Source organism: Tricharina praecox (assembly GCF_024521635.1).
Source record: "Tricharina praecox strain CBS 144465 chromosome Unknown BZA05scaffold_43, whole genome shotgun sequence".
NCBI classification, from domain to species: Eukaryota; Fungi; Ascomycota; class Pezizomycetes; order Pezizales; family Pyronemataceae; genus Tricharina; species Tricharina praecox.
The window spans coordinates 1-66,497 of record NW_026250445.1 but is presented as its reverse complement, the minus strand read 5'-3'; the positions used below and the strand labels follow the sequence as shown (position 1 = coordinate 66,497).

At 55.1% G+C, this 66,497-nt stretch overlaps 15 protein-coding genes and 1 non-coding gene across 16 annotated transcripts; 10 read left to right on the top strand and 6 right to left on the bottom strand.

Moving 5' to 3' along the window:
* The first annotated feature begins 5,434 nt into the window (after positions 1-5,434).
* BZA05DRAFT_t297 lies at positions 5,435-5,515 on the top strand. The gene has a single exon. It is a non-coding gene; the product is annotated as a tRNA-Ser (tRNA).
* Positions 5,516-6,085: 570 nt separating this feature from the next.
* BZA05DRAFT_412644 (uncharacterized protein) lies at positions 6,086-6,976 on the bottom strand. The gene is made up of 2 exons (XM_051485124.1): positions 6,367-6,976; positions 6,086-6,301 (listed from the first exon to the last, which is right to left on the bottom strand). The coding sequence occupies exons 1-2, from the start codon at positions 6,749-6,751 to the stop codon at positions 6,228-6,230; spliced, it is 459 nt and encodes a 152-aa protein (XP_051334935.1). The 5' UTR covers positions 6,752-6,976; the 3' UTR covers positions 6,086-6,227.
* Positions 6,977-8,670: 1,694 nt separating this feature from the next.
* On the top strand, positions 8,671-9,763 carry BZA05DRAFT_412641 (uncharacterized protein; the record flags this gene model as incomplete). The annotated part of the gene is made up of 4 exons (XM_051485123.1): positions 8,671-8,739; positions 9,080-9,393; positions 9,424-9,495; positions 9,569-9,763. Coding segments are annotated over 3 exons (504 nt in total), but the record flags the coding sequence as incomplete, so codon positions are not given.
* A 1,978-nt stretch (positions 9,764-11,741) lies between these two features.
* BZA05DRAFT_464152 (uncharacterized protein) lies at positions 11,742-14,406 on the bottom strand. The gene is made up of 8 exons (XM_051487729.1): positions 14,138-14,406; positions 13,677-14,090; positions 13,468-13,623; positions 13,056-13,377; positions 12,865-12,967; positions 12,363-12,810; positions 12,207-12,306; positions 11,742-12,126 (listed from the first exon to the last, which is right to left on the bottom strand). Exons 1-8 carry the CDS (start codon positions 14,172-14,174, stop codon positions 11,991-11,993), a joined length of 1,716 nt encoding a protein of 571 aa, XP_051334933.1. The 5' UTR covers positions 14,175-14,406; the 3' UTR covers positions 11,742-11,990.
* Positions 14,407-17,973: 3,567 nt separating this feature from the next.
* On the top strand, positions 17,974-21,849 carry BZA05DRAFT_412632 (uncharacterized protein). Its single transcript, XM_051485122.1, has one exon. The coding sequence runs from the start codon at positions 18,225-18,227 to the stop codon at positions 21,831-21,833; it is 3,609 nt and encodes a 1,202-aa protein (XP_051334932.1). The 5' UTR covers positions 17,974-18,224; the 3' UTR covers positions 21,834-21,849.
* BZA05DRAFT_412631 (uncharacterized protein) lies at positions 21,802-22,103 on the top strand. Its single transcript, XM_051485121.1, has one exon. The coding sequence runs from the start codon at positions 21,901-21,903 to the stop codon at positions 22,066-22,068; it is 168 nt and encodes a 55-aa protein (XP_051334931.1). The 5' UTR covers positions 21,802-21,900; the 3' UTR covers positions 22,069-22,103.
* Positions 22,104-29,085: 6,982 nt separating this feature from the next.
* On the top strand, positions 29,086-30,978 carry BZA05DRAFT_360183 (alkaline-phosphatase-like protein). The gene is made up of 3 exons (XM_051481486.1): positions 29,086-29,330; positions 29,391-29,696; positions 29,749-30,978. Exons 1-3 carry the CDS (start codon positions 29,190-29,192, stop codon positions 30,844-30,846), a joined length of 1,545 nt encoding a protein of 514 aa, XP_051334930.1. The 5' UTR covers positions 29,086-29,189; the 3' UTR covers positions 30,847-30,978.
* A 242-nt stretch (positions 30,979-31,220) lies between these two features.
* BZA05DRAFT_477657 (armadillo-type protein) lies at positions 31,221-35,899 on the bottom strand. The gene is made up of 2 exons (XM_051488318.1): positions 35,211-35,899; positions 31,221-35,159 (listed from the first exon to the last, which is right to left on the bottom strand). Exons 1-2 carry the CDS (start codon positions 35,429-35,431, stop codon positions 31,334-31,336), a joined length of 4,047 nt encoding a protein of 1,348 aa, XP_051334929.1. The 5' UTR covers positions 35,432-35,899; the 3' UTR covers positions 31,221-31,333.
* A 313-nt stretch (positions 35,900-36,212) lies between these two features.
* BZA05DRAFT_449323 (uncharacterized protein) lies at positions 36,213-37,289 on the top strand (the record flags this gene model as incomplete). The annotated part of the gene is made up of 3 exons (XM_051487341.1): positions 36,213-36,374; positions 36,468-37,124; positions 37,185-37,289. The coding sequence occupies 3 exons, from the start codon at positions 36,213-36,215 to the stop codon at positions 37,287-37,289; spliced, it is 924 nt and encodes a 307-aa protein (XP_051334928.1).
* Positions 37,290-38,290: 1,001 nt separating this feature from the next.
* On the top strand, positions 38,291-39,376 carry BZA05DRAFT_344659 (PalH/RIM21; the record flags this gene model as incomplete). The annotated part of the gene is made up of 1 exon (XM_051481137.1): positions 38,291-39,376. A coding segment is annotated over one exon (1,086 nt), but the record flags the coding sequence as incomplete, so codon positions are not given.
* Positions 39,377-40,904: 1,528 nt separating this feature from the next.
* Positions 40,905-41,704, bottom strand: BZA05DRAFT_344681 (concanavalin A-like lectin/glucanase domain-containing protein; the record flags this gene model as incomplete). The annotated part of the gene is made up of 2 exons (XM_051481139.1): positions 40,905-41,431; positions 41,488-41,704. Coding segments are annotated over 2 exons (744 nt in total), but the record flags the coding sequence as incomplete, so codon positions are not given.
* A 4,749-nt stretch (positions 41,705-46,453) lies between these two features.
* BZA05DRAFT_319814 (uncharacterized protein) lies at positions 46,454-48,053 on the bottom strand (the record flags this gene model as incomplete). Its single annotated transcript, XM_051480429.1, has 8 exons — positions 46,454-46,553; positions 46,604-46,822; positions 46,856-46,869; positions 46,903-47,009; positions 47,072-47,258; positions 47,532-47,719; positions 47,781-47,888; positions 47,951-48,053. Coding segments are annotated over 8 exons (1,026 nt in total), but the record flags the coding sequence as incomplete, so codon positions are not given.
* A 2,587-nt stretch (positions 48,054-50,640) lies between these two features.
* Positions 50,641-51,437, top strand: BZA05DRAFT_449320 (uncharacterized protein; the record flags this gene model as incomplete). The annotated part of the gene is made up of 3 exons (XM_051487340.1): positions 50,641-50,694; positions 50,892-51,065; positions 51,375-51,437. 3 exons carry the CDS (start codon positions 50,641-50,643, stop codon positions 51,435-51,437), a joined length of 291 nt encoding a protein of 96 aa, XP_051334924.1.
* A 672-nt stretch (positions 51,438-52,109) lies between these two features.
* BZA05DRAFT_412617 (SNF2 family N-terminal domain-containing protein) lies at positions 52,110-53,339 on the top strand. The gene is made up of 4 exons (XM_051485120.1): positions 52,110-52,175; positions 52,227-52,264; positions 52,317-52,909; positions 52,965-53,339. Exons 2-3 carry the CDS (start codon positions 52,238-52,240, stop codon positions 52,905-52,907), a joined length of 618 nt encoding a protein of 205 aa, XP_051334923.1. The 5' UTR covers positions 52,110-52,175; positions 52,227-52,237; the 3' UTR covers positions 52,908-52,909; positions 52,965-53,339.
* A 2,226-nt stretch (positions 53,340-55,565) lies between these two features.
* On the bottom strand, positions 55,566-57,403 carry BZA05DRAFT_360172 (uncharacterized protein). Its single transcript, XM_051481485.1, has 3 exons — positions 57,079-57,403; positions 56,420-56,997; positions 55,566-56,363 (listed from the first exon to the last, which is right to left on the bottom strand). Exons 1-3 carry the CDS (start codon positions 57,207-57,209, stop codon positions 56,047-56,049), a joined length of 1,026 nt encoding a protein of 341 aa, XP_051334922.1. The 5' UTR covers positions 57,210-57,403; the 3' UTR covers positions 55,566-56,046.
* Positions 57,404-57,635: 232 nt separating this feature from the next.
* On the top strand, positions 57,636-58,054 carry BZA05DRAFT_412614 (uncharacterized protein). The gene has a single exon (XM_051485119.1). The coding sequence runs from the start codon at positions 57,662-57,664 to the stop codon at positions 57,893-57,895; it is 234 nt and encodes a 77-aa protein (XP_051334921.1). The 5' UTR covers positions 57,636-57,661; the 3' UTR covers positions 57,896-58,054.
* The last annotated feature ends 8,443 nt before the right edge of the window (positions 58,055-66,497 follow it).

Sequence of the window (66,497 nt, the reverse complement as noted above, 5' to 3'; positions counted from 1 at the left end):
CCATGTAGGATGGGATCCTTCTCCATTAGTGCTGCCGTCCTCTAAAGTTTTCCCCCACCACCTCCTCCGCCCCCCCCCCCCCCCCCCCCCCCCCCCCCTCCACCCCCTCCAGGCAACCGAGTAATCCCCTCACTCTGTAGCCAACGTAAGCAATCGAACCTCCTCCCCCGCCCGGCAACCGAGTAATCCCCCCACTTTGTAGCAAACGTAAGCAATCGAACCTCCCCCGCCCGGCCAGCCAATCCAGCCTTCCGCTTTTGGCAACCAAGCACGTGACGACCACACAGTTACTGACATCACCGCTGCACCGGCGACCTCCAGGCTTCGGCAAATGCCAGCCCTCCCAGACCAATGCGCTAACCGCACGTGGAGCCGGCAAAGCCCGATTCGCTCGCCCAAGAGCCAAGCCACACCGCTTCGGGAGCAGGGCATGGCCGCGGATGCAGGGAATGCAGGGACTGCAGGGAATGCCTAATGCGCGGGTAGGGCCGAGTAATCTTCCGCAACGCCAACTGCTGACTACCGTGGTGCTAGGAGCTTATGCTAGGACACGCGATAGTCGCCACGGTCGGCGACGAAGAGGAGAGAGCGGCGAGCGGAGAGCGGAGGAAGGGCGGCGGGGTAGGAAGGAGGTCGGAGCGGGTGCAATGCGCAGAGGTGGATGCCGAATCGAACAGACTGTCTCGTGCTGCGAGAAGGAAGGAATATTCGCCGCACGATGCACGTATCTGTGTGTGTATGTGTGGAGTACCAAAGCAAGTGCTTCCAATACTTACAAAGCGCTCGCATGCATAGCTGGTAAGTAGCACCGACCACGTAGTGCGCGGTGCGTCCCATCCCCGGCATGATGCGGCACAGGTAGGCAATTGATTGTCGCGGGGGCATGGGGGCATGGGGGCATGCACACACTCTGCCTACATTGCATCTCATACGAATTGCCCACCACCACCCGCAGGCCACACCTTTACGAGCCGAAGGTCTGAAGAGGAAGCACATGGATCCATCAATCCCGAGCGTACTCTACAGTGTTCACATTTAGTAGCAGTACGGTAGGTAGCCTGTGGGTACAGCCCCCTCCGTTTCCATGCATGCAGACGTACCATTAGTCAGACACAGCGACCGCGGCCGCCGTGAGCCCACACAGAAGCACCGAAGCACCCACCGGGCGCTGGGGACAACCTTCGGATCCGCCTCAACGCCTCGTCTGGACAGAGTGACTCCAGAGTGACTCCATACTCCATACTACATCAAAACACCAGGGAGGTTGGTACCTATAAATACACGGAACGGTTTCGCCCGCCCGCCGCGCTGACCGGAGGTCATGATTCAGGAACACGAGGAAAGGATCAAACAGTCAATCGTGTGGTGCCTGGGTGCACACGGACGAACGTGAGATAGACACGGCATGCTCGCGTCAACGGTTTGATTTCAGTCCGGTAGCACGGCATCTGGTAGCACGGCATCCGGTGCCATCAACGGGTGGTCGTGTCCCGACTCCAAGCTCCTGACTCCTGACTCCTGGCTGCGCCCGAAACCTTGCGGCTTTGGGTCTGCAGGTGCAGCGATAACTCTGTGGTGCAACCTTCAACCATCCGTGCGCAGGCGGGGGAGCCAATGGCTCGGACGGCTGGCGGGGACGCGGGGAGGCGATCTGGTACTCTACTCCATGCTAAGGCGGTCTGGTCATCCGAAGACATCGGCTGGTACTCTACTCCATGCTAAGGCGGTCTGGTCATCCGAAGACATCGGCTGGTACTCTACTCCATGCTAAGGCGGTCTGATCATCCGAAGACATCGGCCGGTTACTGCACTCCATGCTGGCGATCTAAAAATATCGCAAGCCCTCACGCCCTCAGCCTCAGCCTCAGCCTCAACCTCCGAATCGGCCCCCCGCCGTTGTCGGCTCGCCACTCGCATCAAAAGTTCAAGACGAAACCTCGGCTTAACGCATAGCCCATCCTGCCTCCGTCGCCGTCCCGTCCCGTCCGCGAAAAGCCCAAGTGGATACGCCGCACAGCCCGTGGTCCGTGGAAGTCCAAAGGTATTCAAGATACTATGATACTATGATACTATGATACTATGATACTGTGATACTATGATACTATGATACTATGATACTATGATACTATGACACTATGATACTATGATACCATGATACCATGATACTATGATACTATGACACTATGACACTATGATACTATGATACCATGATACCATGATACTATGATACTATGACACTATGACACTATGATACTGTAGTAGCTATGGAGACTCCCCACTATCCATAAGTAAAACCAGGCGCTAGAGTACTTACAAGTTACAAGTTACTACATGGGGCCTGACCTAGCATGCTCACCGAGACTTGGAGGTTAAATGTACACTGCAGAGACAGAGGGGCACATCGGTAGGCGGTCCGTGTCTACCTGCCTACAGCCCACCTACAGGCAACCTTACCTACCGCTGTGAGGCGTCTGCCATCTTATCCGACCGGCCGGTGGGAGCTACATGCGTGATGCGTTCCCTGGAACTTGCAGCTTTCCCACCGGCCATCGCGACGGACCGGACAGGACTGGACTGGGTTGTCGCGGTTGTGGCGTGCACGACGGTCGACAATGCCGAGGGCGCAGAGGCTCGGACTTCCACGTTTTTCGGGTACTCGGGAGTCGGGCTGGCATGGCATGGGATAGCATGGCATAGTGTAGTCGCGACTCGCCTTGCGGATTGCATGGTGTATGCCTGCGCCGTGTGGGCGGTGCCTGGGCTTTGGAGTTTGGGGGCTTATGCTACGGGATGGGATGGGATGGCCAGCAGAGCGGGCCCGGGCCTGACTACCATCTATTCTATCCTGTTCTATTTGTGCTTCCCTGGATAGCTGGGAAGAGGCTTGTTTGTTTATCTGCAGCCTTGTTGTATGGTAGGCATGCCTCCCCCGTCCCCCTTCGGCAGGGAATAGCTTCATCACTTCATCACTTCATCACTTCATCGCAGCCATCACTCGCTCACCCCCCCCCCCCCCCCCCCATGCCTGCACTTTTCCACCGACCCTGCAAAGCCCGTCTTTTCGTTTATTTTCCTGGAGAATTCCACTGAGTGACTGTGAGTCTGAGACAATCGCCAGGCTCAGCTCCAGAGTTCGGATAATCGGCACGCCACGGACAGGACAGAATAACAATTCCCTCGGCGACGCGGCGTCCGCAAGTGACAAGTGACAAGTGACAAGTGACAAGTCGAGTAATCGATAATTCATGAGACATGATTCCATGCATCACTGCATCACTGCATCACTGCATCACTGCATCACCGCATCGCATCAGCGTCGGTGGGTTCATACATATGCAACATACATACCCGAGTAATACTCAATAGACCATGAGTCTGCCACCTATCGGAACGCCCCCACTCCGCACGTTAAAACAGGTGCGTTAAAAGCCCAAAGCCCAAAGCCCAAAGTCAACTGTCGATCTTCTACAATTTCTACGGTACACGCAGATCTCCGGCGACGAAAGGCGCAACCTTGCATATGTACGCGCATCTGATGATTGATCTGACCTGCTGCTTTCGTCTGCATACCGCCCTGGGTACTCTAAATACCCATGTCATAAATCTGGAATCATGATGTACCGAAGCGGTCTCTGCGAAAAGGGAATGTGCATTGTGGGCCCCACATCGGGCTGGGCTGGGCTGGAGGGAGAATTGATGACGAACCCGAGTGGCCTACAAAGTACTTGGTTCATGTACTTGATATTCGATATTCGATATTGGCAGCTCCGAGCTCCGAGCTAAGAGCCTAAGAGCCCAAGACCTTCTTCTTTGCATGGCTAATGGCCGGCTTCGCGGTACAGGCACAACGAGTACCGATGATGACTGCGTAACTGCGTCACTGCGCTCACGTCCACGGTCTATCACCCGCTCGCTCGTTCGTTCGTCCGGCGAATTACCCATTCCCACAGAAGCATAATGCATCCAAATTTCAAACCGGCAGTCCCCGTGCTGATAGGAGATCACTCGCTTCGGACCTTCGGCGTAGGCACTTGGGAGTGACGATCCTTCGTCATGCATGATGAGTCGGTGACCACTGACTACTGACCACCGGCGATGTTTGGTAAATGCATTATTCAATTGGCGACGCGGAGATACTAGTAGGTATGGGTGATAGCGGAGCTCGGAAGGCGGGCCGGCGGGATCTGCACTGCACTGCACTTGCAGTGGTATGTATGCCAGGTATGCCAGGTATGCGAAGTAAGCGCACTTTTGGTTCCCGAGATGTCGGCTCCTGCGCTGCTGCGCTTGCAGGGACAGCATTTGGGGCATTGGTTCGGGAAGGCGGATGTACTGAAGCAGCAATGAATGGTGGTCGGTTAAGGTCAAAGGAACTTGGTCTGACCTGGATTGCCATTGTGGGACTGCTCCTCATGTATGTACGCATTAGGTGTATGGAGTGGGTACGGTAGCTCACAGATCACTCGCCATCGCCAGATGAATCATGACTCTTGAACACTTTTTCCGGAAACCGAAACTTGTGATCAATTAAAGACATTTCGCTTTCAGCCAACGGGAGCAGTAGTCCCCCTATGCCTGCGCGACCAAGCAGCATTGCAGGCTGCAGCCGGCGCCGATCACTCGCCATCATCATCACCAAATACTACTCGCAATCCCCGGATCCGCACCTCAAACCTGCCGCTTTCTCCCTCCCTCAGCCGCCCTTCCACCCAGTCAGCACTTTCACTCTGCTACCCCCCCTCTACCCCACGGCACGGCACACTCACCTAACCAACCTCGCCCACCTCCCGCTCCCGCCCCCACCCTGTCCCCCCTCGCCCCCGGTGACAGCCATATACCTCCCCTCATAGAAATCCAACTCCTCAGCCATCTCCCTCAGCGCCTCTCGGGCGGGCTGGCGGCCTCCTCCACCATGCGCCTCCCCGCCACCACGGCTGTGTCCCGCGTCGAGCACGATCCGCGCCAGCTCCTTTGAGCAGCCCAGCTCGTCCAGTGCCGTCCTTGGTGCTCGCGTGCCTGGCAGCCAGTGTAGGATTGCGCTGGATACGAGGGGGAGGTTGGTTCGGTATACGTGGCTGTAGGTGGGTGGGTCAGCGGGGGGGGGGAGAGGGGGAGGGGGGTTTGTTCGGGGTGGAGGCGAAGGGGGGGAGTACCGTAATGCTATCTGTAGCGCGTGCTGCTCGGCGGTGCGCTGTTCAGGCGCCGGATCGTAGTCGGCGGCGGCGGCGTCGACATCGGTGGTCGGGAGCGCGGTGTAACTGGTCGGGGACTTCATCTTGCTTGTGTGCGTGTTGCGGACGGTAAATAGGCGGCGGAGAGGAGCCCCGCATGTGAGCGTGGCCCATGGGTTATGATGTAAGGGGGAACTTAAGCTCAACTTTCAGCCATTGGCACACTCGGTCAGAGTGACTATCATTAGATAACAAATATGTATGGCGTTGTGTCCGAGTGGTTAAGGAGAGAGACTTGAAATCTCTTGGGTTCGCCCGCGCAGGTTCGAACCCTGTCGACGTCGCTTTACTTTTGCACCTGCTCGGTTGGCTGTTTGGAATCTGAGTCTAGACTCTCTCCGGATGGAGTCTTTTTTAGCACTGCTTGGCGCTGCTCCGATCACGCACAATAATCACGAGCTAAACCCTCTCCATGGGAGGCGAATGAGCGACACAAGGATGACACTCTAGACGTGGGCTCAGGGAAAATCCACATTCACGGGTGAGCGGCGCTCTCCGCACGATGCAAGGGGGGATTGACTTGACAGTGGCGGAGCAACACAAGTGCGCAAAAACTGACCAACACTACGAAACACACGATAACCTCGTTTCACACAGCTCCTGAAGTTTCGGCAGGGGGGACCATGGGCGACTGAGGCCTGGGGAGTTCTCGAACCTCCGGGGACCGGCACACTGGCACAGCCCCAAGGGGAACCCCAGAGGGAACACAGCGGAAATACGTGAAACGGCCCGTGGGGCGTAGGCTGGGCTGGCCCGCTGGGACCGGACTACCCACCGCTCGGCGCAGCGTCGCCGGCACGAAGCGGCATCATATGTGAGCGCCTGTGTTGCCCGTGTTCGATCAGGAGCTGAGACTCGAGAGCTCCAAGTAGTGAGTACTAGTAGTTACGTAATAAATTCCGAAAACGCCCGCCACCCCCCATTCCCAATGCGACAGCCTAGTTACAGCTTACAGGTTCCATATGTACACACACCACGCAAACACCGTCCCGCTCGTCAACAGTTCGTCAGATTCGCCCGCGCATCGTTCGGATGAAAGCTCAGCGTGATCCTGCCATCCCACGTCGAGTCTGCAGCACGCAACGGGTCAGCCGCGGGTCTCACCCGTACACACATGGGTCGGGGGTGAACATACCATAAAGCGCGACCCTTCCCTCGACCGCGATGCCCACACAGTTCCTTAAGCGCTCGACGCCGTCGTCCAGGGCCTGGGTACGAATGATGAGGGGCGGATCAACGCGGTCCGAGTAGTCGTAATGTGAGAGGCGTTCCGCGCGGACACAGAAGCCCTTGCAGCAGCCGCCGTAGTCGCCCGTAACGATCTGCTCTGGCGTGGCGCGCTCGAACGTGCCGAGCGCGGCGTCGAAGCTCTCTTTCGTGATGGGCGGCGTCGAAGGGTCCGCGTCCCGGCTCATGCACACTTCGGTGTGCGTGAAGATTGCGAAGGCGGATGTGTAGCTGGCGGCGGTCAGGAGGAGGAGGTGGTACAGCAGCGTGGTGGGCGTGGCGGGGGACTTCATGGTGTATATATCGGTGCGCGGCGGTGAGGGGTACGCAAGCCCGGTGAGCGGCGGGGCGGACGACGCAGGTTTATATGTCGTCTACTCTACACAGCCATGGAGGATCGGACCGCGCGGGTGGGATGGATGGGTGAGACACCCCCTCCAGGCTCCCCAGGAGGAGGAGGTCTGACCGTCTGAGAACCGATCAGCCGCAGACATGCAGCGCAAGTTGGGGAAACGGAGCTAACTGGTTCCCAGCCCGCCCCCCCTCCTCCCCAGCAGCGTCAAAAAGCTCTTCGGTAAAAAGAAGAAAAGAAGAAAAAAAAAGGGGGCTAAATGGTGATCTCGCCTTGACAAGCAACAGCAGCAGCAAGCGGAAACTCGCCGGATGCGAACGTGATCGTGCGACGAGCGTAGTTACCCACCTACGTCGCACGGCGCCCTTGGCGGGCGTGGCCAAACATTGTTGGGTTTGAACTCCGCACCAAGGCCCAGGGGAAAGCTCTGTCGAACTCGAATGCGTTTGTGGAAAGTCCACAGCGGTTGCAACTCATAACCCCCATTGCCAGAAACGTCCGATTGCATGGCATACATACAGAACTGGAAAAACCCCTGAAGGCCTCGTTGCGTTGCGTTCTCCCGTTCTCCCACTGTCGTCCGCAAATAGACGGAGTCACGAGTTGTCGACGAATAAAAGCGTGCGAGTGATGTCTCATGAATACGCCACACGAGTGGAGCCTAACTACCGCCTGCGTCTAAGAATTGCTTATTTCGACTCGCCTCGACTCTAGAACCTAGATGACGGATTCGGACGCGTCCACTCCGCGGACGCTGGACCGTGCAATTCGGAACTCCTGAGTCCTCGTCTACATAGAGTAGACATAAGGCGTCGAAGGCGTTGAAGGCGTCGGTTTATTGGCTGCGGAGCTTTTTCGCAAACTAAATAAATACCTGTGTAGTGCTCAATGGCGTGCCTTTTCATTCTTCGCGAATATATATCTACAGTTTCCTAACTCCCTATCGCATCAATTTCTAACTCTTGTGTACCCTCGACGCGGTGGGCCTGAGGTGCGGCATTCTGCATCCGGTACCAGCATTGGAAGTGCCTAAGGATCAATGGAAAATTACAAACGTCGTAGAGTTCGACAGCGCAGCGAGCCTTACTATTTCCCGACGGAAACGACACATTCTCTCGAGGAGCGCCAATTCGATGGGTACCTACAATTATCCATCAAAGATCACTCGTCGGTGGCGATTATTGATTGTTGGAGATATACGATGGTAGATAGATAGATTGCTTAGAGAAGAGAAAGGTACTGCATACAAGATGGGGATATGGAGAAGTCTGCGGTAGTGCCAAGGCTGATGGAAGCTAGTCTGGGATAGGTAGGCAGACGCGTGATAACTGATGAATGAACGACTGATGCAGTAATTGGATGGATTTTATCCGGTCACATTTTTACAGTGTTTTCACGTCACAAAAACGATATTGAATAGGTACGATGTAGGTAGCTACTCCAAAGGAAAACCGAAAGATCTTGGAAAAATAATGCTCCGAGAACCAAGCGACTGATGTGCCATGGTTGGCAATAATCGAACCATTAGGCATCATTGCCGACGAACATGGATTTGGGGCGACGACTGTATAGTAGAGCCTACACGATGGCGCGACAACTTGAAGATGCGTGCCAGCCTGCCAGTTGCTGAGATGTATATCGGCCTGCTGGATGCGGGTTTGGGAAACTGGAAGTCTGGAATATGGAGGAGGGGTGATGCGCGATGCGTGATGCGCGATGTCGGGACTGGTGTTTCTACCTAGACTGGCCAGAACGGACAGAAAAAGGAGTGCGTTGGTTCGCCATAGTCTAGGATCTTCGAACAAAGACGAAGTGGGATGAGTAATAAGGTGACCGAGTGAGCAGCTGCACCTCCAGCCACCAGCCATCACCAGCCATCATCACCCATCATCACCCATCATCATCAGCCGGCGATGTTACCTATTGTCAGTGAATAAGACTATTAGAACACTTGACAGAATCTCTAGTCACAGATAGTGATTTCCATATTCACAACCTCATAATAATCATACATCGTGAGCAGTCACTCCAGCCGACGGGTAGGGTATGGTCACGTGTGAGTACGCTAAGAGTACGCTAGCGCCGATTCAATGCTCTTGGAATGTTTCCACCTATATATTCACCGGTTCGCACGAGTCTACTTCCCTCTTCTCTTTCACACAACACACACAACATCGTCTTCATCTTCTTAGCCAATAATGGCCCATCTTCTCACTTACCCACGACATCAATTCGCATTTTCTTCCTCCGGTTGGAGCATGCCATGAGGTGTGTCCTTGAGGGAAAGGGCGTATGGAATTCCGCACGGAATGTGTACATCGACTGCAACGACGCACCGAGAAACGACACACCGATAGCCCTGGACGAGGCTCACACCATCCGGAGCATTGAGAGCGCGAACTGCAAGGCCGTCGGCGCCGTAAAGGCTCATTCACGCTGGGCCCTGACGGGTACGCCTGTGGCCAATGGCCTCATGGATCTGTGGCTTCTGATCTGTCTCCTCCAGACCAAGGACTCATTGGACCATTGCGACACGTTCCGCTCGCTATGTCCGACGCCTCTGCAGCAGAAGAAGAGGCCCCGGTTGACTTAGAAGTCGCAAAACGTGATGAGGGCATACGGTCTTCGCCGCACGAAGAGTTTGGATTTTATCCAGCTCAAGATGCCGACGATGACGGCTCGAAGGTACGAGAATTATCACATCCATCTAGCACGAGAGGTAGTAGGGGCTGGCGGATATGACTGGTGTTCAGCGGAGGATAGCCGCGGCCACAAAGGATGGTGGCGGCCGGCACAAATACACAATTCGCGCCGAGTTCGATAACCAGGCGACAGCGGGTGGTGACGACCCCTACACCCACTGCAACGACTTGTAGAGTGTGAGGGTGCATTGGGAAGTGGTGGAGGACTGGAGATGTTGCAGAGGTGGAAAGCGGAGGAGAACTGGAGATGGTTCGAATGATCTCGGATGATTATAAGCACTTGAGGCGATTCACCGCCGTGGATGACGGATGCCATTACTTTACCATTGCTTGAGGCGATGCACCGCCATTAATGATGAATGCTATTCTATGATGTATGATGTATGAGTATCCATCATAGCTTCGCAGAACCGCGTAGATACCGAACCGCCACAATACCCACACGCCCACATAGGTACATTCATAGTTACAGCCACCCGGCCGCGACACCGACCGTTTCGTTTCGTTTCCTGTTCGTTTCTCTCCCAGGTCCCTCGCCTTCTCTCCCTAGCCTTCCCTCTCTTTCCCTTGTGTCGTCTGTCACCGCCATGAGAGAAGCACATGGAGGATAGATGGAGGGTCTGATAAGATGGGAGCAGTGGAGGTTAGTCGGATCGAGTGACACCGAACACACGCAGCGGAGGAGAGCCACATGTATTAGGTACTTAGATGGCTCTTCGAAGTTGAATACAACCTCACCTTCCTCATCATCTTTCATTTCCGCCGTTTTCCTTCCAAGCCTTCCCTGATTACGCCACCTTGCCAGCACTTCCCATTCACCGCTCCAAGCGTGCACCTGCCACCATTGCACCGCCGCACCGCCGCACCGCCGCGCCCATTATTCCGTATTCCACATTCTGGCGGGGAAACCAATCCTATTATCCCTTGTACTGTATCTACCGTACATAGAGGCATCCACTCATCAATAAAACGGAAGGGGAAGCGGATGTTTGGCGTACCTATCAAGAAGTTTGAGCCCAGGGCTGTAACTAATCCGTGACGAATTCTGCAGGACGCTTACGTACTCATGCGAAATAAATTGATGTTCTCTCTCCCTCCCTCCCTCTCTCTCTCTCTCTCTCTCTCTCTCTATCTCTACTCTACCTACATTCCGGGCATTTAATACACCGGCTCCTCCGGCTCCTCCTTTCTCCTGCCCCTCCCGCCACTCCTCCTCCTCCAGCCCCCATTTTAACCATAATGATCCCGGCCGCCCGACTGGGGGTATGTATACCTGCTGCGCATCTTTAGCGAACTCGGCGGGACATCTTATCCCCGTTTGCTCCATCGTACCTCATATCTCGATAGAAGCAGCGCAGCTACTCCTGGCGCGCGCTCCTCGAGCTCGGCGCGCAGCCTATCGTTCTCGGCGAGGCCGATGCGCTCGACGTCGATCCTTGCTATCGTCGGCGAGCGAGCGACTCGAACATGCGGCGCGCCCAGAGAGTATCGACGCGGCGGCCGGGGACTGAGACTTCTTCTTCTTGGTGGTGCCCGAGGGCTGCGCGAACTGGGCGGCGAGGGGGTGCGGCCGAGCTGGGGGGCTGCGGCGACATGGTTATTGTTGTCGTTGTTCGTGTTGTTGCTGATCGCTTGTATGCCGAAGAGTTGTTGGTGGAGTGTTCAGTGGATGGATGGTGGAAAGGGAAGGGAAGGAAAGAAAAGGGAAGACGGAAGCTGTGGGTTGGTGGGTAAGGTAGTGGAGAAAAAATGAGCTTTGAGCTGAGGTCAGAGTGAATGGCGGCTACTGGCGCGATAGAAGCCTTTCTGAAAAGTCTTGCGAGAGTGGAATACCCCCCGCCTTGCGCTTGCGTGAAGCATCGTCGGATTATTTTCAGCACAAACGCGGTAGTTAGTGGGACAAATAGTGGGAGAAATTGCCGCGCCGCGCAGACCGCTGCACACGTAGACCGCAGTACAACAACAATAACAACAAGAAGAAGGAGTGTGTACTACCTCCCTAGTAGTTCTGGACCAACCAGCAGCTGGAGCGAATCTATGCTATGTACCTTCTTGAGTTCTGCGTAAGCGCGATCCAATGACACGCTCATCACTCCTCACTCGGCCCTATCCGGCGAAGCTGCGATGAATCCTTCTACATCGCTACCATGCGTACTCCAGTCTCTAGATATATAGTGAATATCAAATTACCGTCATTCTAGTTCTGTCGTTGTGTAGACGAGTATCAAGTCTTATCGGTCGAAATAGTCGGCATTATTTTACGAACAGGTCAGTGGGCGATCCCACCAGACAGCTTCTAAATACTACAAATTACGGTTGTGGAATTTAAAAAACAGTCATAACATCATATCCCAGGTTAATTCAAAATCCCAAATATCACCTCCCTCACGGGTGACGACAGGCACTCAACTCTACTGTCCTCCACTTTCCACTTCTCCCACTACACCCGCACCCACAACCCCCCCTCCTCCCGAGCCCCTACACACCAGATCTCTGAACCTGCACATCCCCACTAACAGGATCAAAATCGAGCCTGCAGAATCCATAGCTCTCGCCATTAAACACCAGTTCGAACCTCATCTCGCCAGACAGGACAGTAAGATCCAGCGTGTAACTGTGGGGTATCGGCGTATCGGAGTCAGCGATGAACTACCTAGGGAATTGGCGGTGGAGGGAGGAGAGGGGAACGCGCACCAAGCGACGTAAAACCGCCGGAAGTACCGCCATTTGCGGCTGTATTTGCTCTTTTTCACGTCCGCGAGATCCGCCGCGATGGTGCAGATGGTTTTTACGTCTAGTGGGTGTCGTCAACTCGGTAGCGAGCGGCAGGGGAAGTGGTATGCTACATACCATCCACCACCGTCCCGGGCGGCGGATCCAGCTCACACGCCACCATTGTATCCACCCACGGGCCCTGATACTTCCTGAACGTCCTCGTGAACGCCCTGACCACCCTAGTATCATCAGAGAGCGGGTCTCCACGTCTAATGAACCAAGATATCTGGTTCTTTGCCATTTTCGCGCCCGTGAACGGGTCAAGGTATGCGTCCGTCTCCGAGTGCCGCCCGTCGATGAACGGCGTGCTCATGGGCGTGCCGTAGTTGCGCCGTGAGAGACGCACGACGGATCCGGAGGGCGCCCCCATCGCTACGTCGAGGCCGCGGATTACCGCGCCTTTGACCACTGCCGTCGCCGCGTCCCGCGGTTGTAATGTCTCGATCCCCTGAATGGACGCCCAGGCTTGCAGCCGCTTGTATAGGTACCGGGACTCGCCGAAGCCGCCGACGAGGAGGAGGTACTACGCCGTTTCTGTCAGCGGAAGAAGGTTGGAGGGAGGAGGGGAGGGAAATACGTTGACGCGGAACCGGTTGCCTGCGCAGCTGAGCTCTACCTGGCTGGCGACCAACTGGATGATCTTATTCACCACCGGATCGAAAAGGCCTCTTAGCTCTTGCCTAGGTATTCAGTACAGTATATCAGCCCCCTCCGCCGTCGCTTTCTCCACCATCCCACACCACCTCCCCCTCCGACCAGCCAACCCACCTCGTAATCTCAAACTCGCCATCCCTAATCCTGACACCAGGCTCATCAACGGTATCCAACGTGGGGATCTGCACAAAGAATCGCTCCTTTTCGGGGCGGTCCTCGAACGCACACTTGACCTCTTCGAAATTGCGGACGATCCTGTTGCGCACTTCAGGCCGCAGACGGGTGTAGTGCGCTCCCATGCGGTATGCCAGGAGCTGCTCGAAGTTCCGGTCGATCTGCGTGCTGCCGCAGAAGTCGCCGTCGCCGATGCAGCATTCCGACACCCGAAGCACCGGGTGTAAAGACGTTATGCTGTAGCTTACCAGGTCAACTGTGCCTGGGTGAGGTTAGGTATGCAGGTATATGTAGTACGTCATCCAGGACTCAGATGAGTGTGGTAGCGAAGTAGATGGGAGGACGAACGTACCTCCCCCAGCATCACACACGACAATCCGATCGCCAACCCTGATCGCCGCCGACTCCTGGATCTTGATGGAATATATCGCGGCGGCCTCCGGTTCCGATAGCAGCTGCAACTCGTGCTCGCCCGCGATCCCCGCCTGTTCCGCCGCCAACCTTGTACCTATCACCTGTCACCCCAGCCCTTGCAGCCCCTCGCCAGTAGTTCGCACTCACGATTCTTCGCGGCATCAGTCCAGACCGCGGGCACCGTAACCACAAAGTCGACCTTCGACGCGCGCATCACGTTGGCAGAGTTGATCCTCCACAGGGTCTGGATAGCATGGTGATACAGTGCGGCCAAAAAGTCTCTCGCAACATCGGTAGGCTTCATTCCGGGCGGAATCGGCACTGCGCTGCGCGCCGCCTCGTCGTCGGTCTCGAGTAGTAGCTTGAACCACTTTAGCCGCTGCTGCGACGACGGGATATCGTACCCCCACAGGTACGACGAAGTGCTCCCAGACACGTGGTATGATATCTCGCTCGGCGTGCTGTGGTGTGTTCGTGCGCCTGCCGAAGGCCACGCGGCGATCAGGCTGATGTGCGTGGGTGATGAGGTCGTGGCCCACGCTATCGAAGAGTAGGTGGTTCCTGGAGAAGTTAGTGCTGTGAGTGTGAGGGGCGGACGGGGAGAGGACCGAAGTCGATGCCCACGACTATTCGGGGATGATCCATTGCTGCGGGTGCGACGCAGATCGGGAGTTGGGGGTGGGGCGGCGGGGGGGATGTTGACCGACTCGATGTTGCAAAGGCACTCTACACGATGACTTCGTACGTGAAGAAGAGTTCGCACTTCGCAGAGGCTGGCGTTTCCACCGCAACAACACCTGAAGGCTGACACCGGTCACACAATATTGACAGCTGTAGCCGTCTAGGTATCGTGATTCATCTGCGTTGTGCAGATATCCAGCCGCATACATGTCCGCAGTGCCCAGCACCGGCCGCCGCCGAATCGGCGGGCCGCAGGGCGACAACGCTCTTCGTTACACGGATCTACCTATCCAGCTGACTACGTGGCACAAACCCGCAATTGGCCGAACAGGCCGATCACTCGTTCCGTCCGTTCTTGGCCCGTGTTCGCTTATTTCGCCCTGTTAGCAGTCGCACTCGATCTCTAAGAGACCAAGACCCCCCCCACTGCCGATCTTCAGCCAAGCTTCGGCCAAGCTTCGGCCAATCTTCAGCCATCAGAGAATGAGAGATCCGCAGTGTGTCACCGTCACATAATCCACGATGCGGCGGTGCCTGGGCGTGCATGCGCTTCATGCCGTACAACACGCCACCGCTGTAGGAGCCTAGGTACATAGGAGGCTGCGTTACATAGAGTGCGGTAAAAATGCAATGCCGGTGTCTCGGCGATGAGTCAATACCTAACGACTGGCACTGGCTGCGAGGTTGCGCACGTTTTACGTCGCTGTCAGTGGTCACTGTTAGGTAGTACATAAGTGAGTACATACCTCTCCGTCGCCGCGACCCCTCCGATTCGTCGAGTACCCATCGGTCCCATCCACAGAGTAAGAACATTAATACGGTGAACTAGGCATTTCCCCACGGGCCATAATAGCTATTCCGATCCGGAAGCGGAGGAAGGATCGGCCACCGAGTCGCCCTTCTGGACATTGCGCTACCTTTCCGTCCGAACAAAGAGCACAGTCAGCACCATGCAATGACGGTCATAGAGATGCACTTCCCGCTTCTGGACTCCGAACCAGCAGCGAGTCGCGACAGTTCGACGGTCTGAAGGAATCAAAGATCGCCGGCTACGGTCGACCATCCGGACATCGCGCTTTCGCGTCTCATCTTGATGTCTACAGTCTGCCGAAGGCTCAAAGCTGCTCCTAGCAATGGTGTGGCGGTGCCGGAGCAGAGAGATGCACCGGGGAGCAGGAAGAGAAGTCTGGAACTCGGAAGGAGTTGGATAAGCTGCGGGTGGTGAAGCCAGAGTGGATGGATGCACGGCTTTGCAGAAACATGCCATTGCGCGCGAGGCACTGAGGCAGCGGACTTGAGCGGAGTGCGCGCGCCGCGTGGAGGGATGTACCGGTGGCCGACTGGCGGCGAGGGAACGGACCAGTTACTGGAGATGAGTTCCTGGAGAACGCGGCGCCGCGATTGTAACTGCTTCTCCCCGCGACCCAATCACCGAGGCGAGAAGGCTGGTGGTGGTTCGCGCGCTTACGGGGAAAGGTTTTAGCCATTACGGCATGACATCTCACGGCGGCTGCAAACGAGTATCTACTATTCGGTAAGTCGGCATCGGTCGCCAGAGTCCCAAACTGTGGGAATCCAGAGTAGCGAGGCGGAGTTGAAGAAGGGCATGGCAGAGAAGGGTAGAGGGTGGGTCGGTTTGAAGTTTGAACCATGGCGCGCGTGTGGCGTGTGGCGTTTGGCTGAACAATCCATCGAGGAAGGAGGAAGCCCGAGGGGACTAGATTTCAGGGCAGTAGGGAAGCTCGGGAGTTCAAGGGATTCCCCGTTATATCTTGGATCGACTACCTAGGTATTTTCAACGACTGCAGTATGTGTAGGCGGAGGGATCATCATGTATGCACTGGACAGTGGAAGTTGCTGCGCCACTCACTATTGCAACGGAATCGGGATGTTGGAGTGGCTATCACCCAGACTATATATCCAGTCCGTCTCACCAGATGCCTAATATATCTATGTAGTAGTAGGGGCCCGAGTAGGTAGGTAGGATTTTAGAGGATCGAAGGGAGTCTAGAGCCAATAGTACTATTTACCCAAGTAAGTACACGCGCACTCCGACAGTTCAACCGGCAAAATACCGGTACGCACGTTTCCCGCGAAATAGGTAGGCCATTTATCCAGTCATTTCTTGCCATCTCAATTCTCGAGCTCGCCATAAGTAGACATAAGGATGCACGGGTCACGACCGATTCGGATACACCAGCGAACTTCTACATTACCGTATTCTCGGTGAGCGTGAACTACTAGTAGGCAGGTAGTTATTACAGTAGTGGCACCTGTATGAACTAGGTAGGCATGACGGCTGATTTTACCGGAGCTCGGAACCACTCGATGAGGGTGGCGGGACTGGGATCTACTACCGGTATTCTACATAGAGCCTACATACCTAGCCGCTGCAAGTTTACATCTGCTATAGATACTATAGTACTATAGGTAGTCTATTACCAGTTCTCCTCATTGGAAGCGCAGTCCACTACTACTACTACCTACTATCATGTAGGCAGACTGCAGTAGATACTTCTGGCAAACACGGCCAGCCGGATCGACCGGACCGCTACCGCTACCGCAGGTCCGCAACGCAGAACTGTCACCAAGCACAGTCAGCTCAGCTGCTGTGTTTGTATACTAGTACATGCGCGGCGCAGGTACTCCATATTGTGCATATGTAATTATGTATCTGCCGAACGACGGATGTCAGATAGTTAGACGCCCGCTGAAGCTTGTTTACCGCGAGACGATGATTTGATTCCTACTATTGTTCCTATTATAGTATTACCTATATTACCTAGTAGGAAAGGTGGTTCCTCGAATGGCGCCGTGCTCTCGGCTTCGCCACATCGTATAGAGTATATGTACCATAACTACCAGGTACTATAGTAGTTATCCCTACTAACTCTTGAAGCGTCGAACCGGCGTAGGCAGCAGTCACGTTTCAGGTCATTCATGTCATTCGGCAAGGGCGACGTTTCAATGTTCCATGATGGCCGTTGATAAATCTTGCCAAAACGTCAGCAGGAGGAGGCGTCAGTCAGACTCTTGGGGTCTTGGTTACCGGGGAATCGGAATATCGCCATGTCGTGATTCTTCCCGCAGGTCTCTGGTCGCACTGCCCACGGAATTCCATCGCTCCCAGATATTATTTACAGCTACTATGAGTACCGTAGGCTACCTATGATGCTCTGTATGAGGCTATGAGCTGATCAGCGATCGTTCGATGACTATAACAATTATTATTAGGTTAACCAATTGCTCGGCCAATCACCACCGTCCACACCGACCACGGGTGTTCGGTCCTGTGCAACCCTCGTAACCACCGGTCAACCAGAAGGAAATAAGCCTTCCTAGCGGCCCCCTCCCACCACGTCCCGGTCCCGGCCCCGGTTCGGTCCCGAGAAAACAACCTTACATAGAATGCCGCACAACCTTGGGGGCTCGCCTTCACGTTCTCCTTCTATGTAACTACCAATTTCACCCCGTACTTATGTCACTCTATATTGCATCCCGTCACAGGTAGATGGACCAAATCGACGTCTTCGCGACCACGCAGCTCGCCCTGATTTTCAGCTCGCTATCCAACACCGTATTCGATGCAGCTAGCCAGAATTCAGCAGGCAGTGCTCTCGTTGTTAGTGCCATGCGCACTGCACCGCACCCTCCAAAACCAAAATCGGAGCTGTGTAGCACACGCATATCCTACACCCACCCACACGCATCACCCCGCGCTCCCATCTTCGCACGCGCAGCGCCCACCCCCTTCCAACTGCCCCAGTCTGGCCCTCCCTGCAATTACCCTGCGCGCCCTGCCGGTGAGCCTTGCGGTGCGCTGACGCCTAGACACACAACATGTCTCCTCCTCTGGCCCCATCCCTCGAGACGACTACATCCTGCCTACTATTCTACGTACCACCACCACCATCATCACCATCACCACCACCTCCGAGACTGCAATGCGGCGAATGTTCCTGCCACACTCCTACTCGCACATAAACTGACTGTCGTACGCGCACGATCCGATCCATGACTACGAAATCGCACAGGCGCCGGTGGAGCCTCTTCGGCGGCAGCCCGCCAACACCACCACCAATGCCAGCGCCGGACTCACAATCACCGAACCATAACCAGAACCAGAGCCAACCGTCGACCTCCGCGAGGAAGACACTGACGAAGCGGCCTTTCGACAGCCGAGGGAACTCCCCGCCTGTTGCTGCAGGAGGCCCGTCGGGAACGCGAGACCTGTCCACACTGGCCGAAGAGGAAGAGGACAGGGACAAAGGGAGGTTTTTGGGAATGCGGCTGTGGAGAAGGGGGGATACTAAGGCGGCTTCGGCGGAGAGTGTTGTTCCGCAAGCGGTGGATGGCGCGCATCCGGACGCCGCAAGGGCGATTGCGTCGACGACGATGACGCATGGACATGTCGTACATGGGAATCCGCAGGATACGACCGAGCCCCCGCCGGCGACGGTGGTGACTTACGATGAGGACGCGGGTTGGACACGGACGATGGCGTCGCAACCCCCCGCCTCCGCGCCGCTGCCGCCGACGTCTCTCGCGCCTGAAGCGAGCGCCTACATGGCGTCCATGGCAGACCTCGCTAGGAGATCGTCCTCGACCGCACCGGCTGCCCCGCAGGTACCGTATTCGCAGCAGAATCGACGGAGATGGTCCGAGACTCCGGCTTACTTGGGACCGGCGGTGCCCGTGGAAATAGTTGCGATGCCAGATGTCACACAGTACATACCGCCGCGGCAGCGGAAACTGCAACCACCGTCGCTGGTCCCGCTGGCGGAGGGTCCCGTTCAACCGGGTATGCCGCCGCGCAGACCACCACAGATTCCGCCGGCGGGCACTCCTATGCCATCCCGACCGGTAAGCATCGTAGATGCTCCGGTGGTCTCGACCGTTCCACTTCCGCCCAACTTGGTATCCCAAGCGAGTGAGCCAATAGTTCCGAGGGTTCCGTGGCCAACAGAAGACCCAGCGATACCGGACCCATATCTTATTTCCCGCGCGACCGAGCCAGTGATTCCAACCTACGACCGGCCGCCTTCGACTGGACCCAAACCCTCTCTATCGCCCGCTTTCAACATCGCTCCACCACCCCTCCCCAACAACTCTCTGCCCAACTCGCATGCCCGGCGTCACACATGGGTAAACATACGTCCGGTTCTCGCCGACCTCCACGAGGAGCATGCGCACGATGCATTCAGGGTGGATACACAGTCCCGAAGGCGACAACCTTTCCTCGACGCCCACATGGAAGAGCAGGACCCCCGACATCACGCACCTGGAAACACAACCCCAACGCGCAATTCGCTCGACAGCGGCCGAGGCACCAGTCAAACATCGACACCAAAAAGTGCGAACCGTCGGCACAGCATGACGTTGGACAGCCCCGGCGGATCTCTCGCGCAGCCACAAGACGAGCGGTGGGCGCAGGAACAAGATGAACGGCGCGCGCAGATGGAAGGATTCGGAGAGCTGCCCAAGTCCACAGCTCGGGCTTCCGTTCCGATGCCGGCGTTTGCCGTGGGCCCGCCGGTGGCCGTGTCCAGACCCTGGGAGCCGGAGCTGGGACCACTGACGTTCCACGGAAAGAGGTTGGAAACTACACCACTCGCCCGATCCGCCTCGCAGATTGCACGCCCGGCAGAGCTGCATTCCGATCATATCCCCGCTGTGCGCATAGGGAATGAGGCTGTCCCTTCAGCGCTGATTCCTGGCCGCCACAATAAACGGAGGGAAGCGACCGAGGTGAGGATTGAGGATGTGAGGGCCCCAGAGACCCCGCATCCGCTGAACCGCGAGGATCTGGCTACAGCCGATCTCGAGGACGCGGTACCGTCGGTGAGGGAAAATATCACCCGGAGGCAAACGGAGCCCGTGCCGATATTACCTTCGCAGTCGGAAGTTGGGAGAAGTGTCCGGCCAAGAGCTGTCACTAGCGTCACTATGCCACCTTCCCTCACAGTCATACCACCGTCTCCGCCGGCACCTGTCACTCCTACTTTTGCCCCGGAACTGTATGGGCGGCATTCCGAGGAGCAGAGCAGTCTGGGACAAATGGTTCAAGGAGGTTTAGGGGCATCATCATCTTCGACTGTTCCGCACGAAGAGTCCATGACAGAGACTGCCACCCAGGAATCATCTCCGCAATCCCGCATCGTGAGCAGATCTGGATCTCCTATGGGACCTGCACCGGCCGTACCGGTCTACACTCCGCCGCCTGCACCACCACCACCGTCCCTTCCACCGATAACACCGCCGACTCCAGGCACTCCCTCCACTGCTACCTGGACTAGCGCTTCGAGTTCGGTGGAGGATCTTTTATCACTGGAACCTGCGCCTGTGCTTGTGCCTCCGGAACGAGCTCCGCCCCCACCCCCGATGGTGGATGCGGAACCATCGCCCCCTCTGACACCAACGAAACCGCCGCCCATGGTACTGACGAGGACATCGCCTGTTACGAGTTTCGTCATGGAGCCTCCCGCCGTCGAAACGTTTGCGCCGAAAGTGGTGACCCCATCCGCGCAGACCCCTGCACCTCCGACCGCAGGCCCCCCATCCCCTCCTACCAGGGCGCCCCCGCTCCCCCCAAACAGGGTGCCCCCACCCCCTCCCACTAGGGCACCGCCAGCTCCACCTCCACGTCGCGGTACTCGCAGAAAACTCCTGGCAACACCTGAAGTCACCTCGCCAACCAAGACACCACTGGATGCTACTCAGACCACATACCCGCTGCCTTCTAGGCCTCCCCCACCGCCACCTTTACCACATAAACAATCAAGCACATCACCATCACCATCCGCCACCCCAACCCGAAAACCTTCAGCAGCCCCGTCAACCCCCTCCCCAACCTCCCCACCTGCTCCCTCACCCCCACCGCGCCCACCCGCAATAACCGTCCCACTGCAACTCTACCCAGTCGGAACGTGGCCCTCGGCCCCCCGGCTCCCAGAATCGCCAGCCCTGCCCCTACCCATATCCAATCCCACCAATCTCACCAATCCCGCCAGTCCCACCAGTCCCACCGACCCCACCGCGCCCCCACCGCTCCCGCCAAAACCACTCCCCTACCTCTGCAAGCACTCGGCAGAAGAGCCAACCGCTACAGAGCTCGCTGCTGTCATCGATACGTTCGCGCCCCCGTCGCCGATGTCGTTCGGGGGCTCGAGTGATGGCGGGTATCACTCACGCTCTCGCGGTAACTCTCACTCGCGGTGTAATTCGGGTTCGAGCGGGGATATACCGCCACCGCCGCCGCCGACAGCACAAATGGGGGCCGAGTTACCGGCGGAGACGTTGCAGGTGCTCCCGTTCCGCGGTGCGGCGAATGGAAGCGCGAACGGGAATAGGAACGCGAATGGGAACGGGAATGGGAACTCGCACGGCAATAGCGGCGATCGGTACCACCCCCACCCGCAGCGGAAGACGAGCAGGCGCACGCGGCTGCGGAATGCGCTTGCTGAGGCGAATGCTGGGCAGGATGGGCTCGTGCAGGGTGAGGGGGATGGTACGAATGTGGTCCTGGGGCAGGCGGGACAGGAGCGGGTGGGGCAGGAGCGCCCGGTTAGGAGGGAGATGACTGTTGGACGGAAGGCGGTGGGTGGGAGTGGGAGGGGGGTGTAATACGTGAGGACTGGGGACGCGGGGACTGGGGACTGGGGACTGGGGAATAGGGAATAAGGAATGGGGAATGGTGACTGGGGATGTGGGGATGTTGGGAGTTGTTATCATAGCTTTTTTTTTCACGTACGAGCCTACGGGGGAGCTGAGAGATGGGAGATTGTATTTACTTAGATTTGGGGGTTCTGTTTGGACTCTGTATGTACTTATTTATTTACTGTTTTATAGGTTTATATGAGAGTAATTTGAGTGCGCACCGGGAAAAGTCGTGGGAAAGCACTCGGTACTATAGTTTGGCTTAATCCCGTGGGATCCCGTTGAGCGGTTGAACAGATGAAGTTTGAACACCGACAACTGCAATCGACAGCAGTACACTTCAGATGACTGGGACTGGGAAGCACGAACATGAATACGAGCACACAGCCATTCCTAGTATCAAATCCACCCGTCCGCTCGGCATCAAGAATCAGGAGAGGATGACAGGATGACAGGCCACATGATCGAGCAAGCCACTAACCTGTGACTCAGCCTGGCGGACTCTGGTTCGGGAATGCATCATATGATCGTACTCGACCTTGGACCTCGCGGGGAGCTGGATATATTTGCTGTGACTGCTCGGTTGCTGGTTACTGGTGGACGATATATCATGGGATTATGGCGGGTAAGGGATATATTGGTACGTGTAGAGAACAAGAATAAGAGCCTCGAGAGTCGATAGTGAGGGAGCTGGGGGTAAACCGTAAATGTCCGTACGGTCACGTGATCAAGCGACAAGTGATCTACCAGGTACCCAACATGAAGGTATTTAAGAACATTCCGCCAGAATTCAGATTTGCATGAATAAGAATTAGTCACAGCTGATGCTATGTACCGAAGATAGGGCAGCAGCACGTACGGACACGTGTGTGCGGATTATGGTTTGCTGTTAGCAGCAGCGGCGGCATGCATGCTCATCCTCCACTAGGTATGATACCCATACAGCAGGACAATTGTTCCAACTTCGAACGGATGCCTTGATAATTGGATTCATCCTGATTCCTCGTTCACGGTGGACGTGGCGATAGCGATAGGGTTCGCACACGCAGCACGCAACAAGCAGGGCGCAATTGGATGTGCTGAATGCAGACAGCTAGATTAAACGGTGTGGAAGTTGGCCGCTGATGTGTGTCTGTGCCAGTGCGACGTAGACAGACTACCTACTAGGGCAACAGCGAGAGAACCCCGCCTTACCCTACCCTAGAAGTGAGCCCCACCATTGCTGCTACCACCCCACTGCCTCATCTCACCTTCCTTCCTTCCTTCCTTCCTTCCTTCCCTCAACAACACCACTTCCTCTTGTTTCCTATGTTCAACCCTTGAACCGCACACCTTCTATTCTTCTCTTGTCTGATTTTCAGCCTCACATTGGTAACGATCAACTGTTGCCGGCTCGGATGGCGATGTCAGCCGCTTGCGTGGCCGAAGTAAGTACTCATCTCTATCCATCCTTCGCCCTTCCGCGCTCTCTCCCTCCCTAGACCCCTACACATACACACAATCTCCCTTTCCCCAGCTCGGCGTATTTAGTCCGCTGAGTACAGCGTGGAGATTTGTTCTCCATAGCCCACTGCTGGCAACAGCCTGTTTATGTCGCTGCTCTCGGACTGGATCCTTAGGCTAAGTGGCGCACTGGCGCTATCTTGAAGAACAGCTACCATACCACACAACACGTGTGGCGTGGAGAACTAGCCAGCTTGAAGAATGCGGTGAATAATCTCTGATTTTCTGGCAGGCAGAATACGTGCTTCTCAATTCCAACGGCCTCCGGGCACCAATCGACAGCTCCTTCAGCTACCTCCTCCCACAACAGCTTTCATGCCTTGTGGCTGGTTCGCGCAACAGGGCTACGACTCCGGGCCTCGCTGGTCCAGCTGGAAAATGCACCAACACCCGAGCGGTGGGTATCCAGACGGTTCGGGCGGAAACATCACTAAAATTGACTTGCGAGTAAGAACGGTGGAACCAAGAGCCTCGGGAGTCTGATGCAGCCTGCGGGGGATTTGGTGATTTTTTGGAAGAAGCAGCGAGTTTATTACCCTCGTCTGTCTGTCTGTGATGGCACTAGAAATCTCAAGCATAGATGCTATGTTAGCAGACGGCAGAGGTTGAACGAGTGTTTAGCAGTGCTAAACTCATGGTGACGGACTACTGGTATGAGCTGAAGCCGGGGATCGTTGAGGGTTGAGGCCGGTGAATGTTGGCGGTAGTGCCGTGCTTCCGTCGCGCCACTGTGCACCGGGTTTTCTTGGTAGCTGTGTGTTTTATGTACTGTTTTTGTTCTCTGTTTTCTTCTGTCTTTCTTGAGGCCGTTGGCGGCGTGGGCCTGTTTCCTATCTACCTAAAGTATCTACTCTTTTTTCTGTCCTCGAGGAAGCGGGCTGATACGTGATCAAACTTTTTACCATGTAGGTAGGTACACTGCTATATTCGCTATGGCAGAGGCGAAGACCAGACTGGGATTGGCTATGGATGCGCTCGTGACCGCAGAAGAGGAAAAAGACGATCAAAAGCCAGGCTTTCGATACGTTCTTGGAGGCGTACAGCAAAGGCATGTCGCAACCATTGGACCAGCGGCGGGAATATCTTCACGTATTATGTACATAGACAACACAGGGAATGCGAACAAGATCCAACTTCAAACCCACTAGAAAGAGTAGTTAGGGAGGAGACTTCGATTATGGGGGCGAAGTGTCGCAAGAAAAAAGCGATAGTGACTAAGTGACGACTCCAATGGGACTCTCGGTAACCACCCGGCACTCGCGTATGAGCGATCAACCGTCCGTCCAGTCTGTTTACGAGGATGATCGAGACCCGTTGTTTGTAGGATACCTACGGTGCATCTTTATCATTATCTCCTTGATCCGTCTTCTCATTCTCCTTCACAGACTCATTTCTCCTTGCGGTGCAGAATTAGGACTCGAGTGATGAATTATGACGATGGTGGAGATAAGCCCATGGGCCCTCATAATTCACCTATACATACCGAAACCCAGTCGCTCCAGTCCATCATACATATTTACCGCAAGCCTACTATGCACGCGATAAATGTTCATACACCTGCCGCCTCCACTACGGCGAGCCATTCCCAGGGATGGTTATCACTATCCGAGTCCCTACAGTGAACCATCCCGAGATGCAGTACGCATCGATGCTCGGTTCTTATATAGCAAGGGAAGACGGCGGATTTATCGGCGAGGTCCATATCGACAGACCCCCTCGGGGCGGAGACCATCTCCCGAGCCCGGCTGCTGGGTGGAAATCCTAGACGCGGAACTACTTATCTTCTTCCCCACTGTTTCTGACTCCAATCCTCTTGGCTTTCTCTTGACCGCAGATGCTTCACTCCAGAGATTATTTCCGTGATGAGCCACTCTTCCGCCACCACCACCGGGGAAACACAAACAACCGGTGCGAATTCCGTGTCCGATGCCCAGCCACATTAATATCACTCGATAAGTTTTGGGGTGATAATGGAAACGATCGCGGAATGCACTCGGCCAATATAATGCAGGGACTGGTCACCCCCCGTGTCCCGGATGGCCAGCGGGGATGAGGGCGGATCGAAGGTGGTGCGCTTACAGCCGGAGAGACTCGAGAGCTATCCACGAGCGAGCGGTGAGCGCAAGGAAAGGTGAAGCCGCACTTCTTAAGGAGCGATATGTAGCAATGCCTGGTGCAGTTTCTTGGCGACGACACACCTCTCGAGTCTCCCGGGTTGCTGGGGGCATGGGAATGGACCGGTTGCTGAACCTGGAGACAAAATGGTATCAACTTTCCGAAGCTCTCGGGAAGTAAAAGAGAGAACGAACCTACTGGAAAGTGATTATCGCGATTGGATCTGATAAGAAAGATCGTAGTTATAAGCGCGTATGTAGAGTAGCGTTGCTTGGCGACTGGGGGTTGACGTGGCGATAGAGCAGAGCAAGGAGACAGCTAGGAGATTCTACCCAGTTCACCACCATAACTATCGTCGGTTGCCCTCTTTGCGCGTGCCCATCGTCATCGCCGTAGCCATCGCCGCTTATTGCCGTTCATCCATCGCACGAAAAAAGTTCCCCCGTCCCGCAAGCCAAAGCCATGAAGCAAAAAGGCAAACGTGAACCCGCGCCCTCGGGCGTCCACCACCGCGAGACGACACGCGACGAACGGCTGCGGATCATCGCGCTGCGCGAGAACGCGCACTGGAACTGGTCACAGATCGAGCGGGAGCTCGGGATCGGCCGGCGGACGTGCCAACGGATCTATGAGCGCTGGAAGGTGGACGGCACTCCCTCGAACCGGAAGCGGCCCGGCAGACCGGTCATCTTCGACGACGAGGAGAAGGTTAAGCTCGAGGCTTTCGTTACCCGCGATAAGGGCACGCGACGCGTCAGCTGGGAGGATGTAGTACGAGAGATGGGGTATGCGTGCTCTGCACGTACGGTGCAGAATGCAATGCAGAAGATGGGGTATACAAAGAGTGTGCCGAGGAAGAGATTCCATGTCAGTGCCGAGAATAAGAAGAAGCGGGTGGCGTGGTGTCAAGAGCGTCTGCACTGGACGAGGGAGGAGTGGAAGCGGGTAATCTGGACGGACGAATGCTCCTTCTCGACATCTGGCTTTGGGGCGGGCCAGCCGTGGGTTATTCGTAAAGCGGACGAGGAGTATCATTCCGACTGCATCGATGAGAACACTCCCTCCAGTGGCCGCAATTCCCAGATGATCTGGGGAGCTTTCTGCGGTACTACCAAGTGCGAGCTCGTCGACATCCCCGGCAAAGCGAAGGTCGACTCCCTAACGTATGTACGCACTGTCCTCGAACCCGCACTGGTTCCCTTTTGGCAGCGGTGTTGCGAGGAGTACGGGTGGGCGGTTGTGCAGGAAGACAACGCTCCAGGACACAAAAAGCACGCGATCGAGTATAGGCAGTTGAACGGGATGGAGGCTCTGGACTGGCCAGCGCAGTCGCCAGATCTGAACCCTATGGGGGTGGTGTGGGAAAGGATAGAAACGGAGCTGGGGGAGATTTGGGGACGAGTGTCGGATATTGAGACATTGAAGTTGTGTATACAGACTGCCTGGGAGAAAGTGATTACGGAGGAAGTTCTGTATAGGCTGGTAGAGGGTATGCCGGCTCGATTACAGACTGTTATTGACGCTGGAGGCAACCCGATACCATATTAGGTAGATGGAGACCGACTGGGTTGGGAGAAGGTGATTACGGAGGAGGTTCTGTATAGGCTGGTAGAGTGTATGCCGGCTCGATTGCAGCTGTCGTTGACGCTGGAGGCAACCCGATAACATATTGGGTACTCTGATGGAGACTGACGTGGTGGCGACTACTTTTTTTCCATGATAGCATTCATTCATCATCACTCACTCATGTTATGTGAACGGTTTAGAGTGCCTCACAATAATTACAGCTTAGTGCTTACGCTCGCCTACACATTGAAATAGAGGTGGTCATGCAGATCTACTTTACTCGAACCTCCAGGCTTCATTGACGATGCACTCTGACTGCTTGTCAACACTTGAATGCCCTTCTTTCTTCCTTTGTCGTGGCCTTCCTAGAGTATTCGTCTCTTTCCAACACCTACCTAGGTATTTTCTATGTTTCCTTCCACGACCTCTCTTGAGTCAACATGAGCTGCTAGGAGTTTTTGCGGTGGCAGATAACTATCACTGGATTCATGTCGGACCAAGGTGTCTATTCGCGCTGCCAAGATACATAGAGGCAGGTACAAGAGGAGAAATAGGGAGGGGGGGTTTCGCAGACTTTACGACCAGAAATAGGTCATTCCAAATTTGATCGTCGAATTCCTCTCCTATATGGGTATATACCCCTCTATATACCCCCCACCCCCCCCACGGTGTCTGAAGAACACTTCCGACTCCCGACGTGCGCGGGTGACGGCTACTCGTTGACGGTTGTATGGCACTCGGTACTATTTGTGCGCGAAATATGGACCTATCGAAAGTCATGGATCGGAATCAGAGACATCAGACATCCATCCGCAACGGCACCGGCACCGGCCCGGATCCGTGGTTTCTGTGTATTAGCTACCCACGTGTACAGCAACTACGGTAACTAGTGGTGCCAGGTAATCGGGAGGATATATATATATGTGGGCACTTCGCGAGATGGCCAGTCGCACAAACATATCATAGAAGACGCGGAATATTCGGCGAGTGAGACAGTGTAGGTACTGGCAGTGTAATAGGGAATACTACTATATAGTGACATAACTATAGGTACCTGAAGCTCTGGCTTACCTACCATGTATGTACCTAGGCAATCGAGTAGGTTCTCATAAGTGCCAAAGTAGGTCCTGGAGTAGGTGCTAAAGTATCGTAGGTACTGAAGCCGTATTCTCGGTTGTGAGCAATGCGGGATTCAAACCGGGAATCTCTTCCTTCCAAGTTCCAATCCAAGCCGCCCGGGAGATTGAATGGTGAAACGGAGGGGGGAGGCGGCACAGCCTTCTTGGCAGGAGCCAGCGAGCTAGGTAGCTGGGGCGGAGGGTTTCGGTCAATTTCCTTGAAGGCTGTCACTACATGTCGTCTACTTTCTTTGGATCCTTCAGTCGCTCATCGGGTGGATTGTTGCGGCGAGCTCATCTGTCTGCGGATAGAATTCGGTCGTGGAAGCTGCCTTGATCTTCCCGAGGCGTCTGGAATACGCGATGAAGGAACAAAAATCAAACGTCTGAGAAATCCAAGTCTGGGTGCGACGTCATCAATCGAGTGAGAGTGCGTGGCCCCATTGCCCGTGATCCTCCAAACTAAGGAAGTAGCCCTGTCAACCGACATCCCACTACCCAGACTTTCCGAATCCCCATTCTGCACCCCACGTGCGCACGCTACGGCGTATCTACCCGCCTCTTTCTTTTCTGGTCGCACTCTCGAACAGGCCAAATTGTTCCCTCGTTCCCTCGTGGTCGCACCACGGAATCCGCCGAGAGAAAACGTTCCTGTCGCACGTGGCGTCTGGCCAATCGGAGGGGGCGCTTGGCGCACGCGGAGAAGGCGACATGGGGGTTTGATAGATGGCAGATATCGACCGAGGGGTGATCGGCAGCTCGCTTTAGGCAGCTCAGAATATGCATCGCGATTTGTATGCAGAGTAGGCTGGGCGGGCAAGTTCCAATTGAGCATGTGCGAGACACCGACTAGTTCGAGTAGAGTAGAGAGTACCTACAGACGCATGTAGGACGGCCAATCGGTCGTGGAGGAGGGGCTTCTCTTAAAAGCCTCCACTGTCCGCCCACCGAGCTGTGTTCGTTGTTGCCTTCTCCGTCTTCCTCCTCTACCCGCATCCTTCACTGTACACCTTCGGTCAACATGTTCAATTTCAAGAGCTTGTTCGTCATCGCTTTGGCGGGGTTCACGGCGCTCTCCAGTGCTGAGGACCACGGAAAGGGTAAGGGAAATGGAAAGGGAAATGGAAAGGGTTACGGGAAGGGTCCCAAGAACTTCATCATGGTATGTTCTCTCTTATTGTCCTGAACATTGGTTGATTCATGCTGACTCTTCTCTGTCCAGGTCGTCCCTGATGGATTCGGTATCGCCAGTGAGACTATGGCTCGCGACTACGTCCACTGGACCAACAACGGCACCACCGTGATGCCCATCGACGAGATGGTGATCGGTCTCGTCCGCACCAAGGCCACCGACAGCTATGTCACTGACTCTGCTGCCTCCGCGACCGCCTACTCGTGCGGAATCAAGTCCTACAACGGTGCCATCGGTGTCGACGACGACATCATCCCCTGCGGAACCGTCCTCGAGGCCGCCCACCTCAAGGGAATGAAGACCGGTCTCATCGTGACCTCCCGCATCACCCACGCCGTGAGTGATCCCATTACCATTGAGTGCTGCATGACCCTGACTGTGATGATAGACCCCCGCCACCTACGCCTCCCACGTCTGGGACCGTGACCAGGAGGCCAACATCGCCCTCCAGGAGATCGGCTACGCCCACCCCCTCGGCCGCACCGTCGACGTCATGATGGGCGGAGGCCGGTGCTTCTTCACCCCCAACACCACCGCGGACTCCTGCCGTGACGACGGCATCGACGCGCTGGCGCTCGCCCGCGACCTCGGCTACACCGTCATCACCGACCGCGCCGGCTTCGACTCGAAGCAGAAGCTCCCCTACCTCGGCCTCTTCACCGAGGACCACATGTCGTACGAGGTCGACCGCAACCCCGCGATCGAGCCCTCCCTCAAGGAGATGGCTCTCAAGGGCATCAACGACCTGTACCGTGCCACCAAGGACTCAGACGAGGGTTTCTTCGTCCTTGTCGAGGCCAGCCGCATCGACCACGCCGGCCACGCCAACGACGCCGTCGGCCACCTGCACGACATCCTCGCGTACAACGCGGCCATGCTCGCCATGCGCGAGTGGATCGACGAGCACGAGGAGGACTCGCCCACGATCCTGATCTCGACCGCCGACCACGAGTGCGGCGGACTGACCGTCGGCTCGATCCAACTCGATGGCGCCCCGGACTACTGGTACGCCCCGGAGCACTTCGCGGCTGCGAAGGCCACCCCCGGCCCGCTGTCTAAGCTATGGCAGGCCTACTCTGGTAGCACTCCCAAGTCGTACCTGAAGACGGCCATCTTCGCCGCGCACGGCATCGCCGTCCCCACCGAGGAGGAACTCGTCCAGGGTCTCGCCCTGAAGAACGACACCTCCGCCTTCCAGGAATTCCTGTCCGCATCCATGTCCGCCCGCCTCGGCGTGAGCTGGTCCACCGGCGGCCACACCGCTGCTGACGTCACCCTCTTCGGCTGGGGCAAGGGCTCCGAGAAGTTTTCTGGCTCGCGCGAGAACGCTGAGGTCGGCCTCTTCGTTGCCCAGCAGCTCGGTCTTGACCTCGAGCGAACACAGGCACTGCTGCGCAGGAATGAGACGTGGGAGAAGGAGTGGGTCCGCCCCCCTGTGTCGCTGGAGAAGGTTGCGAGGAGGAGTCTGGGACACCACCATCACTAGATTATTAGATCGAAGGGCAGTGTGTCTGTGTAGGAAGATTGGCGTCTTTATTGTTTATTTGCAAAAGGGCTAGTCTGTATGAGTAGCTTCGTATATAGAGTGTTTGGGTTAGAGCGTAATGTTTAACAGTCGAATTTAATGGAGTCAAAAGCCAACTCAACACCATTGCATTTGTACGAGTGATGTCACGTGAATGACTAGCACAACAGCGGGGCCGGAAGGTCACAATCAAAATTCAGATTCACAGAATCGACCAATCAAATGTATTCCCTGCGGCCGTTGAACACTAAGATTACAAGTAAAAGACTAGCTTCGTAACGGAGATGTACTTGCTAGAAACCATCGCAACCCAACCCCCCCCCCCCCCCCCCCCCCCCCCCCGAAATTCTTTAGAAAACAACAAGATTGTCACACAATCAATCACAATCAATCAGAAACAAACAAACAAACAAACAACCACATCTCCCCCCGGTACCTTTTCAGTTCATTACTTCCCCTCGTTCTCGCTGTTCTCAGTCACCAGCTCCCTCCAGCTGGCACATATCCAGTCCCAGAAGCCCCTCCACTTCTGGCCGCCCCTCTCCGCGCCGACCTCTCTATGCACGACAAGCGCCGTCTTGACCACTCCCCTAACGCCCTCAGCGTGGCGCTCCAGCTCCTGCTTGACCGCATTCTCCTTCGGCTTCTCCATGAGCACCTTGCGGATGGTATCAGCGATGGAGTCGAGTCTCCTCGCCGTCTCTTCCTTAGCCAGAACCGCCAGCTTAGCGAGCATGAGGTTCGCGAGGGCGCGGATATCGTGGTCGTCCGCAATACCGGCGATGACGCGCGAGAAGTAGACGTCCAGTTCGATATTATGGAACGACGTCTCTAGCAGGGCGTACAGGGTTTCGTAGGCAGATTTGCGGACCTCGAGGCCGTCGTCGATGCGGTGGCGGAACGGGCCCATCTGAATTTCGCGGACGAGGTCGGGCTTGATGACGGATTCGGAGTAGACGCGCGGGAGGAGCCGCTCCAAGCCCGGGCCCGCGAGGAGGTGCGCTTTGTTGGTCGCCGCGCTGTTGAGCGTGGTGAGTGCGAGCCGCCGGTTGTCGAGTTCCGAGTCTTGCAGCATTGTGTCGAGGAAGTCGACAACGGTGGGGCGGAGAAGCTCGTCGTATTTCGTGTCCGTGTCCGTGAAGGTATAACGCAGCGCCGAGATCACCAAGCCCCGCACCACCGACTGCGGCGAAGTCATGTGTTTCTGCAGCTCGGGCAGGAACGAGTACGGGTCCAGGATAATAAGCCGACCCACACACTCAGCAGCCACAGCTTTCGCATCATCGTTCGTAACAGCGGTGGAAAGCAGTGTATTCCACATATCGTTGGTGTAAGACTTCAGGCTATCCGCCGACGAATGTGTGATGATCTCCTTGAGCGAATGGACCAGGAGATAACTATCATTTCCATCCTGCAGCCTCTTCATGATGACGGGAACAAACTTGTCGACATTCCCAGCACCAGCGAGACCCAGCGCGACAGCCGCGGCGATAGGAACATTATCCGAATCGTCCCCGAGCTGTCCGAGAAACTTCTCCGGCGGAACGTCAAAGTCCTTGCCCATCCGGAGCCCAATCTCTCCCAGAACTATCAATCCAAGACACTTGCGACCAGAATCGCGCGCAGTCTCGAACTCCTCGACAAAGTCTTTGACACCGACAATGAAGCCGCCCTTGTCACCGCCCCCGCAAACAAGCAGCTGGGCAATGACCTTGCCGACAGCACTCATATCTCCCGTAACACCGACTTTCTTGAGCAGTTCCTCCATGAGCTTGCGCTTGCCCTTCTTATCCTCCTCTCCAATCGTGCGGACGAGGCTGAGCAGATTCTCGAGTACCAGCCCAGAACCCAGAGGAAACTTGACAAGGTTGCAAATACCATTGATGACCTCGAACGAGATTGTGATACCGTTCGGATTGATGATCATGAGCCTCAAGACGGCAATAGCTAGGGCAAGAAGCTGCATATCTCCCACGACCAGCAAAGGCGTGAGCACCGCAACCAACTCGCTCTTGCTGGCCGTGTCCATCTGGTGCAGCAGGGCCGGGTTGGAAGCGATGCTCTCGAGCGCGACCAGACTCGCTGCACGGAGCGACCGATTCGACTTGCGGAGCTGGGCACCCAGCTCGGTGACGACCTTGCGAACCCACTCTTCGCTGATTGATCCATCATCGCCGGCAGACCTAGCGATGTTATCGATAGCACGGGCGGCACTAGCACGGGTAGTCTCGTTCTTCAGGCGTTCGAGCAGGACGTCCAGAGCGTGACGACGGGATTCGGCCGAGAGAGTACCAGCCTTGCCGCTGGTTCTGCCGAGCAAGATGCTCATCGTGACGATGGCTTTCTCGCGAACCTCCAGATCCGTATCCGCATTCTCGACCTTCTTGATTATCACCTGGTACAGCTGCTTAAGGTGTTCGGCGTAGGCGGGGGCTCCAGGCGAAGTCAGTAGTTTGGCGATTGAAGCGACAGTGCCCAAGGCTTCGAAGGAAACCTTATAGGCAGTCTCGTTAACGGCGGCGCAGACAGCCGGAACAGCGGCCGCCAGGTATGGCTCCACGGCTTCGAGAGAGTGGTTATCGAAGATCTTGGAAAAGAGGCGGAGAACCTCAATTCTAACACTGGCACCTGTCGCAGTGGCAGCGCTGCCGCCAGGCGCAGACGCCACAACAACATTACCACCGGAAGCCAGTGCATTACCTCCACCAGCAGCGTCGACGAGAGCATTGATGAAGATGTTCAGCGAGCTCTCAAACTTTCCGTGCAGAACCGAGACAGCCGCTGAAATCAGAACGATGCTTGCCTGTTTAGTCGGAAGCGTAATGGACTTGTTGTTGAGCAGTTTTCCGACAGACTTGGATAGCCGAGGAACCAATTGGAAAAGGCTGTCCCGAACACCGTGCTCATCCACCGACGGCACTTCCAGGGCCATATCGGTATCCATCATCGAAGCGTCCGATCCACGTCTCTTCTTCGGCGGCGGAGCCATCGTGCCCGCAGCACTGCTCAGAGCTGGCCCACAGGTGATCGTGCCATCTGCAACCTCTCCCGTCTTCTTCACCAGCACGATGGCCGTAGCGAGGATCTCGAGTCGAACGTTCTCTTCGCGCTCATGGAATCTGTCGATGAGGAGCGGCGCCACCTTTTTGTACGCCAACCCGCCTCCCTCGCCGGATCCCCGGATCAAGTCGCCGGCCCTAGTCGCGAGAACAGTCGCCAACAGCTTTGCCGCGCACCGCCGGACCTTCCATGATATGTCGTCTTCGTCCGAGAAGTTTCCATCGTCTTCAAAGGTGTCATCATCGTCGCTTCCACCAAACTCTCCATCGTCGTCATCTCCACCGGCAGTACCGCCCATTTCCTCGTCGTCATCGCCCGGATCGGCGTAGTTGGGGTCGTACTTCAGGAAAACAGTGCCGGCGTTGAGAAGGTCGTCGGTGAACTGCTTCATCTCCTCGGTGCAGCAGCTCTGGAAGCTCTCCAGCGCCACCAGCGCCACCTCGCGAACCTCGTCCATCTCCATATCCGGCTCATCTCCCAAATCACGGTTCTCCAGATCCCGACCGTCTACAACCGAAAGGATGAATGGGCACAGTGTCTTCAGATACGGACCGAACCGCTCTGGGATTCCGCGAGCGAGCGAGCCAGTAACCGAGATCAACAGCCGCAGACGGCCCGGATTGACATGCTTGCTCTCGGCGCGGAACGACTCGATGAGGTGGTTGATGAACGATGAGAGCAACTCGTCCGGTGCATAAACGCAGAGTAAACTCAAGGCCGTAACCGCCCTCTTCTTGATGACGCCGCTGGTCCTCTCGCTCTGGACCAAATTCATGACCGCAACTTGCAGTCTCTCCACTTCGGCTCCGGACATGATGGACCCAAAGCAGCGGACAGTCTCGATCAGCAAGTCGACACTGTCCAGCGTAGCACCAGCGGTAGCCTTCCCGCTCTCGCCCCCATCCGGCTTGAGAAGTATCATCAGCTTGGGTATTAGCGTCTTCTGCACGGCAGTGACCGATGTCTGGATTGCCTGTTGTGTGGCCTCCGGCCGAGCCATTGTACTGGGGGCGGCGGCATGTGCTTGGTGCAGTGCAGCGATGGACGCCAAGTTCATTCCCGGCGAGGCATGTGGGCGCGGGAGGTTCGTGATGATGGTTCGCAGCGCGGTCGAAGGGATCGACGGGTCCTGTGAGGTCATTGACAGCGTAGCGAGCCTGTCGATAAGCGGGCCGATCTGGTTTTCTTTGACTTTGAGGACGAGAGGTCCCAAACTGCCCTCTATTAGCTTCATTCAATCCCCGCGATAGGGGTATTATGAGTACCATTTAACCGCAAGATTCTGCACCTCGCCATTCGCATCGTCTAGAGCTTTCACGACCGCATCTATGAGCTTGCTCATGGTTCCGGGGTCTGTCTGGCTGAAGCTCAGGTTCTGCGTGAGCATCGCCAACAGGTCGTTTAGTGACATGAAGCGGAAGTCGCTGTCCGGGTTGGACATCTTATCCAGTAGGCTCTGCAGCGCGTAGGCGGCGGGGGCCGACATCGTGGCAATGCGATGATGGGTTGACAGATTACGGGGATGGGTGATGGGGTGAGTTGAAGCTATCGGTGTAGCAGCAACGATGAGGTACGGGTGTGCTCGTATCTAGGTGTGGACTTCGGATCGTTCGTTGTATCTATTCGTAGGATTGCGGGGTTGCGATTAATAGATTGGATTGGAGATGTGGATCGCAGGAGTAGAGAGGATGAGGGTGTTGTGTATGGAAAGAGCGGGAAGGTATGTAGGGTCAAGGTAAAGGGAGGATGGGCGGGAAGCTTAGAGCCGCACCGTCATGAAATGCGGGGTGGGTAACTCGAAAGGCAAAGCTATCAACTTCCGGAACACAGAGCTGTCTAATTGAGTATCGACAGGACTTGATGGAATTGGCCGAAGTAGATGGAGAGAAAGAAGGCGAGATCAGAGCGGTTGGAGTTGATCTCAAGCTTTGCATCTGCATCAGCTTCCTTGGACACCAAACGCATTGCGGGGCAAAGCGGGTTCTATCACGTGATATTCACACCTATGTGAACATGCTAGCCACAAGTGCTTCGTTCAGTGATGACATAAGTGGCTGAGACGCTTTCACGCCACACCCCATCAATCTTAGCTTGCTGTGACCTCATCTATTCCCGCAGAGTCGACATTTCCTTATCCCCACCCGTCCGCTCCTCCTCTTCTGTTTCGTGTTCTCTTCATCCCATCCTAACCATTGCACTCGTTCATCATCAATTGACCCAACACCACCATCTGCACCACCTTCAATTCCAAAAAATAGTGACACACGATGTTCGCCGCTCGCACGCCAGCACTGCGCGCGCTCACCCGCCGAGCAGCCACTTTCACCACTACCCCAGCCCGCCGTTATGCTTCCTCGCACGGCCATCCCACTGGCACTTCGAGTGACATGCCATGGCTGATCGGTGCCGTCGCCTTCACTCTGCCCGCCGTTTGTCCCCTCTCCTCCCCCATTCCACACCCCTCGGCATCCCGTAGCATAGCCGAAATTTCCCGGACCCGACACTGAAATTCATACTCGCAGAGCTACTACCTTCTCTCCTCCGGCTCGCCGACGCCGCATCACTCCGACCCCAGCAAGAAGATGGACACTGCCTCGACCAGCGCAGGCCCGGGCGTACAAACCCACCCTCCGGAGCATCACGGAAAGCTGGAGCTGCCGAAGAAGAAGGCCGCACCAGTAGAAGAGGAGGAGGAGGACGAAGATGAGGACACTGCGTCCGACAAGCTGCAGTCGGCTAAGGAGACCGCGAAGGATAAGGTTCAGGACGCTACTGGAGCTGTGAAGGAGGCTGCTGGTAAGGCTGGCGAGAAAGCCTCTGAGTATGCTGGGCAGGCGAATGACAAGGCGGAGGATGTCCAGGACAAGGCCCAGGACAAGGCTGAGGGCGCGGCCAAGAAGGCGAAGGAGACGGCAGAGGTGCTCAAAGGTACCGCCACCAAGAAGGTTAAGTCCGTCGAGGAGAGCGCGGAGGAGAAGGCCAATGCCGTTAGGAAGGGCCCATCCGACGAAACGGATGATAACGAGGGAGCGGAGGCGGAGAAGAAGAAGGAGGGGAAGAAAACCTCTATCAACCCCCAGAAGATCGATCCCGGTGACACTGCTCAGAAGGATGCCGGTGGCCCCGGAACCACGAGTGGAAAGCAGCAAGGAATCTCGAATGACGATACTCAACACCCGGTATGCCCAATATTGCTATCCTCCTTCTGTGAGCTTGGAATGCTGACGACGCGTGAATAGATCCTCCACGAGCCCCGTGGTGATGCCATCAGCAAGAAAGGGGAGGGCATCCACGACTCGGCCAAGATCAAGGGCACCGTCGATGTTAACCGTCCCGCCAAATAGATATACCACATTCCGAGCCCCGCGAGATGAATGGACGGATCTACACGTACAGAATGTAAAGGCCATTGAGATAGGAGAGTGTGACGAGAGTTTGCGCTGTGAGCAATTTGTACATCATTTTTCTTTGCAAAAGCAAGGCGTGGAGTGTGATAGACTTTGCTGCAGAACAGCAATTATTCGTAACGAAGAGTTGTGTTGTGCATCCATCTCGTCTTGTGTTTCGTTCCATCATGTAACCACCCCCTGCCTGAGGAACGTACACGGAATGTCCTGAGCCGAGGTGTTGCACAGTAGACTGCGGTAATTATTCCTTGTCTATGTGCAACCCGCCCCTTGAGTAGAATCAGTACTGAGTACCTAGACCAGATCAACGATTAAAGTAATCAAGCTTTTGCGTGGATCGCATGTTCGGATTCGTGACAGAACGGGAGACGAATTCCCTTCCCTTCTTTTTCGTCACAAGTATGTGGGGAAGCGGGAACTCCGGCCTCGCTAAGGTGAGAACATTGTTGGAAAGTCAAAGGAACGTTGCAGATAAACTTGTACGAAGGTTAGGCCAAGCGAACCAAGCATTTCCGAGACTGTGTGAGTGTGAAGGTGAAGTGGAGATGCTGTTGGTGATGGTGTTGGTGCTGATTCTCTACCTACCTAGCTTCTTCTTCCGGTGGAGTTGCGTCGTCATGTCATCCATCCCTCGCATCCCAGGTGCCGTCGCCGAAGATCTTGAATCCCGACATGAGGACAAGAGAGGAGAGCGACAACCCATTCACACCGACTCATCCACGAGATCACGACCACACAGACACCGACACAGCATACCCCTTACAGTCTCCATACCCCCCGTATCACCACAGAGCCACTCTAGGACTCTCTAGCGTACTGCCTTGCTCCAGCCCGCGCCAGATCACGCTCCCCCCCGCAAATTGCCACCCTCTATGCGCCACCAACCCTCTTCATAACCTCCGTCCCTCCCCACCAGGCGCATTCCTTCGATGCCCCATATGCCGCGACAGAACTGGCGCGCTCCGACCACAACCGCGCGGGTCACCGTGCCGGCTTCGTGCACCCCGTACTTCCTCCCGCCAGGCCTCACCATCGCGCTGCAAGAGTCCACCACCGTCCTGGCCTCCCAGATCGCCGTCACCCCCGCCTGCTACACCGCGCGAGCCACACCCACCACCTCCCACGATGGCGGATTCTCAGTGTCGCCGTCCGAACTGCGCGACCCCTTCTATGCCAGCACCATCCCGATGGCATACTCCATCGCCGCCACGTCCACGCTCGCATACGTCCTACTCCTGCTGCTCTTTCTCCCGAACCCGCCGCACGAGCGCCCTTGGCTCCAGAAAGTCGCCACCCTCGCCGTTTGCATCTGCCTGACCATCGCCTTCGCTGAGACCACCGATGTCCTGCGGCACGAATACAGCCTCGTAGGATCGTCCGTCTACAGTCTCACCAACGAAGCACGTGAAGTACGTTCCCGCGTCGTCGCCGGCATACATCTCAAGATCGGCCGGATAATCAGCGACCTCTTCCTATGGCTTGCGCAGGTCCAAACGCTGATCCGCCTCTTCCCTCGGCAACGCGAGAAAGTCGTCATCAAATGGGCGGGCTTCGCATTGATCGTCCTGGACACGCTGTTCTCCGTCCTCCAGGCTTTCGTCTCTCCCATGGCCTCGACCGACTCCTTCCTCGACGCAATCCCGGCACTCTCGTACCTATTCCAGATCTGCTGCAGCACCATGTACGCCGGCTGCGTGATCTACTACTCCATCGCCAAGCGGAGGTACTCGTATTTCTACCCGCACCGCCCCTTTTCCGCGCCATCCCCGGGAACGAAAAAGTACGGTGGCCGCAGCATCTTCCTCGTCGCCATTCTCTCCATCGCCTCCATCCTGACCCCTCTCGTCTTCTTCATCGTCGACATCGCACAGAAGGACCTGGCCGGATGGGGTGACTACATACGATGGGTGGGTGCAGCGGCCTCCAGTGTTGTCGTATGGGAGTGGGTAGACCGCATCGAAGGCCTTGAGCGCGAAGAGAAAAAGGGCGGCATTCTCGGCCGCGAAGTCTACGACGAGGACGAAGACCTCCGCTTCGTCGGCGGTCGCGGCGACGACGACATCCCGCCGCTGCCGCCCCCACGCCGCCGTCACTCGCGCGCACCCCCCACCACCACCACCACCACCACCACCACCGCCACCAGCGAAAGCACCAGGTACGAGGTAAACGTCGGCCAACTGACCTCAACGGAGAGCCACTCAGACCCCTCGGAGAAATCCGGTACAGCCAACCCGTCATCCTCGACCTCGCACCCGCCCTCCTCTCCCTCCCTCGACCCCGCCGCTTCCCTTCACCGTGCGCCTCCGGCGCCCTCACCATCTCCAACTCCGAACAGGAATTGGCGCCTACCCCGCAGAGACGTGCTTTCTAGAGCGGTGGAGCGCACCACCGCCCGCTTACGGGCCACCACGCCCCCACCCCCGCCCCCGCCCCCGCCGCCAGCGCTGCCGGTAACTATTATTCCGCCGCCGAGACGGCGGAGGACGCAGGGCGGGTATATGGGACAGGTGGAGGAAGGCGGGTGGAGGGAGGGGCCGTGGACGCCGGGGACCGAAACTGCCCCGCCTCCCGCTCCTGCTCCTGCTCCTGCACAAGTACCGCAAGTGGTACCGCAGGCACTGCCTGGCTTGCCGATGGTGGTAGTACCGGCGCCACCGAGAAGGTCGAGAGCGGGGGATGGCGCGGGTGCGGGCGGGTAGTCGAGTAGGCTACCTACCTGCGTTCGATTAGCTGGTTGGTTGGCTGGGCTGGAGCATTTTTGGGGCGTACCTTTCTTTTCATTTCTTTTCTTTATTTTCTTTATTTTCTTCATTCGGTTCATCATTTCGGTACTACCTACCTACTATTTATTGGCTTGTATGTCTCATGTCTATTTAGAATTCTCTTTCTTTTGTTGCTTTTGTTGCTTTCGTTTCTTTCGTTTCTTTCGTGTCGGAATACCTATCATCGCATCTTTTTTTTGGTTTTTGGTTTTTGTCTTGTGTTTTTTTTGGGTGCATTGAGGCGGGCGGGGTTGGAGTGGTTTTCATTTGTGTAAGTAGGTCTGGGGATCGGTGGATGGGAAGAAAAGAGAAGATGGTAACTACGGGGATAGGGATGTTGATGTTGGTGTTGTGTTTAGGGGATGTTGTGAGAAACTGTGTATATCCGGACGATGTGATACGAGCATTGAGAGATGGGATGGTTCGGTGGAGAGTATAGGTAGGTAGTAGGTGTATGTGGGAGAGGCGAAGGTCAATGGCGAGGCAAGGGTCGCAAATAGGACAGGCGTGAATAAATGGCGAAGAGCCAATGAGACTCAAGAGTCAATAACTGCTGGAATGTTGTGGCAAGTGGTCATCCTTGGTGCGCTCATATATCGTCGGGTCAGGCCACGGCGGGGGGAGGGAAAGCCACATCGGGACGCTGGATGAAAAGTCGGGTTGGACAGTGGCGTGGAAACGGGGAAGTGAACGGGTAGATATTGCCATGTAAATACCTAGGTCGCATGCAATTATTGATTAAACAAAAAACAAAAACTCCACTGGACCCCAAATGAAACCCAGGAACCATTCAAACTATCGCTTCCTCTCGACACCGTCCCTGCATATCTAAGATAACCGATCCGCGGGAAGCAGCCCGGTCTGAAGCCACTTCCTCACAATCATTTCCGGTAGCATTATCCTCCTGGCGGCTGTTCTCCTGGCCGCAATCATCCCGATAACCCTCTCCCGCATTTGCAGACGAATTCATCTTTCCCCCAACTGCTTCGTTTATGTCCGCGGATTCGGCCCCTTGAACTCCCTCTCGACATTCTGCTCCACCACTTTCCAATGGTGTACCCTCATCCTGTATGACCATCGGGGGTTCAACAGGAAGGTCGGAAATTTCCTCCATCCAGTCGGCGAGTCGTAGCTTTCTTTCCGCTGTAACTGACCTCTCATAATTCGGCTTGGTACCCGCCGTCACGGACGTATCTGCATTCAAAACGTTTGGTACGTATTTGAATGGCTTTGCTCCAAAGTTTGCTGTGACGCGGCCTGACAGAGACAAGCCGACTATCGGAAACAACTGGCCGGCGATCCCGGTAAATGCGACACCTATGTTTCCAGTATCAGTACAGAGCAGACCAAGGAAATACTATCAGCGAACTTACCCAAATGCACGCCGTTCTTTGTGAAGAAAATATTTCCCTGTTTATCCACCCCACAGCCGACTGTATCCCCAATCCCATACAGCTCACTATAGAAATCCCCATAACCAGCGCCAGTAAACTTCTGTCCATCATCGCCGTGATACCCCCAGGTGCGGGAGTCCCAGCCAGGCATTTGGGCGAAGTTCACATTAGGTTTGTCACACAGACCTAAACCAACGATTCTGTCTCCGTCAGCCTCGGTCGTTCGTTCTGCCTATGGAGAGATGTACATACGAGTCATCTGTAGCGACCACGCGAACTTCGAAGTAAGTTGAGGCATTGAAAACCTTATCGTCTCCTTGAGACCAGTCGTCCGTAGAATGCTGAGGCCGTGGGGGAGGAAATGGATGATTGGCTACGCCTAAAGCCCGGATATAGATACTGGTTTTGTAGGTCCCTTGCGAGGGAAAAATGGCATCGAGCCCATTGTTTTCCAATTCGATTTTTTTACTCTTAAACCGCGTGCTCCAAGCAGTCGGTCGACGTATCGTTATGGGTATATGATCAATGCTCCTGGTGATCGGTAAAGGTATAGTCGAAGATTGAATGGTGAGATCCACCGTGTGGCTAACATTGGAGTGAGCCTCGAGAAGCTCTACCATCCTCTCTCGTGATTGTGCAAGGTGCTCGATGGTCCAGCCGTGTTTGTCGGTGGAGGAAGGATCGGCTCCGGATCGTAACAAAAGGTCCACAATTCCCACATGGGAGCCGTAGTAGTCTTCAACTATCGCTACAGCGAGCGGTATTCTCCCAGTTATGTCGGCGATATCTAGTCGGGCGCCACGGTCAATTAACTTTTTCGCAGAGTCTTCAGCACCGATCTCGCAAGCGATGTGTAGCGCAGTAATTCCATCGTTGTTTTGCGCGTTTATATCTGCTCCGTTTTTGAGAAGTAATTCAACAGCCTCCCCAGAGAGGTTCTCAGCTGCTAGATGTAGTGCTGTATTCTGCTGGCTATCCCGGGCATGCACATCGGCCCTGTTTGAGAGTAGGAGCTTGACGATTTCGATGTTTCCCATTCCGACGGCACAATGAAGCGCCGTGCATCCTTCAGTGTCTCGTGGTTCGGTGTTCGCACGATGAGCGAGCAAGCTTTTGACCAAAGCAACATCATTTACCGCGTACTTAATGGCAGAGAGTAATGGAGTATTCCCGATGCCGTTTACGATCTCGGGCGAGGCGCGATGCTTATGCTTGAGGAGTATATCGACAAGTTGTTCGTTTCCTCGTAAGACAGTTAGGTTCAACGCTGTCTGTCCAGCTTTGTTTTGAGCATCGATAGTGGTTCTTGTTACTTTGTCGAGTAACAGTCGTGTAACCGAAACGTGATCATTTTCGCAAGCAATGTGGATTGCCGTTTCCGAATCGTTGTCGATGGCATCCGGGTCGGAGCCTTGATCGAGTAAGAGCGAAATGATATCTTTATGGCCATTTAGTGCTGCAAGATGAATTGCAGTTCGCCCTCCGTTATCCTTCTGGTTCACGTCTACCCTGGCACCTTCCTTTGCTACCCCACCCCCCTGTTCTACCACACCCCTCAGTAACATGATTGAAACCTCTTTACGCCCATTCATCGCCGCGAGATGGAGTGCTGTCCGACCAATATCATTCTTGGCTTGGATGTCGACACCCAAAGTCAACAGTAACTGGACTGACTCTGGCCCGCTCAGGACTGCGGAATGAAGTAGCGTCTGTCCTTCCTCGTTTTTGCTCTGGATATCGAAGCGATCAGCGTCCAGCAACACTCGCGCAGCCTTCTCATGTCCTTTCAATAGAGCGATGTATAATGCCGAGTTCCCCGCGTTGTCTTTCGCTTGCGTGTTGACCTTTTTCCCGAGCAATAGTTTAAGTGTGGAGTCTCTGCCATAAAATGCTGCGATGTGGAGCGGAGTCCGCCCGGACTTGTCGGTGGCTTCCTTATACACGTTGCAAATGCCCTTGGTCGTTTCCACATGCTTCCCATCAGTATCGTCGATATTGTGCTTAATCTCGTCAGCACCCCGGGTTGTTTCCCCGTCCTTCTTACTGGAACCCTCAGTCTCTTTCTTATCGGTACTCTCACACCCTTGAGCTTCGCTGTCGATATCAAGCAGTAGCTCAACGAGCGCATCGTGACCCCTCGAGACCGCCAGATGGAGTGCCATCATGCCTTCGCAGTCCTTGGCCTTGATGTCGGCATTCTTCTCCGACAGAAATTCCACAGCCTTCCTGTGGCCGTTCAATGCGGCCAGCATGATTGGGGTCCTTTGGCTCTGGTCCTTCGCCTCCAAGTCAGAGCCATCCAACAACAACTTTATACACGCGTGGTCTCCAGTGGTAGCCGCAAGATGGAGAGGTGTCATTTGCTGAAAATCCAGGATGGCCCGCGAAGCGCGAGCCCGCATCAGCAAATCCACGGCGAGGTTATTCTTCGCCAGAGCTGCCCAATGCAGTGGTGTTCGGTTGGTGGCATCTTGAACATCAACCCGTGCCTTTTGCCGCAGTAACGCCTCGACGAACTCGTGTCCATGTTTGGCAGCCCAATGTAGTGGAAATGTCCCGTCTCGTGCGCGAGCCTCGACTTGTGCGCTCTTCACGAGCGACATTCCGGGGGCGGCCTTTCCTTTCCGAGCCGCGTAGTGTAAGGCAGTCCAACCTGATATATCTTGGAGGTCCGTATCAGCGCCCTGCTGTATCAGAGCACTAAAAAAGCCGGTTAGCAAGCGTAATACACCCCAGTGAATAATCTTCGGTAGTCATACTCTACGCAGTTATTATTCCGACATATTGCATAATGCAATGGTGACCACCCCAGGATATCCTGCTCATTCCAGTCTCTGATGCCTTCCTCCGGCTTCCATTGTTTTCCGGAATAGATCTTTTCGTGCAACTCCGAAAACCCAACGGAGGAAGCCATCGGCGTCTCTTTCACTCCGGCGTCCGCCGTATAGGCGAGAAGCTTTTGATATTCTTCCCCTCGGTCCTGGTGTTTGTATATCAAACGTAATGATGCTTGGACTGGTTCGCACACGAGTTCTTTTAGACCTTTTCTCACGTTCACCGCTTGAAGTTCCAACTTCGTCCAGTCCGGGTGGTCTTTAGAGTAGAGTTGCTGAGTATTGACTATCCTCCTCAAGTACTCCACGACGGCGACCGCTGCCTTTAGGGCGAAGGGACACTCGGAAGGCGAGCCGAAATGGTGTGCTACGTGAAGCAATTCCAGATAGATGTCCGTGGACTTCTCCCAATTCAGGACATCCTCGAACTGTTCCAGATTCCGAAGCACCAAGTCGACGGCAGCACCAACTGGAAGCTTGTGCTGCCAGCTCAGCGGGGGAATGATGCAGAGATATGATTCCTCGAGGCTTCTCGTGAGACCAGCGTTTTGTACACCCAGCGCGATCTTGGCAATCACCGTATTCTGAAGTCGGAAATGCCGCCAGGCGGAGGGACGGTTGTGAGCCGTTTCTTGAGAAGCGGCCGACTTCCCGCCGATTCGATCCAATTTCGTCGCGGCCGCCATCATGAAGGCAGTGAAGATGTGCTGCGCGAACAGTAACTCTTTTGGTGTAGTTGTCACTACACCCAGTGAAATCGCTTTGGTATCTCGGGAGGCCTGGTCGAGACCGTTGGAACCGGTGGTCTCCGGACCGGTACCGGAAATCAGTGGGTCCATATCGGCCGGCTTATCGGAGCCAGGAGTCGACCCCGGGTCGTCTAAAGACAAGGTGCGGCATTCGAAGCTGATGAGTTTGAGTCCGTTGCTGCAACCACCTGTGCTCGCGCCGTCATCAAGATTGAAGTTTCCTGGGCAATGGAGGCCGGTGATCCTATGCCTATCTATACGGTAGATGTTGGGTTCTGCATCAGGAGTAGTCGTCTGTTCAGATGATCTCATACTCACTTCCAGAAGTCCGGCAGCGCCACCTGGTACCCACCACCTCAGGTCCCTGCGAAGAAGGAGGGTGTCAGGACCCAGAAATAACATGCTTTGTTTTCGTGGTTTGTGTCGAAGCCAGTTTGTGTCAGGCTTGCCGCTGTCCGACTCGATCTTCGGCGCTGCCTCCTCCGAACCATGGGCATGACGCAGCCAGAGCGATAATAGCGCCTCAATCCGATCGACGTTTGCCAGCCAGAACTTCTTGCCATCCTTATGGACCACTTCTGCTCGAAGGAAGATTTGCTGGTCCTCTGAAGACTTTGATGTAAGGTTGCTTGTGCACGATGTACCACCACTTCCCAGGGCTTCCATGCTACAACCACACCCAATCCGAACATCCAAGGGCCAACTGAACTCTTTTAATAATGTGATTTTCGGTGGAAAAAGCGTGTTCATGACCACTTCGATCGCATTAGCTGCGGCGACTGCGGCGTCGGATGCGGGACCTGTCCACTGGCTAAGTTGACCGACGCGTTGGCGAACATCCACCAGGTCCTGGGCGCTCAGGAGCGCTTCCTGGGGAGTTTTCTGCACTGGATCCGCAGGTCGTTGCCCGACCGACCGGTGAAGCCAGTCAAACAAGCGTTCAAGGATACGATATTGGCCTTGGACTGATGGCGTAGCCGTTCCGTCGGAGTTTTCCTGTACTGTATGCGCATCGGACTTTCGTACAGACGGTTTCCGACCCAGTCGGTTACGTACAGTAAGCGAGGACTGTGGGTTACTGACTTGCTGGCGAGAGGTTGGTCTCGATGTATCAGGGATATCGGGTGCTGGGAAGGAGCACCGTGCTCCTCCTGTTGTATCGGTGGGTACCGACTCTTTACCGGGATCGTTTGTTTTATCAGTAGGTATTCCACCGGTGATGACCCTAAACGTGCGCCATGAATGTTCATCCTCATGAGACTGCATGGCTCGAGTGTTGCTGCGTTTGCTGAAGTGTGACCCGAAGTCGTTCTTGTGTTTCGCTAATTCGGTAGCGAGCCACTCCAACTCGAATTCATTTGCTAACTTTACCGAAGACGGTCGTTTTGCCATTCCGCGACGGAGGAGCGCCCTCACAATTGTCATGAGAATTGTTGCTCCCAATTGTGCTGTTGAAGCCGACCTGCAACTTCAATTAGTCCATCAACTTTTCAAGGTCAAGGCTTTAATCACCAGTGCATGCCCCGCAGACCAATGAATTGGAATATAAACCCCACGACCGAGGTGACTGTTCCCAAGACGGTAAACCCACGCATGAGAGGTGAGGCGTGGGAGTCCGAGTCCTTGTGAGATGGCTGACGGCTGGATGTCCTGACCGTATCGACAGGGCCGTCCGCAATTATCGCATAGGAATCAAACGTTTGGTCGTTGATTACACGGCCTCTTTGTATCCTATTTCGGTCAGTCCTAGCTCACGGTGAAGACGCCCAAGTTATCCGCTCTCACCAGAATATAAAAAGCCTCGCATCCACCATTTCCGAGCGTTTCTCGTATGTATCTTCGTGGGTACTCCGTTCTACGACCGACGCCGCTATAAACATTCCGGTTACAAGTAACAAGGTTCCGATGGAAGTCAGCGCTATTACAATTGGATCAGCATTTCCGCATCACGATTAATCGGAAGTCTGTTTTGTGACTGACGGTACGAGTATTTTTGAACTGTGAGACCAGTCTTGTTGAACTGCAAGTGGGGTGTATAGGCCGCATAGGTGGCCACAACGATCACAGCAGCCTGGCTCAAGACTCCGACCGCGGCAGCCAAGTAGAGCTCCCAGGGCTTCTTCAGGACACTGAGATTCATCGAGATATTCGGAGCATCGTACTTCGACTGTACGTGCATGACATTTTTATCGCCGGCCTCGCCGCCGTCGCCATCATGCGTTCGGGAGAATCGCCCCCGTTGTTCTCTCCAATATTTGACTAGGTACTTGTTCAGCTGATCAATCACCCACTTGCGCCATTGCTCCCACTTCGACGGTTCTTTCGACTTGTTGAAGATGAGCCCAAGGTCTTCGGCTTCCTTGAGGGTGAAAACATGAAACTTCTGCTTGATCTCCGACAGCTCGACATCTCGCACCGTCTCGAAAGTACCACTGTTCACAGTGCCCGATTCCGCAGCCGACGGGCAGCCTGAGTAACAGCTCCGGGTCGACGTACTACCCTCAGCTGACCTCCGCTTTTTGATCTTCTCGAGAAGGTTGTCGGGAACATTCTCGAAATAGAGAAGTTGCTGGATTTGAGGTGATCCCATCACACGAACGATTGCATCACCATTCCAGATCTCGCACACTAAATGCATCAGCCCGAAGCTCCCGGCTCTCACATCGGTTTTTAGTTTCGACCGACCGACCTTCATGAGATGTCGATGACATCAGCTCAACCTCCGCGGCTGCACGGGTCTCCCTCGCTCGACCAATAATTCCACGCAGCCACGATGGCCCGCCGACCCTGATAGCCCCTACGAGAGTCAACCGTGAAGTTTGAACGAGGGCATTGCGCTGGAAACGCGGTGAAGCATACCGACAATGGCGGTGATAACGCCCAAGGGAGCCATTGAGAAGATCAAACTGTCGACCCAGCTAGTGGAGACGCTCATGAACTGCTGGGCGAACCGCTCACCAAAGCTGCGATTTCGTCAGAAGCGGAACATCGAATGCGAGGATGTGAGGGATATCACAGTGCGAGTAGTCTAGGCGAGGACGTCAGCGTGATAAGAAATGATAGGGCAATACGCTGTCCTTACGGCGAGAGATCCGAGACCAAGTTATTATTAAACTCAGCTCCAGCTTGATATTTTTCTTCATCACTGCCGCCGGGCGGCGCGGTCAAAGTAGCAGGTACTACCTGTTCTGGGGCCGCAGCGCCGGCCAGAACCACAACCAGAACCATCGCCAAAATCAATTTCATCAGCGCCATTACAGTGCACAGTCCGGAGATCGTCGAATGCTGTAGTACGGGGTTGTAGTTGTTGAGAGTAAACTCGACTCGGAGGATTCCAGTCAAGAGCAAAGCGAGAGACACCAAGCACCCGGCATGTGGTGTGGGAAACCCCAGGAAACCCCAGGCTGCGCTGATTGTAGGTGTGTAAGCAACATGGATAGATGCCTAGAAGCACACACGGCCAAAACTGAAGGTGACAGCAGAAAAAGAAAAAGAAATCATAGGCTTGCCCGCGACATTCACCAATAAGCCCCCTTTGAATGCGCGCCATCCTTCTGGAACTCCGATCTGCGCTCTGGAGCCTATGCCGAATCTCTGCGCACTCAAGAATCGGCCGATTCAACACCTCTGAGACACAGTTGTCAGTACTCGAAGTACTCCGCTATAGAGCAGTACCGTATTGGAATCCAGAATCCCGTTTGTTGAGATCCGCACAGTCGAGCGTGCCCTTGAGCGGCTCGAATTAGCTGCCGCAATTGGACTGAAACAGACACACGATATTCCCCTAGGGATTATGATTCGCCAGCAATGTGGGCTGCTTATCTTTCATGGCCCCCGGTGCGACCGATGGCGTGCAGGAAGTGACGCCTTTTTAAGGGCTCTTCGCCAATGCCTCTCCAGGCGAACAGGCGTGGCGAGGAAGGGAGCACACACAGAGGAGAGTGTGGGGATGGGGGGTTGGCCGCCTATTTGATAGATGACGATCAAGAAAGAAGAAGTAGAAGAAGAAGAAGAAGGCCCCGCCTTGCCTGTCAACGTTGATACCTACTATACTAGGTATAGTACAAACCACATTCGTTTCTTCCCGCCGGCAACTTGTGGTTGTAGAGAAGAGACTGGTGTTTTGGAAGGAATGTCGCTTGGATGGTCAAGATCGAAGAAATCATATCAGTCACTCGGTTCGGCAGGGTATATTGTGTATGTTACTAAGCAGGAATGAATGTCGCGCCCTCCGCGAGTCCGCAATTTGGTGTGCCCGACCATAGTGCTTCCAAAAGCTGGCGAGACAAACGCGGGTTATCAGTACATCGCGGGTAAATTTGGGAGCACGGAGCGGCAGTGAGGCTGGCTGCTAAAGTAGGCGACGCACTGCAGAGTACCTACCGCCAGATACGCCGAGAGGAATTCGATGGTATGTACGAGATCCTATGTTGAACGAAACGACTTGATCCGTGGGCATATCACAGTCCATGTGGTTTACTGGTCTCCATCATGCACATACGTTTCACAAATTGCCCTCTCCCGTCCCGCCCCCATCATCTTCAGGTTCTTGAGGCTAAGTCGAGACCCGGCCGGCTGGTGACTCCAGAACATGGGGTATCCCAATGGGGCCACAATACTCCGTAGCGGTAGTTGACGACTAGAAACTGAAGCCGCCATGGATCGAGTGTGCAGACCGCAGTCAATTAAAAAGCCGGTAACATCGTTTCGCACAGCGGCCAGAGCAATAATATTTGGCCAATAATCATGCATTCCTCACATGCATGGCCAGGAAGAAAGACCTTTCAGCGGAAGAAGACTCCGATGTATGTCTAGACTCCCTATGACCTTACCTAGCCCTTACAAGCCACGTAGTTATGTACAAGCCACAGATACCAATGCGCGGAACACTCCTGAACTGCTAGTACTATTAGCTACTATTCCAGGTAGCAATCCAACAACCGTGCGAACAGCGCCATAATCACCAGCCAAAAAGCTACCCGCCATAGATACACATAACTGTTGGATTAGCTGGTTATTTAGAGGGAAAGTAAATACATAGCACTAGCAAGCCAGGCCCGAGACCTTTTCGGGGCACCGCGCTGCCGGGTACCAGGCTGCCGGACACCAGACTGCCTAGGTATTCAAACACACCTGATATGGTACTTTATTGAAAGTAGAGGCGGACACATAAAGTATTAGATAGAGGACGGTGCCGACGGCATGAAGACGGTGGGAAAGAATCATCTACACCCAGCCACAGTATCCCGTGATCTTGCCGTATGTACAAGTTTAGTCTAGTGGTCATCATTCATACCCACGCGTGCCGAGAAACCCACGAGTATAAGCCCTTACCCGCTGAAGGTTAAGCATGTAATAGCGTAAAAAATAGGCGAAACCTCTCCTGACGAGCACCTTTGCATGCTCTAGTGAAAGCTTGTACCTTGCATGAATCCGGAGATCTATGTATGGACCAGCCCCTATGTTTCCCCAGGGCTTAAATACACAGGATCCACTGCCATTTGAACGACATCCCCGATCACGTTCTTTCACCGACACTCGCTCACACCATGGCTCGCCTGCAACTCCTCTCTCTCTTCGCCATCCTGGTCGCCGTCGTCGCCGTCAGCGCGAGCCCCTGCAAACCCAACTATCACCCGAAACCGTCGGATCTACCCGCCTGCTGCCCAGAGGGCAAGCCTCCCTCCCTCCCATAACTACGACCATGCGAATAGCGAGCGAACACTGAGACTAATTATCGACCGCAGTTCTGGCGCCGCTATGCGAAAAGTACAATATAAAACTCTGCCCGCGACCCGAGCCCGAGCCCGAGATTCCCACGCCAACTCCCACGCTCACGCCCACCCCGGAGCTGGAGACGCCCACGCCTACCCCGAAGCCGGAGACTCTCACGCCCACGCCTACCCCCGAGCCGGAGACTCCCACTCCTACCCCGGAGCCAGAGACTCCCGCGCCTACACTCACACCCGAGCCAGTGTGCACAATCAGCGGGGAGACCTGCGACATCAACCGCCCCATCCTGTGCTGCTCTTCTTGCTGTGCGCAAATCAGTCTCACTGTCTTTCGTTGCTGTTGAGATCTCAAGACGACGATACGGCCGGAGTGAGGGCTTGCGGATGGTGGGCGGGTGTCGGTAGGTTTCTTGGGGGAGGATATTGTAATGTAACGTATTGTAATGCAGAATGGGGTTTGCGGTGGATAATCGATTACTTACGTAGGCTTGGCTGGTGGCTTTCGATTGGCACAACGTCGTCGTTCGCCCCCCTTGCTATCCGCAATGCAGGTCCTCTGTGTTCATGAATCATCAGGCGCATCAGGACCTGGTGTCATAGTCCCTGGGCTGTAATGTGTTAGAGCGGCATGCAATTCAGCAGTAGACAGTGGCCCAGAGCAGTCCAGATTCTCCTTACCGTCGCCTCTGCCGACAACTTTCAGGAATCACGTCCGACAAAGGCGATTGCGAGTGTTCCGTTATGATTCAACCCAAATTGAAGATCCGGTAGAGTACCGATGACATAACTCGTCGAGCTCTCCGTCCAGGGACATGACCCGACGAAACCGAGATCTGGAAAATCGCCACTGATACCCACACGGCCATGTACGTCAGCCCCGTGGTACTCCACCACCGGCGGGTCCTCCGGGATTGCAACATGGACACGAGCTGCAGCCTGCAGGTACATGGTTACGGCTCATGGGTGCTCGTGGACGCTGGACGCGACAGAAGTTGGATGGCAAGGTGACGTGGAACTGCTATACTTTACTTTACTATTACACTTGTCATCGTGACCGTGCAACGATGCAGCCGAGTGAGACCCAATGCCTGTCAGCCCCTGCTCCGGGCGCTTCAAAGTTCAATCGCGACCAGTCTGGACCCTGGTATGAACAGGCCGCGTATCGATACAGCAGTAAGATTCGTGCTCCAGAGACGCAAGTCAACTCCCTCTTCGAACAAAGACGAAGTGGGATGAGTACATAAGGTGACCGAGTGAGCAGCTGCACCTCCAGCCACCAGCCATCACCAGCCATCACCAGCCATCACCAGCCATCACCACCCATCATCAGCCGGCGATGTTACATCTTATCAGTGAGTAAAACTGTTAGATCACTGGACAGACTCTCTAATCACAGCCCTCAGAATAATCACACATGGTGAGCGGTCACTCAAGCCGACGGGTAGGGTGTGGTCACGTGTGTGTACGCTAATTTTACGCTAACGTCACGCTAGCGCCGATTCGATGCTCTTGGAATGTTTCCACCTATATATTCACCGGTTCGCACGACTCTACTTCCCTCTTCTCTTCTATACACAACATCATCTTCATCTTCTCAGCCAAAAATGGCCCATCTTCTCACTTACCCGCGACTTCGATTCGCATTTTCTTCTTCCGGTCCGAGGACGCCACGAGGTGTCCTTGAGGGAAAGGGCGAATGGAGTTCCGCACGGAATATGTACATCGACCGCAACGACGCACCGAGAAACGACGCACTGATAGTCCTGGACGAGGCCCAAACGATCCGGAGCATTGAGAGCGCGAACTACAACACCGTCGACGCTGTAAAGGCCCATTCCCGCTGGGTACTGACGGGCACGCCTGTAGCGAACGGCCTGATGGATCTGTGGATTCTGATCTGTCTCCTCCAGACCAGGAAGTCATTGGAACATCGGGACACGTTCCGCTCGCTGTGTCCGACCCCTCTCCAGCTGAAGAAGAGGCCCAGGATGACTCAGAAGTCACAAGAGGTGATGAGGGCATACGGTCTTCGCACGAAGAGCATAGATTTTATCCAGCTCAAGATGCCGACGATGACGGCTTGAAGGTACGAGAATTATCACATTCGACACGAGAGGTAGTAGAGGGCTGACAAGTAATAGATATGACTGGTGTTCAGCGGAGGATGGCCGCGGCCACAAAGGATGGTGGCGGCCGGCACAAATACAAAATTCTCGCCGAGTTCGATAACCAAGCGACAGCGGGTGGTGACGACCCCTACGCCCACTGTAATGAATTGCAGAGGGTGGGGATTTATTGGGAGATGAAGGAGGACTGGGGATGGGCATAGGTGGAAGCGGAGGAGAACTGGAGACGGAGGAGGACTGGAGATGTGTAGAGGTGGAAAGCGGAGGAGGACCGGAGATGGGCAGAGGTGGGAAGCGGAGGAGAACTGGAGATGGTTCGAATGCTTGCGGATGATTATAAGTACTTGAGGTGATTCACCGCCGTGGATGACGAATGCCATTACAATTGCTTGAGACGATTCACCGCCATTAATTATGAATGCTATTTTATGATGTGTGATGTATGAGTACCCTTCGTAGCTTCACAGAACCACATTCATAGTTACAGCCACCCGGCCGCGACACCGACCGTTTTGTTTCGTTTCCAGTTCGTTTCTCTCCCAGGTCCCTTGCCGTCTCTCCCTAGCCTTCTCTCCCTAGCCTTCCCTCCCCCTCCCTTGTGTCGTCTGTCGCCACCATGAGAGGAACACATGTGGGATAGATGCAGGATCTGATAAGATAGGAGGATGAGAGGCAAGCCGGGTCGAGTGACACCGAACGTGTAGAGTAGGCAGCGGAGGAGAGCCATGTCATATCAGATGGCTCTTCGAAGTTGAATACAACCTCCACTTCCTCATAGTCTTTCATGTTTCATTTCCGCCGTCTTCCTTCCAGGCATCCAGGATTCTGCCACCTTACCTACACTTCCTGTCCACTGCTCCAAGCGCGCACCTGCCACCTGCCACCGCCGCACTCATCATTCCGCAATCCGCATTTCGGCGGAGGTGCCAATCCTATTATCCCATGTACCCTCTGTACCGGTAGTGTCCAATCATCAATGAAACGGAAGGGGAAGCGGGCGTTTGCGTATCTATCGAGAAGTTTGAGCCCATAGCTGTAACTAAGCGAGGGGAGCGGACGCCGGAAGTTCTCCCTCGAGCGATCACGAACGATCACGACTCACGAGCGATCACGGGCAACTCGCGTGTGAGCGAGAGGTTGGTTCGGCGGGGGAAATGGGAGGGGCGAGGTACTATTATCTATACTACCGGTACCTATAGAGCGTTGAGTGATGCCTCTTCTGGGGGTGATAGATACTCGCGACAGGTGCCTATTCCGCCGCGCCGCCTGTATTTCGCCAGGGCGCTTACTGCCTAAGTACTGGCACTTCCCCACGATTGAGGCAGCTCGACGACGGTAGCGATATCAGCTATCATCTATCCATCATCCATCCATCATCTATTTGGAATTGGCGATGTCGCAAATCTCCGGGCTGTTTCAACATTCAACATTCAACGATCTCGCGAGTCGCGAGTGGTGATTGCCTGCTTCGAGTTCCAAGTTCCACGTTGCAAGTTCCAGCTTTTCTGTCGGTGTCGCGAATCGCGATATTCCCTTGGTTACCAATTCTACTGGTATGTAGCCAGACGAGATTCGGCAGTACCGAGTGCGGTTTCGCAAGCTGTCGCAACTCGTCGCCGCTCGCGACTCACGACTCACGAGATCTGTTTATTGATCGCCAACAGTCGCGCGACTCGCGATTCGCGCACCAACGGTCGTCGAGCTCACCCACTCACTCATTCGCTCATTCACTCATTCACTCATGCATGGTAGGTGAAGTATGTGGAGTAGGGCACAGACACCTCCCCTCCGACCTCCCACCTCCGACCTCCCCTCCGACCTCCCCTCCGTTCCTCTCCCACACAAACTCCCAGTCTCCCACTCTAGAGCACTGCACCCTGCCATCGAGCGACGACACTCGGAGATTGGTCAACCATCCCTGCCACCCGCCACCACACCCAGCAGCACAGCCCCTTGTCGACTTCAGGAACCAGCCCAGGCACAGGAACAGGAACAGGCCCAAGAACCACAACAGGCAGAGGAACAGGAACCGCAAGAAAGGAAAGAAAGAAAGAAGAAAAAAGGGGCTTCCACTCAACACGCCGATTCGACTCGACTGCACACCCCTCCACAACGTCGTCGTCGTCGTCGTCAGGTCATGCGTCACGCTGTCAGCGCGCGCAGAGTATTCCCTACCTACTTACTTCCTCGCTCGCGAATCTGCGAGAATCTGCGAGACGGCGAGTGGCGCTCGCTGCAAATTTCGGTTGCGATTGCGAGGGTCGGCGTGGTGTGATTGTAACGGTTTTTTCTTTCTTTTCGTGGCGTGCAGTTCAGCTCAGCTCTGTTCTGCTCAATGAGGTTTCTGGGAGTGGAGGGAGGGAGGGGGAGGGGCGTGGGTGGATTGATTGACTGGCTGGCTGGCCGCCTGGCTGCCGCGACTCGCGAGCAGTGAGGAGCGTGGCTATCAGACAGCTGGACAGATGGTCGGTTCGACGGAGAGAAGGTTCGACGGTTCGACGGAAGATGGTGCTTTGTTGCTATCAACGACGTGCGACTCGCGAGGCATAGCCTTGGTCTCTCTGTGTCTCGGAGTCTCGGCAACGGAGTCGTGGCCGTTTGCGAGCATGCCACTTTTCTCTGTCTGTCAAGCTCAACAGCTCAGTTCATGCACACAACACAATCACACACATCACCAGATTCACAGCGAACATGACGAGAACGAAACCATTTACAACTGCCAACGACCGCTCGAATCCGCATTCCCTCCTCTCTATCTGACCTGACCTAGTAACCAGTGACCACCACCACACACTATAAATATCTGTATATATGAACGTCGAAGCAGAGAAAAAAAGAAAAAGGAAAAAGAAAAAAAAGCATGGAAAGCCGTTCCGTCCCGTCAAATACATTCACAGCGCGCAAAAACAAGGGAATCAGAGCGCCGTGAAGAAGCAACAAAACCAAAGCATTTCCAATTCGGACCAAAATACACATGTGAAGCGAAAAAAAGACATATTTTCCGAGATCCCCAACAAATCACAATCAAACAATTCCTAGCAAGACAGTACACAACAAGACACAAACAGCAGACTACTCATGACACAACACAGAACGCTTAGTTCTTGTGGTTGTGGCGGCGGTGCTTGCGGTGCTGGGTGAGCACGTCGCGCTTGGTAGTGGCGGCGGCTCCCTTCTTGCAGTCGAACGCACCGGAGAACGGGCACTTGCCGGTGGTGTCGTAGTCGAAGCAGTTGACCTGGTCGGCGTTCATGTACCAGCAGGGGGGGCAGTCTGTTCCAGTGCACTTCATCGCGTCGGTGGCCATGCCGCCCTTGTAGCAAGTCTTGGAGCAGATCTCGGTGGCAGTCTTCTTGGTGGCGGCCTCCTTGTCGTAGCCGGCCTTGTTGCACAGGATGTCGGTGTTCACCTCGTCTGGAAGTATGTTAGTAATGACTCGCGGAGGAACGAGGGCGGATTGCGGAGCTTACCAGTGAAGGTAGAGTTCTCGATCTGGATGTCGAAGCAAGTACCCCACGCGTTGTCCCAGCTGGAGTCGTACACGTTGGCGTCACCCTTCTCACCGTCGACGAGCGACTCCTTCCACGCCCACGACCAGACCATCATGTGGCGACCGTTCTGGATCTTCTCGGGCAGGACGAACGAGAAGTAGTTGGCCTTCTCGTTCATGGTGTTACCGTTGATCTCGGTGACGGCGTCGCCCGAGAAGTTACCCTGAGCACCGGGGATCCAGTACTCCTCGGTCAGATCGGTAGCGTGCACGATCTCAGTCTCGGGCTTTCCGGCCCAGAAGATGCGGACGAGACCGGGGTCGCGGTGGTTGGGCGAGCCAATGTCCCACCGGGAGTGACCGTTGCCCCAGAAGCGCATCAACAGAGTGTCGCCGGGAGACGCGGTCGCCATGGGCGCGCCGGCCGCCTGGCCCGCAGTCCGCTGTCCATCGCGGCAAGCGTATTCGGTGTTGAAGTTGTAAGAGTAGTAGGACGACTCCGAGATCCAGTCACCGTTGTGGACCTTGTTGCGAGGGTATCCGTTGCAGGTTTGCACGCTAAGAGGAAAGTGTCAGCGGGATGTCTCTCCTTCGTAAACTTCTCGTTTCCGAGAAGGTTGGGGGGAAGCTTCTGCTTACAGTGTGTCGCTAGGGTGGGACTTAGCGTAGTCCTTGTTCTTGACTACGGTGTCGACACACTCCAACCAGGAGTGGGCGGCGACAGAGCTGACCAAGAGGCCCATGAGGGTGGAGAGAGTGAGGAGCTGCATCGTGAATATTATTTAACGGTGTGTGTGCGTAGAGAGTGAAGGTTGATTGTTGAGTGTTGTTGTTGTGGTTGGGAGTGTTGTCGGGGGTTAAATAAGTAGCGGCGACGACGGCGAAAACGAGAGTGGGCGACTTCTAAAAGCTCAAGGAAGGAATATTGAAAGAGCGAAATTCCAAAGGCTTTCTGTGTGTGAGGGTGAGGAAGGAAGAGAAAAGTTGGGCTCGGGGTCGGGGGGAAGGCTCTCTAAAGTATTCCCGTCCTTGGCCCCATTCACCACACCTGGGGGGGTCTGCGACGAGCGGACCCCTTCCCACCAATAATTGTGATTACTCTAGTTGCTAGCCGGCTGGTTAGCTCACCCCCCTCTCCCTCCCACCTCGCACCTCCCTCCTCCTCCCCTTGCCCCTCCCTTGCCCCTCCCTTGCCCCTCCCCTTCGCGATTCAACCTACTCCATGCGGTGTGCGTGTGCTGTGTGTGTGCTTGCTGTGTGTGTACTCTGGATACATGTCTACTTGCTGATACCCAATTCTGCTAGCAGGTCTTCCGTGCTCGGCTGGATACCTTCTCTCCTCTGGTACACACGCCAGAGTCTCGATTGCCGCTTCTCCTCCAGTCTAGCGCTACTTGTGGCAGTGCTGGTTAGCCACCCTACTCCACTCTTCTCTACCGACTCTCCTCGCCTCTAGCAAGTCGCGATCCTCTGCTCGGGCCCAGCGTTCTGTACTCTACAGAGACAGAGAAGAGCGAGAAGCAGGAGTTGCGGAGACGCAGAGTTTGGAAACCTGTTGCGACAAGCGTGCGGTTGTGCAAATTTGTGCGGGCAAGGGAGGGAGGGGCCGGGGAGGGACCGGGGGCGAGTTGCAGCAACAAGGGGCAAGAAGCCCCGGGCTAACCAAGCAGCCAACCCAGCGTGCTGAGAGGAGAATCGGTCGGCACAGGGGTCGGCTACAGCAGGCAAGCAAGCAGGCAAGTACGAGCACGCCAACGTTTCATATTTACTACGCCCGGTCCTGGGTGGATGGATGGCCCATGGGACATCGACACGCCCGTTCGCCACGATGACTGCGGCTGCCGTTTCCCTACGACGTGAAGGATTGCTGCTTGCTTGCCGGAACCCCAGCGGTATCACCAGCTGCCAGCTATGCACTCACTCGGAGGCTGTCACTCAATCCAGGTATCCATATACCTACCCTACCGTACTTACCGACCGGTGTGAGTCCACCGCAGTGTCGGGGCACAGTGGCTGCGATACGTACACACGCGGCTCCATAGGCCACGCATACTCGACCCAGTGCCCTGCCGTGGTTACCGTACGCGCTGCTGCCCTCCAACTTCTCGATTGACCCTATTATGCGAGGGTGTGTACCTATACCATCATAGTAGTATACTCTCGATAGTATCGTACCTCTCACTCCATCAATCTCTTCATTTCGTTCGGTCGGACATGCGCCACCCACTACTACTCGGCCTGGTATTTACACAAGGAAGATGGACCACGCACTGCGACGTCCTCACTCTCTCTAGAGTGACGGAATCTACTCTCTTCTAGGTACTCCATAGTACATTCTCTTCTACCGGTACGAGATATCCTCTCCCCCGGCGTAAGGCACGGACTGCATCAATCTCCACGCAGGTACCGAATTCTCTGGTGTGTCCCTTCCCTTCCATGCAGGAACGAAGGGAACGCGCACACCCGAATGCCATGGCCACGTTTGCCCACTTCGGGAATCCCCGCTTGTTCCCCCCACCCCTTTTTCTTCTTCTTCTTCTTCTTCTTCTTCTTCGGCGATGCGTGCGAGAGAAAGAGAAAGAGAGATATCGACTTTTTCCGCCCGCCGCCACGACGCTCAGCGACGGAAAAGACGCCGCATACATAATTTCTTACATACCCAAGTACATCTTTCTTGGCTCTGCTAGTTAGTGACTCGTGGTTACCGGTATTCCGTACCAGTTGGTTACAGCCTTGTGGAATCAAATAACTGTCACAGCCCTACATATCTCCCGTGCTCGGAAACCGAATGCCAGCGCAGTCCATGACTCCATATCGTACATGGAAGCGTCGTATCGACGAGTCACGACAGCTGCCAGCTGAGCCTGCATGCGCGGTCGTGCCCGTGGTTGGTTACGTAAGTCTCGCCCGTCCCGCCAAAACATCAGCGCGGAGAAGCGGCATCTGGTACTCTGCATAGGGAGTTAAGCGGAAGCGAGTGATAGTGCATCGGACGGTGCCGCCGCCGTAGTGATGGTTGGTTGGTTAAGGTACCACGGACCTCGACTTTGGCTTTCACCGCTTCACCGCTTCACCGCTTCACCGCTTGACCGCTTGAGGGCGCCCACGGCGCACGTGAGCGATTGTGAATGGGTGAAAAAGTGAAAGGATGGACTTTGACGCCTTGAAGCCGCGAGCGAGCCCGGCTGGTAAGTGCGTTGACGATACGATACGATTATACATTTTCTGTGGAGGGCTGGGGCTGTCGGTGGTCACCGTCGGTCACTGTGGAGCTGTCGGCAGTTGGCCTGCGTCGCCGCCCACGACAGGGCCCACGACAGGACTCTGGAACAGTGGAACAATGAAACTAAGCTCTGTGGCGGTCGCAGGTACTCTACATACATCTGTATAACTCTACCGGCAGTAAGCAACCAGCAACCAGCAACCAGTTCCCAGCACGGCGGGAGTGGATCGCATCGCGATTAGATACCGTACATGTATCCATCAGGCATCTACCGAATATTCCTCATGTTCTTTCTTTCCTTCCTTCTTCCCTTTTTTCCTTTTTTCCTATTTTTTCCTTCCTTTCTGCCCCACCATCTGCATTGCATGCTGCATGCACCTCCAACTCTTGCGCCGTTAGATATGATGGATCCCATGAAACCGCATGCCGCATGCGCGCCGGCACAGGAAGCAGGAGAAACTTTTTCGCGGCCGGCCCGCGGCGGTAAGAGGAGAGTAGAGTAGAGTAGGTAAGCTGACGACGACGGTGTTGGTGACGACAATGATTATGGTGATGAGGAGGATCTACACATCTCGTAGAGATGGGTAGGTTTTGCGTATTTTTCTTTACCGACCGACCCGGCGACGACCCGGCAGCCCCTCGCGAGTCGAGACGGTTCACAGTTCAACTTCCAGTTTCCGCCCCACCGGGCGCTAATGAACCAACCAACCAGCCAACCAACCAACCAACCAAAACCTCGCCCAGCACGCACCTCTGCGTCCACAGTCCAGCCTGTCCTGCCTGCCTGCCGCGCTATGATATGCATCTACTCTACTTTCCATTCCGAACCCTAACCTCCGCCCAGTAGAGCGGGTGCCAGGTGGTGTACCTGGTATAAATAATAGTGTATATTTTGGCCGCGTGGAGTATAATTCCGGAAACAGCGGAAGCGAGAGGGGAGACGAGACGAGTGCGAGACGAGACGAGCGGGATGAAAGCGGGCTGGTGGTGGTGGTGGTGGTGGTGGTGGTGATGGTGGGGAAACTTGAAAGGGGGGATGGGAAGTTGGAACTGGGAACTGGCCCTGTGGAACTGGGAACTGGGCCTGTGGAGCTGGCCTTGTGGAGATGAAGGAGGTGAGCTCGAGCTCGACGGCTGCAGTAGTCTGGGTGCTAGGTATACCTACCATATGCTAGAGCAGTAGTTAGTAGTATCCACAGCTTTAGGACTCGGGAGTCGGGAGGCCATCCTCAGCCTCAGCAGATATTCAATCAAAGTGGAGACACCTGGAGTAGGTATGTAGATTCCCAATCGCATCTCAGCCAGTGGCCACCAGGACGACACCAGTGCCGTGAGCTTGAGATCTCGAGAGTTGAAATGTACTTAGGTACTCCATGGGTATATGTCGTGCATCAGCTGTAGCTATAGCTATACCTAGCTAAAGCCGGAGGTTCGCTGAACCGTGGAAACCGAAAAGCTTACTCGGGAGTCGGGTACATACATATCTAGTCAACTATCCAAGTATACGTATAGATAGCCGTGTGTAGATCAGGCCGGCCATCTGGTACATATCAAGCCCAGCCCTGAGCCCAGCCCACTGAGCCCAGTCCAGCGAACCGATTGATTGATGATTGATCTCCACGAGCGAAGCTTTCTAGATATGTATGTCCCCGAGTGGATTATCGGGATGTACGCGAAGGAAGGGGAGGAAGGGAGGCCCGAGGGAGGGGTGACGCCGAAAGCTGAGATTCAACTACCCACCTACCTACCCACCTACCACCTAGGTCGCAGGTGCTCCGAGCGTCGTCGTCGCCGCCGGAGGAACCCTTATCCTTGTTTCCTTGCTCGTCTGTTCAGTTCACCGCGCTGCACCTTGGTACCTACCTACATAGATATCTGCATAGTCTCGGACTCTCGGCGGCGGCATGCGGCGTGCGTGCGACATGGCATGGCATGGCATGGTTTTTCGGGACCACGGCGACGACAACTCGACAACTCGACGACGGCGGCGGCGGTGTCATGTCATGCCATCTGATAATGACATGCCATGCCAGCTGATCTGATCGTGATATATCAGTCGTGACATGACCTGCGACCCACCGCATCACTCGGGACAGAGGAAATCTCGAGGTTGATGGGGGGGGGGGGAGGGGTTTGTTGCTTGCTTGCTACCACTCTACTCTATAGGCACCCACTCTGGCTCACCGGTCATGATTGATCCTCGCCGAGTAACCATCTATCTACCATGTAGATATAGTAGTTACGCACCCGCACCCCCAATCCTCGTCCGCGTCCGAGTTTGACGTGTGTGAATGTTTATATATATGTGTGTGGCTCAATACAGGGAAACCGAAGCGACGCCTCCTCGTCGCCTCGACGACTCCATCCATCGCTGGAATACTAATACCAATAAATACCAAAACCGTAAATTGCATTATTCGTTTCCCTAGGGCCTGCTGCGGTCGCGGATCGTATGTGTACCTACTCTATACCTACTCTATACCCACTCTATTACCTGGATAGATAGGTATGTGCCTGCATAGATTGTGGGCTTTTGATTGCTGTCGTCTACCTACTCTAACTACCTAGGTATTCATCTAGGTAGATTCTCTGCCGAGTGCCCATCCTCTCCTTGAAACATCCATATCTAAAAGACTATCTATTGACGGGCTGACCTGAAGGCTGAAATTGTGTCCTTGTTGCTTTCGCGTCCCTGCTCGGTCTATCCCCGCAAACCCGCGCGCGTCGTCGTTGCGGAAAACAGAAAGAAGAAGGGGGAAAAAATTCATAGATATGTAGGAGCGCAGGCGGTATTGACGTTTGTCTCCTATGCTCGATGGGCTTAATTACCTCCGGTGCAGCCTTGCAGGGAAGCACGCATTGCCGGCGACGTAATCAATTACATATCAGCAGGCAATACCTGTACATACGGCGCCGCGTTCGTATTCGTGTTCGTGTGCTCGAGACCGGTAGAATGCCGAGAATCTGAGCATGGCCGAACTCCGAACTCGAGGCGTCCGAGGGTAGGATCCGCTCGAGAGATCCGGGTAGGCGAGGCGGGTAGGTCGGGCGGGTGGACTCGGTCAGATATCATGGTGTGGGGCTGGATACACTTACTGTGTAATACCAAGGTATGTAGGTAGTGGACGGTTTTAAAGAATCCTGATGGCGGGAATATGGTGCTTACAATAGTATACTGACTGGCCATAGGTATGTAAGCATGTCAGATTCATGACTCATGAGCGGGCACTGTGGGGTTGGAGTCTGCACAGTGGACACCGGCGTGCCGCGTGCGACTGTTAATCCACGACGCCGTCTGAGCATGCAGCACGATGGCCCTCGGGCTATGTACTATCTAGTATTTAGTTGATTGAACTCGTATATAGTACTCTATTGGACCACAATATCGAGTTTTATGTGCAATGAAATCCTACCTGTCCGTCCAAGCGTTTGCTTGTTTATTTGATCATGCGGTTGGGCCTAGCTGGACCATGGCAGTACTATGCGCATCCCCCATCCCGTCCGCAGGCTACAGCATATCCTTGAGCTGAAGCCTAAGAGACGGTTCGATGCAGTCACTGGCGGCGTCTGCCTGGCGACTCCTCATCCAAAGGTTCAAGGCGGTTCAAAGCATGAGCAATCACTCGGAAGTGATATCCTGTGACTTGCTGCAGACTATTGCGTCGCTGCGTCGCTGCGTCGTTGTCTCTACAATCCAGATAGGTAAGCCGAGTGTGAGTACCTATGCCGAAGCAAGCGAGACACCAAGGTTCTCTATGGTTGCACCTCTGCATGCCAGTAATTGAATTTGCAATTACGCAGACAATCTGCGAGATCTTCAACGGATACAGAACACGATCGTGCCCCAGTTCCCCAAGAATGCCAGTGGGACCAAACAAACAAACAATCAAACCACCTCAACTACTCCATTGCACATTCCGTAAAGCTCTACTATAAGTTACAACCCCTGGGTGAAAACCATCACCACTCCGACACGCCGACGAACGCAATTCCCCGGCTCTAGGCGGAAGCGACAAAAACCGCGCAAGTCAGCAACCGCTCGGACCACACCCGGCGAGGCAGTACCTACCGCGTCTGGGATGTCCACCGCTGGTTATTTACAGTTGAAACTTGAAACTTGAAACCTGTGCAACATCAATCGTATGTATTTACCTGAGAAAATAGGTACACGACATGATGTCGACATTGATATCCCGACCGGAAACGATGCGGTAATCAGATCATCATGGTGGCAAGGCTATAAATACTTGCCTATGTAAAGTTCACATAAGCCGAACTCCGGCTGCGGTGCAAGGCAGACGGCAGTACCGGTATCACATACCTACATACATAGTCGTATCTACCGGTGACCGACCGGGATCGATGGGTGCGAGTGATACAGTGATACACGGACATGGCTACCTCTGCGCCCGCCCCGCCGCGGCACCGGTTTCGTTGCCGTGCGGTAATCGGATACTCTGGGATAGGTATGGATAACAGGTATCCGCACCACCGAGATCTCACAATGCCGGTTATCGCCGTGATCTCAGGCCGAGTCGAACTGCGGCCTGCGGGTAGATGCAGCATCACGAGACATCGGCAGTACCGGGCTGTGGCGGGATAGATCGCGATGTTTACGGTGGGGGTTAGGCGCCGGCCCCGAGATCGCACTGTCAGCATGGAATCCGGGCCGCGCGAGATACTTGGAATGCCGTACCTGCATATATATACTCCCTGAGATTCCTATTACCGGTCTGGATGGGAGATGTGGCTAATAGGAGATGCTATTGAAAACATCCGCCGCAAGCAGAAGCAAGGAAATCCAGGCCCCAGTCAAACATGCGGGATTCACGGAACAAGGGAGAGCTATCTCAGGAAGGATGAAAGGGACGCGAAGGTCACGTGATAAACGGAAGAAGCGCATGTGAAGGCGAGTGATAGGGTGTGTGGCTGGCCGCGGGAGCCGACCCTCGGATTACCGGTATGTAGTCTGTTTCGGGCAGCATAATTTGGTGTTATGTCACGGAGAGCTACATATCTAAGGAAGATTCTGAGCAGTAATTAGAGGCAACTCTTTTCACATCACACTTTCTTTGAGTCCGGCAGTCCCGCACATCACTGAGCAAGTGAAACTTAAAGATTAAGGAAACGCTCGCAGCAAGAAAACCATAAACCTCCAAATAAAACCCCGAAGTATCAAGGAAATTAAGAAACGAAATCTCAACCGCTTTTTGGATCAATATCCGGATCCTGGGGCAAATCTGGGATTTCCGAGCCGGGAGTGGAAGCCGATCCACTGCCGGAAGCTGATGCTGGAGGGCGCTCGGAGTCTACCTTCAACCCATTATCAAACCCCGCTTTCGCCTCTGCAGGTAGCCTCGCCTCCTTCGCGGGTTCGTCTTCTCCGGCCCCTCGGGCCTGTGGAGACCCTTCGGAATCTTCCGCACTATCATATTCGGGTAGTTCATGAACGGTAGAGTCGATAATATCCTCATGTATGTCCATCGGAGACTCAGGCACGTCGGCAATATCCTCAGGTGTGTCCATCGGAGAGTCAGGCGCAGAGTCGACGGCGATTCCCCCGATCCACTGTGCAATGCGCGAAATCTCATCGGCTGCAACGGTTCCATGTTTCAATGCTTTGTCCGCTGCCGTTTTGAACTTCTTCCCGTCAACAGCGGCTGGTGTATATCGGAACGGCTTTGCTCCGAAGTTTGCCGTGATGTGGCACCCCCGAGCCGACATCCCGATGATCGGAAACAGCTGACCGAAAATTTCACTATGCGCAATACCTTGATTCTCACGCTCAGTGTAAGCGAAATTGGAGCGTTGGGATGTTCTAGGTGCCGGCGATCTTACCTAGATGTTCTCCATTTTTGGTATAGAATAGACTCCCCCCTTCGTCCACACCACAACCGACGGTATCCCCAACTCCGTATGTCTGGCTATAGTCGTCCCCAAAGCTTGCGGTCCCAGCAAACTTTTTCCCGTCGTCTCCGTGGTATCCCCACGAGCCGTTGAACCAGCCAGGCATCAGATCAAAGCTAGGTATTCCCCCGCGGCAGAGACCTATACCAATGATCCTGAGCAGTTTCCAGTCAGCCTCGCTTGCCGTTCAGCATTGTGTAAGGCGCTACCTACGAATCATCACTGATATAAATCACTTTGATTTCGAAATACGCCGAAGCATTGAAAGATTCAGTTCCTCCCCAGGGGGTGCCGTCCTCGGAAGGACGCGAAGGTGGAGGCGGAAATGGATGATCGGCTCGGCCGAGAATGCATTGGTTACGTGAAGAAAGCGGGGCGGGGAGGATAGAGTCGAGGCCGTCATTTTCCACTCGGATTTCTGGATTTTTGTGCTTGGTACTCCAAGCTTTCGGTGGGATAGTAGCGGTCGTTGATGAGGTGGCGGCGTGCGCTATGTGACTGATACTAGAGCGGCTCCGGAGAAGCGTGCGAATCTCTTCTCGTGTTTGTGCGAGAAGTTCAATGGTCCAACCGTGTTCGTCCGTGTAGGAAATTTCGGCTCCGAATTTCAATAATAGCTTCACAACTTCCGAGGTGGAGGGGTTTTCGTAGCCTTCAGCGAGCATTGTGAAGAGAGGTGTCCTCCCACTTTCGTCGCAGATATTTGCTTGAGCCCCGCCCTTGAGTAGTAACTCCGCAGAATCAGCGTCTCCTTTGACGCAAGCAGTGTGGAGTGCAGTATTCCCAACGTTGTTTCGCTTGCTCAAGAGGGCGGGGGTGCTGATCTTGTCGATGAGGAAAGTGATGATGCTCTTGTGTCCGCCCATCACCGCATAGTGTAGGGCAGTGTTTCCATCGCTGTCTGTGCTATCGATGGAAGCACCCATGT

Coding starts and splice junctions, on each gene's coding strand:
- BZA05DRAFT_412644 (XM_051485124.1), bottom strand. CDS start 6,751: ATGAAGTCCCCCGCCACGCCCACCACGCTGCTGTACCACCTCCTCCTC. Junction 6,302..6,366: donor GGGAAGGGTCGCGCTTTATG/GTATGTTCACCC, acceptor TGCGTGCTGCAG/ACTCGACGTGGGATGGCAGG.
- BZA05DRAFT_464152 (XM_051487729.1), bottom strand. CDS start 14,174: ATGGATCATCCCCGAATAGTCGTGGGCATCGACTTCG. Junction 14,091..14,137: donor AGTCGTGGGCATCGACTTCG/GTCCTCTCCCCG, acceptor TAACTTCTCCAG/GAACCACCTACTCTTCGATA. Junction 12,968..13,055: donor GGCGAGTTTGAGATTACGAG/GTGGGTTGGCTG, acceptor CTGAATACCTAG/GCAAGAGCTAAGAGGCCTTT.
- BZA05DRAFT_412632 (XM_051485122.1), top strand. CDS start 18,225: ATGACTACGAAATCGCACAGGCGCCGGTGGAGCCTCTTCGGCGGCAGC.
- BZA05DRAFT_412631 (XM_051485121.1), top strand. CDS start 21,901: ATGGTGACTGGGGATGTGGGGATGTTGGGAGTTGTTATCATAGCTTTT.
- BZA05DRAFT_360183 (XM_051481486.1), top strand. CDS start 29,190: ATGTTCAATTTCAAGAGCTTGTTCGTCATCGCTTTGGCGGGGTTCACG. Junction 29,331..29,390: donor GTCCCAAGAACTTCATCATG/GTATGTTCTCTC, acceptor TTCTCTGTCCAG/GTCGTCCCTGATGGATTCGG. Junction 29,697..29,748: donor CCTCCCGCATCACCCACGCC/GTGAGTGATCCC, acceptor CTGTGATGATAG/ACCCCCGCCACCTACGCCTC.
- BZA05DRAFT_477657 (XM_051488318.1), bottom strand. CDS start 35,431: ATGTCGGCCCCCGCCGCCTACGCGCTGCAGAGCCTACTGGATAAGATG. Junction 35,160..35,210: donor CAGAATCTTGCGGTTAAATG/GTACTCATAATA, acceptor AATAGAGGGCAG/TTTGGGACCTCTCGTCCTCA.
- BZA05DRAFT_412617 (XM_051485120.1), top strand. CDS start 52,238: ATGGTGAGCGGTCACTCAAGCCGACGG. Junction 52,265..52,316: donor GCGGTCACTCAAGCCGACGG/GTAGGGTGTGGT, acceptor ACGTCACGCTAG/CGCCGATTCGATGCTCTTGG.
- BZA05DRAFT_360172 (XM_051481485.1), bottom strand. CDS start 57,209: ATGCAGCTCCTCACTCTCTCCACCCTCATGGGCCTCTTGGTCAGCTCT. Junction 56,998..57,078: donor TCCCACCCTAGCGACACACT/GTAAGCAGAAGC, acceptor CTTTCCTCTTAG/CGTGCAAACCTGCAACGGAT. Junction 56,364..56,419: donor CGAGAACTCTACCTTCACTG/GTAAGCTCCGCA, acceptor ACATACTTCCAG/ACGAGGTGAACACCGACATC.
- BZA05DRAFT_412614 (XM_051485119.1), top strand. CDS start 57,662: ATGCGGTGTGCGTGTGCTGTGTGTGTGCTTGCTGTGTGTGTACTCTGG.